General features: G+C 43.0%; 2 protein-coding genes and 1 long non-coding RNA gene across 4 annotated transcripts; 1 reads left to right on the top strand and 2 right to left on the bottom strand.

Annotated features, from left to right (window-relative positions):
* Window positions 1-8,392: 8,392 nt before the first annotated feature.
* On the bottom strand, window positions 8,393-22,934 carry CCT5 (chaperonin containing TCP1 subunit 5). The gene is made up of 11 exons (XM_032279104.1): window positions 22,412-22,934; window positions 18,679-18,739; window positions 18,039-18,203; window positions 16,766-16,964; window positions 14,622-14,814; window positions 14,392-14,541; window positions 12,334-12,453; window positions 11,503-11,688; window positions 10,638-10,775; window positions 9,975-10,155; window positions 8,393-8,657 (listed from the first exon to the last, which is right to left on the bottom strand). The coding sequence occupies exons 1-11, from the start codon at window positions 22,514-22,516 to the stop codon at window positions 8,530-8,532; spliced, it is 1,626 nt and encodes a 541-aa protein (XP_032134995.1). The 5' UTR covers window positions 22,517-22,934; the 3' UTR covers window positions 8,393-8,529.
* Window positions 22,935-22,936: 2 nt separating this feature from the next.
* Window positions 22,937-45,024, top strand: ATPSCKMT (ATP synthase c subunit lysine N-methyltransferase). Of its 2 annotated transcripts, none has more exons than XM_032279105.1 (5): window positions 22,937-22,981; window positions 32,499-32,788; window positions 35,225-35,362; window positions 36,559-36,609; window positions 44,317-45,024. In XM_032279105.1, the coding sequence occupies exons 1-5, from the start codon at window positions 22,966-22,968 to the stop codon at window positions 44,485-44,487; spliced, it is 666 nt and encodes a 221-aa protein (XP_032134996.1). In that variant the 5' UTR covers window positions 22,937-22,965; the 3' UTR covers window positions 44,488-45,024. The 2 variants fall into 2 exon arrangements, with proteins under 2 accessions (XP_032134996.1, XP_032134997.1); XM_032279106.1 differs by having other exon boundaries at window positions 35,225-35,318; window positions 44,317-44,342.
* Window positions 44,716-46,755, bottom strand: LOC116552379. Its single transcript, XR_004269355.1, has 2 exons — window positions 45,662-46,755; window positions 44,716-45,326 (listed from the first exon to the last, which is right to left on the bottom strand). It is a non-coding gene; the product is annotated as an uncharacterized LOC116552379 (long non-coding RNA).
* Between the last annotated feature and the right edge of the window lie 24,554 nt (window positions 46,756-71,309).

Below are 71,309 nucleotides of genomic sequence, written 5' to 3' on the forward strand. Positions count from 1 at the left end.
TAAACTTGCTCCTGTTTTAAAACTTGCCTCAATCTTTCCTTCTGCCTTATGTCCCTCGGCTGAATTCTGTCCTTGAAGGAGGCAAGGATGGAATGTGATGCAGACCCTTCAGATTCACGCTGGTAACAGTATGTGAAGCGTCATCAGCACACCTCTCCCTTGAGTGGTGGACCCAGGGTGGGTCTCCCTGAATGCATATTAAGTGGCAACTGCAGAGGGTGATGGTCAGAGGTGGGGAGCAACCAGGGATGTAGGGGCAACTAGAGGGCAGAGCTCCAGGAAAGCCACCAGAGGGGCTTCAAAAAGGGAGAGAAGCCAGGCTCAGTGGCTCATGCCTGTAATCCCAGCACTTTTGGAGGCTCATGAGGTCAGGAGATCAAGACCATCCTGGCCAACATGGTGAAACCCCGTCTCTACTAAAATACAAAAAATTAACTGGGCATGGTGGCGCGTGCCTGTAGTCCCAGCTACTTGGGAGGCTGAGGCAGGAGAATTCTTCAAGCAGGAGAATTGCTTGAACCCAGGAGGCAGTGGTTTCAGTGAGCCTAGATCGGGCCGCTGCACTCCAGCCTGGGCAACAGAGCAAGACTTCGTCTCAAAAAAAAAAAGCACAGGAAAAGGTCGTGTGTGTGTGTGTGAGAGAGAGAGAGAGAGAGAGAGAGAGAGAAAGAGGACTCCAACTCAGAGAGCAACCCTGGGTTTGCAGCAGGAGGACACAATGATCACAGCAAAGGCAGTTTCTAGGAAAGGCAGAGTCCAGAGACCATCACTGTGGGTGGAGGGGCAGAAGGTGGAAGGCAGGAGAGGAAGAGCGGCTGACAGGGGTGCCTCAGAGAAATGGAGGGAACAGGAAGGGAATGGCTCCAGATAACACAATTGAAGGGTTTCTTTCCCTGTGCTTTGCTTTTTTATTTGTTGAGATAGGATCTGGCCGTGTTGCCCAGGCTGGAGTGCAGCAGTGTGATCACTGCTCGCTGCAACCTCTGTCTCCCAGGCTCAAGCAAACCTCCCACCTCAGCCTCCTGAGGAGCAGAGGACTACAGGTACACACCACCACACCTGGCTAATTTTTTTTTTTTTTTAAAGAGAGTCTCACTGTGTTGCCCAGGCTGGTCTCAAACTCCTGAACTCAAGTGATCCTCCTGCCTCAGCCTCTCAAAGTGCTAGGATTACAGCTGTGAGGCACTGCACCAGGCTGGCTTTTGCTTTTAAGGTGAGATTCACGCTGGAAAGTGCTAACAGAGCAGGGGATGCTGTGTGTGCAGGTGAGAGATTCACAGACAGGAGGAGCCTATTCTCTGAGTCTAAGCCAGCAAGGAGCTGGATTCTCAGTCATGCTCCATGTCCCTTGCATGTTGGCAGAGGACTTGCATCATCATCACCTCTAGGGCACCCCAGCGGATGGGACAGCCACCGCCTTGAATAATGTACTGTGCTGTGTGTCCAGAGGAAAGAGCTCTGGAGGCTCCTGCCTTGGCATGCACCTTCTCTAACCCGAAATCATGCTTTGCCTACAGGCACTGGCCTGCACTAGTGTAAGGGGTTAAGGGAAAACTTCCGTATCACCCTCCAAAAGTCACTGACAAGAGGCAGATTAATAGGAAAAAAGACATACAAATTTATTTGAGCATAGTTTTACGTGACATGGGAGCCATCAGAATGATGACCCAAAGATATAGGAGAAACTGTCTTTTATTGGTCGATTGATTTAGAGACGGTGTTGCTCTGTCACCCAGGCTGCAGTGCGGTGGTATGATCATGGCTCACTGCAGCCTCCAACTCCTGGGCTCAAGTGATCCTCCAGCCTCAGCCTTTCAAGTTGCTGGGACTACGAGTGCATGCCACCACACCCAGTTAAGTTTTTAATATTTTTGTAGAGATGAGGTCTCACTATGTTACCCAGACTGGTCTGGAATTCCTGGGCTCAAGTGATCCTCCCACCTCAGCCTCCCGAAGTGCTAGAATTACAGTCATGAGTCATGAAAGGTTTTTTTGTGTGTGTGAGACAGAGTCTCGCTCTGTTGCCAGGCTGGAGTGCAGCGGTGCGATCTCGGCTCACTGCAACCTCAGTCTCCTGGGTTCAAGTGATTCTCCTGCCTCAGCCTCCTGAGTAGCTGGGACTACAGGCTCACACCACCACACCCAGCTAATTTTTGTATTTTTAGTAGAGACAGGGTTTCACCATATTGGCCACGCTGGTCTCGATCTCTTGAACTTGTGATCTGCCCGCCTGGGCCTCCCAAAGTGCTGGGACTACAGGCGTGAGCCACCACACCTGGCTGAAACTGTCCATTTTTATGCTGAGGTTCAACAAAGTGTGGGCAGCCTGTGGAAATACGATTGGACAAAAAGGGTCTGACCTAGTGCCATTGGACTGAGTGGGAGCCCCAGCAAGGCCTGCTGAGATTCATTCTTCTTGGTCCCTCTGGGCAGCATTTCTTCCTCCTGGTTATTAGACAGTACCCACTGTGGAACGGGGGGCTTGTGAACGACAGGCAAACAAGATAGGTCAGATAATTTCTTTATGGCCAGTTTTTACAGAGAAGTGGCAACAGCGGATGGGTTTAGAGTAATACTTTTAGGCTTTGTGGCTGGCTTTGGGGGAAAGGGGTTCTGGTTTACCACCTAGAGGAAGAGAGATTGTAGTTTTTAGCTTCAGGGCGGAATGAAGGGCCAGAAACAGGAGGGAAGGAGGGAAGGAGTCAGAGAGAGTTGCTTCTGAAGCCTTCGTTTTGGGGTGTTGTATTCTGAGACGCTCACTAGTCACAGAACCCCATCCAACCACAAGGAATCTGGACAGTGTAATCCAACTATATGTCCTGAGAAGCACTAAAGACAATCTCAGATGCAGAAATGAGGAAATAAGCCCTGAGAGGAGATGGAATCTATGGGACATTGGGATTGTTTTGGGCAGAAGGAGGGCACCCTTCCCTTCTCCCCTCCCCCACTGAGGCAAGAGAGAGGCGTATGAGTTTCTGATCACTGCTATGACAAATTTTCATAAACATAGCAACTTAAACCACATACACGTATTATCTTACAGTTCTGTAGATCAGAAGGCGTGGCTGGTTGCCCTGCTCTGGGATTCTTAAGGCCAAAGTCAAGGTGTTGGTTGGCTGGGTTCCTATCAGGAGCTCTAGGGAAAAGCCACTTCCAAGTGTATTTGATTTTTTGGCAGAATTTTTTTCTTGCGACTCTAGTGTCAGGGTTCCTGTTGCCTCTCTGGCTCCCTTGCACATGATCCCTACATCTCAGAGCCACCAATGGCATGTGGAATCCTCAGCCTCTTTTTTTTTTTTTTTTCGACAACGTCTCCCTCTGTCACCCAGGCTGGAGTGCAGTGGTGCAATCTCAGCTCACTGCAACCTCTGCCTCCTGGGTTCAGGTGATGCTCTTGCCTCAGCCTCCGAGTAACTGGGATTACAGGCATGTACCACGTTGTCTGGCTAATTTTTCTTGTATTTTTTAGTAGAGATGGGGTTTTGCCATGTTGGCCAGGCTGGTCTTGAACTCCTGGCCTCAAGTGATCACCTGCCTTGGCCTCCCAAAGTGCTGGGATTACAGGCATGAGCCCTTGCACCTGACCAAGGCTGCCATCTCTCGAGTCTCCTGCTGAATCTCTCATCTTTGTCTGTGGGCCCTTGTGGGCTTGCGTAACTACTGGGCCCACCCAGATAACTGCCCTTTTTTCTTTTAAGGTTAGCTGACTGGTAACCTTAATTAAATCTGCAAAGTCCCTTCTCATAGTATCTAGATTAGTGCCTGATGGAATAACCGGATGGACTCTTGGGAGCACAGCTTTAGAATTCTGCCTCTCACAGGAGGTAAGGGTGGATGAGCTGCTGGAAGGGAAGTGGGAGCCTAGAAGCTGCAAGTCCGCACCGCCAGCTTCAGTTGTCTTTGCAGTGGGCATCAAGATCATGTGATAAGTTAGACGTCTGCTGAGTGCACATTTTCAGCTGCTTATACTGAAAACTCACAAGGTTAGAAAGTTTACTTCAGTGAGTGAGTGGTCCATTCAAACTACGCAGGGTCTCTTGGACTTGACAATGACCAGGATTATGATGAGGATCGACTGTTTTGGTTTCAGGATTCTTTTACACTTTTTGTTTTTGAGTCAGGGTCTCACTCTGTCTCCAGGCCGAAGGCAGTGGCGCTGCGCTGGTAACGGTAGGTAGCTACTCAGGCATGAGTAGAGGGGGAGAGCCGCCCCCAACCCTTTGCCACTTCAGGTGATGTCAAGCGATCCTCAGCTGATGGTCAGGCTGTTGTTAACTGTCTCCCTAAAATAATAATTGGTCACAGCCGGTGTTAGGGAAGGGCAGGCTCCTAATAAGAGACAGAACACCCGAAACTGTTGATGAGCAGCTTCCCGACAAGACCTCAGGAGCTGGGCAGGTGGGCTCAAGCATGTGCATTAAGAGGCAAAATGGCGGCGTCTAACAGGAATGCTAGACTGGTCAGCAAGGCCTCCAGTGAGCACGTGCAGAGCTCCAGTAAGCACATTGCCCCGCTCCCCTCCCACGTGTTGGCCAGCCACTGCGCATGCGACAGCCCATGCCAGGGCGCAATCAGGGGAGAAGTGACACAGACCCTGGAAGTATGCCAACATGTAAAACCTCAAGTTGAAAGGCCCAACCCTGCATTGGATATCCTATCTTCCAGGTGTACTTTTCTTTCCTTCCTGCTCTAAAGGTTTTTATTTTTATTCTTTGAGATGGAGTCTTGCTGTGTCGCTCAGACTGGGGTGTAGTGACACTATCTCGGCTCACTGAAACCTCTGCCTCCCCGGTTCAAGCGATTCTCTTGCCTCAGTCTCCTGAGTAGCTGGGATTACAGGCATCTGCCATCATGCCTGGCTAATTTTTTGTGTGTTTTTACTAGACATGGGGTTTTATCATGTTGGCCAGGCTAGTTTAGAACTCCTGACATCAAGTGATCCATCCCCTGTGGCCTCCCAAAGTGCTAGGATTACAGGCGTGAGCCACGGCGCCCAGCTTAAAGCTTTTAATAAACTTTCACTCCTGCTCTACAACTTGCCTTGGTCTCTCCTTCTGCCTTAGCCCCTCAGTTGAATTCTCTCTTCTAGGGAGGCAAGAATTGAGGCTGCTGCAGACCTGTACAGATTCAACAGCACGGTCATTGCAGCCTTAACCCCCTGGGCTCGAGGGATCCTCCTGTCTCAGCCTCCCGAGTAGGTGAGACTACAGGCACACACCACCACACCTTAGAAATTTTTTTTGTAGAGACAAGAGTCTCTTTGCTGTCCAGGCTGGTCTTGAACTCCTAGGCTCAAACGATACTCCTGCTTCAGCCTACCAAAGTGCTAGGGTCAGGCATGAACCACTGTGTCCAGCCGAACTAGTCATTCTTTAATGCCAAGGGGAATGTGGTGATGAGGGGCGAGTTCAGCACAACTGTCAAGTTTGTCACACAAGCATTTTTTTTTTTAAACTAACACTTAACTCTTACTCAGAATGCTAAAATCCAGGTACTCAAAGACCAACAGCCAACAACTTAATAATTTGTGTTCCCTCATCAAAGCCGTCTTTTAAGTGAAAATGTCATTTTTTTTAGATGGGAGTCTTGCCCTGTCACCCAGGCTAGAGTGCACTGGCACGATCTTGGCTCACTGCAACCTCTGCCTCCCGGGTTCAAGTAGTTCTCCTGCCTCAGCCTCCCGAGTAGTTGGGATTACAGGAACCCACTGACATGCCCAGCTAATTTTTATATTTTTTAGTAGAGATGGGGTTTTGCCATGTTGGCTAGGCTGGTCTTGAACTCCTGACCTCAGGTGATCCACTTGTCTTGGCCTCCCAAAATGTTGGGATTACAGGCACGAGCCACTGTGCCTGGCCAAAAAAATGATTTTCTTTTTGAAAGTGTGTGGTGCCACTACCTGACTCATTCTAAGATGCGGTTTTGTCATCGCTTTTGCAGCATCGGTGTAAATGTCGACACAGTGAAGAAGGCAGTAACTTTAGTGCAGGAAAATACATTTGACTTCATGGGCCCCTTGAAAAGGCCCAGGACCCCATGGGATCTTGGAGCACACTGTGAAAACCAGCTTTAATATATATAAAGTGTTCAGAGCAGTGACAGGGCACACGTGTTTACATCTTCACTACTGGTTTCCCACTACGTGGTTTCCCACTTTTCCCGACCTTTGACACTGTCTCAGCCACTTGCCTTCAGTCCCCACTTTTCCGATGCTTTTAGATGACACCATTTGGCTAAGGCTGCCTGCAGCAAACACCTAGGTTGGAGGAACTTCTCCATGCTTACACATTACTGATTTATTAATTACTACCGTTACCCGACCTTCCTCTGCTCCCCCAGCCCCCAATCTGTTGTAGCTGTTTCACCCAGAGAAAGAAAAAGGAGATTCAAGAAATGCAGTCACACATAAGAGACTGACCTCTCGGCCCTCCCGAGGGCATTTGTGCCTCACAGTGGCTGCTTGCAAAGCTGACCCTCTCCTGGATTCAACCAACCTCAGGTGGAAAATATTCAGGGAAAAAAAATGCATCCGTACTCAACATGTATTTTTTCTTGTCATTACTCCCTGAACAGTACAGTATGACATCTACATATCATTTACATTAGGTATTATGAATAATATAGAGATGATTTAAAGTATACAGGAGGGTGTATATTACATGCAAATACCACGGATTTTTATCAGGGACTTGAGGATTCAGGAACTTTGGCACCTGCAGGACGTCCTGGAACCACTCCTCCATGGAAATTGCGAGTAGACCGAAGTTAAAAAAAGGACACTTAACAAACCTCAAATGAATCCAGCAGGTGTAAATTGGGAAACAGCAGTAAAACATGGGGTCTTACATGGGAATCTAGCCTTTGGGTCAAGCACCCTTAAGTTGCTTTTGCTTAGGGAAGGAGGGAGTGTGGCCAAAGTAGCAGGGAAATGAAACTTGAGTGATCTGAAATGTGAAAGATGAAGGACATCTCCTGGAAGAGGTTTATTTGTAATGCAACAAAACCCAAAGGCTTGTGAAACATCAGGAATGTCTGTGAGGTTCAATTGTGTGAGGGGGATTGGTTTAGGGGCTCTTCTGATACAACTATGGACCCCTCAGATAAGACTGTAGTCCAAAGAAGGCTGCTGTATGTTCTCTGCAGGCTAAAATCAGTCATCATAAATAAACGCAGTTTTAAGCTTTCAATACTCAATTGCACAGTTCCATATAAACATGAACATAAGGAAGAATGCTTTTACACACAATCCTAAATTCACAGGTGTTATTTAGCAAAACATCCAATGCATTAACATATAGAGAAAACACAATAACCCAATACTTAAGACTGGTAAATACCCAGCTTCACACGGGAAGGTAACCCAAATTCATCACTTACGCTAATTTAGGTAAGTCACCATTTCCTAATTCTAGGGAATTAGGTGTGACTAGTTAAGGTAGCATAACTAGTGATAAAGTTCATCACGATGAGCTTTATCATCATATTCTTCAAGAAACACTTTTAGAAAATCTAGAGAATCATTAACAGGCAAATAGCAGAAGAGGAAAGGGGATGAGCTGGGCAACTATGGGGTCAGACTGCTGGAGACTGACCTGGCTCTACTACTTGCTGGAGGTGAGATGCTGGCGAATTATTAGCACTCACCTGTAAGATGTGAGCAGCAGGAAGTGTATCTGCCTCACTGGGTTGAGAAGAGACAATCCAGGTGTTCTCAGAAGTCCTGGCCCATCACTATTAGCGAATACTACTTTAGTAAGTAGAATCAATTTCAGTCACTCTACCTGAACATGGTAGCTGCAGGATTTCTCCCTTATTTCCTGTAATTTACTTTCACCTCCACTTACTGTAAACATCTGGTAAGAAAACAAGCAGGTTCTGAACTGCCCTTCTATGCCTGTGCTGGTGGCTGACTGCAACATGCTGGCTCTGATTCTGCACGAGTTGTGTGCAGGGTGGGGCCAGAGGAAAGCAAAGGCTCACACGGGTCTCTATCAGCTCTGAACATCATCCTAGGTTAGGCTGTGAGCAACCTACTAATAGCACTTGAGACATCCCGTAATTCTGCGGTGGAAATACTCACCTATGATGAGTCTCTACAATCAAAGAGCCTATCCATTTATATAGGAAGATGATCAAGCCCATATTCCTTTCAATACTAAAGTGCATCTTGAGAACTCATGTTTAAACTGTTAAAAGTCCCTACAGACTATTTTGGGGAAAAAAAAAAAAATCCACCCAAACCCCTTCAATTAGGGTGGCATTTAATCACTGTTACAATAAATGTTTCTTAAACCTGAAGACAGGTTGTTTAAAGAGATTCCTTTAATACAATGAATACAAAAACATGTTGAGATAGTACCCCCACAATTACACGTTTTTGAACAAGTGAAACTATGGTTACCAAACAGCTTTTTATTATAGCATCTACAGTGTCTGAAAAAGGATGTAATAATAAATAACTGTAGACACATCACAAGACATCCATTTATTTAATCACAGTAGATCTTACTACATAGTATCTCCATGTCTTCATTCTTCAGATTCTCCAGGCTTACGAATGTCATCAATCTTCAAAATCATTCTAACCATTTGTGTTGCAAGAGATATTTGTTGCTTTTTGCCAATCAAGGTTTCTATGACATGCTGTTGCTTCATATCTGAAAAATACAAGGAAACTGATTATCCTAAAATAGCATACATATTTATGATCAAGAACCAGCTCTGATTTTCTGATTTATGGAATCACAGCAAAATTTAAGAAATACAAACTCCTAGAAGCCAAGCAGGAGGCCACTCATTTCAGTTAATTTCATTTTCAGATGAATATAACTTCTTTACTTTCAAGGACACTCTGGAATTTGAATCTGGTAAACAGCTATTGCGAGAGGGCTGTCTTCAATAAGAAGCTACAGGGTGAAATTTCTCAGTAACAGCTCACAAAGTATCCATACTCTAACTTAGGAAATCTAAAGTAAGTGAAATCTGACCATAGCTGAAATATAAGGTATTTCTAAGAAAGATCTAGAAATGCTAATTTTAATTATTTTTGGAGACAGGGTCTCGCTCTGTTGCCCAAGCTGGAGTGCAATGGTGCAATCTCAGCTCACTGAAACCTCGGCTTCCCCGGTTCAAGCGATTCTCTGCCTCAGCCTCCTGAGTAGCTGGGATTACAGGTGCCTGCCACCATGCCTAGCTGATTTTTGTATTTTTAGTAGAGATGGGGTTTCACCATATTGGTCAGGCTGGTCTCAAACTCTTGACCTCAGGTGATCTACTTGCCTAGGCCTCCTGAAGTACTGGAATTACAGGCATGAGTCACCGTGCCTGGCCCTGAAATGCTAAATTTTAGCACAACCAGGCATTCAAATTAGAAACAGTAAATATTTTCCTGACAAAGAATTGCTATTATTAAAACCCTTGGGGTATGAGCATGGAAAGCAGACTGTACCTATACTTCTAGGCAAAAACAAACTGTCAGGTTCTGTGGACTGATTACAACCATGGCCTGATTTAGTACAGAAATGCCTGGGACCACTGTTTCAACAAGCTACAGTCACCACTTTTTGGGAACTGAGCTACACAAGTGGCTACAGAGATTACAGTACTACATTACATTTATAAAACACTCCACAATGTGCACTGAAGCCCACTTCAGAGCTGTTTATATGTTGTCCATGGACAGACATTGTGTAAAAGCAATATGGCATTACTTTCCAAAACTAGAGATTAAAACGTAAGTCATCTTTGGTGGTAACACCATACTGTAGTTTACTGTTATTAAAATGAGTCTTATGTTGCTAGGTCTAGTATCTAACCAATTCCTATGACGATCAACTCAAACATTCTAAAATTCAGGACTTGAACACCTACAGTGGGTTTATGTATTTAAAAAGCCATCATCGTCTCACAGCACACACAGCGGATTATCATTGTTAAAATCTGACACCCCATGCACACGTGTGGCAGCTCCTCACCATTTGTCCCTTTGTGCAAACAGTCGATGCCAAGAGCAGGGTTCATCTCCTTCACTTGTCTGGCTCGGACTTCGGTCATAGTCTGGATGGGATTCATGCCACTGTTTTCAGAAAGGGCCATGGGGATGACCTCCAGTGCATCAGCAAACGCTCTCATGGCGTACTGTTCTAAGGTGGGGCACTGGAAGGGTACAGGGGTATGGTAAGTGCACTTGGCAAAACAAAACCCAGCAGCACCTTGAAAACACAGCTATATTGCATACTTTGCAGTCAGCTCACAAAGCCTTTTAGGAATAGGCTGTTTTTATTTTTGTATCTATCAGAATATTACAATGTCACTGCAGAATGCAGGCACAGGGTATGCATACATGAGAGATGTGTCAAAATACAGTAGCTCTTACTGCTTTAAGTTATATTTTGAATTTCAAACAACATTAAAAGACTAGAGACTTATTATTTCAAGCTGAGAAATGCTAGTTATTGGTAACCAGAATCTGAATACAGGAACACGGGAATTAACTTAGATTAAAATACCCGTCACCTACAGTTCACGATGCTTTTGTGTGTTTCACACCCAGCACAGCACCTCGCTCTGTTCCGCTGCCTCATACCCACCACCGCTGGCGAGGCCCGAGTCTTTCTAAGTCTGCACATACCCCTTACCTTATCTGCCTCTTGGCTAACTGCCAGGGCACAGGATATCTCGGCAGCCCCTCCTCCGTACACCACACGATTATCACGGATGAGGTTCCGGATGACACACAGAGCATCGTGAAGGGATCGTTTCGCCTCCTCAATGATCTAAGGAAAACAGCTTTGCCTAAATCAGTGTGATCAAGATCTATTCAATTTAGAGCCAAGTATCTGGCACCTCTTTAAAAACAGAGAGGCTCTGCTCTAATACCTAGATGGCCTCCATTATCGGATGACCTGTATCTTTCTTTCCTTCCTGTAATGGAGTTAACAAAATTCAAGAGGCAGAGGCGGCCAGTGACTCATTCTAGGATACATGGTCAAGCAAGAGAGTCAAAAACTGACAAAAAAAAAAAAAAACAAAAAAACAAACAACAAAAAAACACCTCGAAAAGACTTATCACAATGTGCTAAAAACTCAGTCTCAAAGAACAGAGATCGTCAATGGTTATTCACTTAGGTTCCCTTTTTCTACCTAAAGGACAGATGTAAGTCATCTTTGGTAATGACACCATATTGCTAAGACTAGCAGTTTAACCAACCCCTAAGGTAATCGTACCAAACATTCTAAAATCCAGGACTTGAACATTTAAACTGTGCTTAAATCTCATAGCATGTATTATATACTATAAGGGACAGCAGAAAGGCAAATGTGCCTTGTGAAATTAACAATTTAACATGGTCTTCTGTAATTTTACGCCATGAAACATCATTGTTAGAGAAAAATGATGTTTTTCTTATGGTAACTTTGTTTCTATTAAATATATTACAGGCAGAAAAGCCAGAGGATGAGCCAAAATAAGGAACAGTGTAAGACAAACAGTTGAATTCTCACCATCTTATTTCCTCCTCTAATAAAAATGGTTACGGCTCTGGAGTTCTTACACTGCTCGATGACCAGCATTTTATCCTTAGTCGTTCCAAATGAGATCTCCTGTACAAGACCAGCAAAGCCCAGCTTCTCGGCCGTGAGCTCTGAGAACCTGGGGACAATCCGCCCTCCTGTTGCGATGGCAATCAGCTAATTGGGGTGGTCAGGGAGAAGGGAGAAGACAGTACCGGTGAAGTTAACTTTCAAAAGTGGGCCACAAATGAGCAAACTTGATCTAGAACCACCTTGTTGACTAGACTTGCTGCCCCATTTTGACTAAAACATTTCCAGTTCAACCCAAAGCACCTTGTTAAGTAACAAGGCTCTGGGGAGCTGGGCGTCTTGATCTGGGGCTTTGGTGCTGGCTGGATCTATCACCCCGCGCCCATCCCCTAAACTCATGCCCTCATCTCCCCTCTGCGCAGCCGTCCCTCCCTCAGGGAACCCGCTTGCATGTTCTTCGCACTGCACTGCAGTGAGAACGACTGAGGCAGCGTTGCCTGGGGCTGCCGTTAGTATTCGGATGAGACCAGGTCTTCCTGCCTTAGTTAATGATAGGGCCAAGTGAGACAACACAGGAAGAGAATTGCAAAATGCCAGGAAACACCCGGAACACACAGCACTGTATCCAAATGGTAACAAAGATCCCAGCACGTTCCCTCTCTCCCGGCTCACGCTCCCCTCATCTCCCAGCCTTGGTATGATGCGGCTGTTTAAGGGAGGACTATCAAAACACCCCTCAACACATAAGCTGAACCCCTACATCTCAAAGCCCCTTCATATGGAGTCTCCTACCTCAATTTCAGGTCCTCCTACCCAGCGCACTGCAGGCAAGTTGTTCTGAAGAAGTAAGTGATTTGCTTCATCATCAAAGCCCCACTGACAAATTGCTAGGTTAGCACCAGTCTCCTTAATCTGGGAAAAGAAATACCACAATCATGTTAAGAGAAAGTGGGTATTTATTCTTCGTTATAATGTTTGAAAAAAGGAGAGGCACAGCTGGGTGTAAGGTGGGTGCACTCAAACACAAAAACAAAGCAAAGAAGGGAGAAAACAGACAAGTGTCCACTTTCTGTCAGTTCCAAATTCCAAATGTATTTTATCAATGGCGATCACCTCATTTTTAAAACTATGCTTTAAAAACCACAAGCAGTAATTCATGCTGAACCCTATTGTTAGAGCGACGCAAAACCAACAGACATGTCAACGAACAAAGGTAACACCCTCTCCCAGCCATGGGGAAAAGGCTATGGCTCCGTCCTGTCACAAACACCTGTGGAGAACTTTTATCTGAGTATGTTTTAAACAATGTTATGAACCACTTGCAACCTGTCTGAGTGGACAATCTTCAGTTGGAGTCATAGATATCAACTAATTCAGGGGCCCACAGAGGCAACTCTGCTTCTAGTAAGAAGCACCGTCACCCCAACCTGCAAATGGCAAAGTGACTTTTCCCAATCAGGAAGGCAACGATCAGGTTGCCCACCCCACCGCTGGTGCTTACCTAAGACTCCGCACTGTGCCCCACAATTCCCACTTACCTGTCTCCTAAGGCCTCCCAGACCATCCGCTACAGCCTAGCTCTCCCTCTCCTCCTTCCCTGACCCTCTGGAGCTCAGTTCAGAAGAGCAGCCTCCTTACACAATGCTTCCGTCACAACCCCTGAAAGCCGACCTGCCCTGCAACCCTCCTCAGATGGCAGCTGCTTTCCCTCTCACGTGCTCAAAACAGGAGAGGGTTCCTTCTTGCCCCTCAGGCACCTTCAATGTTCCTGAGTCCCTGCCTTTCATTAACGTTTTAGCATCTCGCCCCAACACCATTCCTTTCTCATTCTCAGCAACCTGCGCCTCACCAGTGTGATCCAGTAACATTCCTGGCCTCTCAGTGTATCTCTGACCCCCCAGTGCAGATGAGCCACAATTTTCATGCCCACGGGCCCACCTGCCCAGATGATGGACTTGTACGTACAAGCTCCTGCCAGCATGCTCTACTCCCTGAGGCTGGCTGTTCCTTATACCAGCCAACCACGTTCCCGCCTCAAGAGCATCCCCATCTGTGCTTAGCCTGAAATGTTCTCCCCGGGGGGGTGCTGATTCGCTCAATGTCAGCTTCTCCTTACAGGTCATGTCTCTGAGCAGTGTCTGTAACAGAGCTGTACCCACCTTTCCCTTATCTGTGCCTCAAGAGCACAAGCTTGGCTTCATTCACTGCTGAACCTTTAGTGCCTACAACAGAGCCTGATACGCTGTAGGCACAAAGAACCACATCATGAATGAGCAGATAAATACAATGACTCTCCCAAGAACAGACATGAAAATAGCCTCTAGTTGGTTTGCTATGGTAAATAATGCTCTAACCAACCCACGCTCCTGTATTCTTGAGTACCCGTGTTTTCAACTCCCAACGATAGAGTCTCCAAAGAAGAGCTGCTACATCAGAGAGCAAGCACACCTATGCTGAGGTATTCATGAACCCAAACTAGATTGATCTGAGTGAAGAATTGGGATTCCTGTAAGTGCATTCTGGTTTAATTCCAGTTACTCATTAACTCTTGCCTAAAAGGTATAGTCAGAAATCTTAAAGGTAAGGTAAGCTACGTTAAACTTGTCCAGGAGAGCAAGTGTAATACATACAATTGAAAGCATGGCTTTAGGTAACAGGATCACTTCTTTCAGGACCCCGAACACGCTGCCATTTTAAGGCAAAATTAGAATTCTTCCCTGTTTGTACCTTTCTATGCCATCTGGTTTTTTCCTGTGTATGTTTTAGACCTGAAGACTGCATGTATTTACTAACCACACCTAACTATCCTTTGGGAGTTTAAATTCCACTGAGGACTAAGGTAAGACTTACCTGTTGAATCATCTCTTCAAATTTCTCCTTTTCATATTTCTGAAGGGCTTTATAATCTTCTACAGATGTCACATCCAGCTTATGCTTCGTTTTTGGTTTGGGTGGTTCAAATGGACATGTGAGAATTGCAATCTTAGCATCTTCCACTTTCTATGGGGAAACATAGACATTTTAATTGGTGAAATTAAGAGTTAACCAATAGTGTGAAACTCTGAAATGCAATGGCTTACTTTTGGCATCTGTGGGTGACTAAAATCCTTGTCCACAATCACACCCTTAATCAGTTTAGTGTCCTCCAGCCTGCCACCCACTTTGCCTTCTACTTTGATAAGCTCAAAGTCGACATCTCTCCGCTCCATATCTGCTACAGTGAGGACGGCATTCACGGCAATCTCGGCCATTTGTCGGTGACAACTGTTGACCCTGATGAAAACACCACAGAACAAATTTCACTGGTTTCACAATTACTGCAACCAAAGCAGGCCACATGATCCAATGTTACTCAAGGATATCAATCAAATGATGTTCTGAATCTTTTAGACAGGAATGTCATCTCCACCTGCATTTTCAACAGGCTGGGGCAGAGATTCTTAACGTGTGACTGACCCACGGACCTCAAAGGGGACAGTACAATTAGATGGGAAAATCATTACATCCTTTATTTTTGCTGACTCTGGAATTTACTATTTCCTTCCATTATAAATGTACTCAAGAAACCACTGTAGTCTGGCATGAACTAAGGTCTTCTTAGAATGCACCACTTTTACAGAATACGCTACAATTTTACAAGTTCAGAACAGAATGGGAAAGATAAGTAATCACTCAGGAAAAGTCAGTCTTATCTAAATGAAGTGCAGCCCCTAATGGGAAGTGAAAGGACTGGAGAGGCATGCTGCCTTTCCCAGAATTCACCACCACATCAGTTACCTCGAGGGTGCTGCTTTTTTGAAAGCTTTGAAACATCTGAATAGACGGCTCCGTAAATTCATTTTTGAGCCAAGAAAAACAACTAGGGAAACCTAGCACTTGAAATAATGTCTGAAATCTTAGATTATCTATAAAAGAGAACCATGCAATAAAAATGTTATTATCTTAAGTAGATTGAGTTAATACTTGCAAACAGAACAGGGCCAACTTATACAGCAACAGTAAAACAGAGACGTACATGTCAAGTGATGATGATGTCCTTCTCTCATGAGAAAATAGTTATACTTGTGACAGAGGCTACCCCTAGGGTAGGCACTCTTGCCTAGGGAGCCAGTCTCCGCTAAGACCTGTGGTTAGAGCACAGTAGGCACCGCTGAAGGCTTCTGCCCTAACACAGGCTTTCCTCAGGGGAAAAGGCAACGGAGGCTGACACTTTTCCTGCATTTTCCCTGACTACTGAGTTGAGAAGACCCCTCCTTCCTTTTTGCTAAAATCACCATAAGCACACATTTGAAAACATCTCTCACTGATGTAAAGTAATGTGATTAAGTACCTTACACTGGATTTTTATGTTACATTATGGCAATAGACCATAAGTCTTTATCATTGTTCATAATCAGTGCACCCCTTGGCTGAGGTTGCTTAGAGTTTCCTGAGGGAAAGAGCTGTGTCTTTATGCCCGTAAGACCTGGCAACAAGCCTGGCAAACAGGTATTATGCAAATGTTGAAAACACCAAAGACAAGTCAGTTTCAAGACTGTCCCTCCTTACTAAGTTATAATTTTGGATCAGCAACTTGCTGAATAAAAAGTGGAACCCACCCCCAGTAACTCCCTAAGAAAGAAATTATAGAAAGAAGTGTTAAGAAGATTCACATATGCTCCAAGTAGGACCCTTTCTAGTTGATTTTTTTTTTTTTTTTTTTGAGACAGGGCTCTGTTGCTCAAGCTGGAATGTAGTGGCACGATCATGGCTTGTAGCCTCTACCTCTCACCTCAGCCTCTGGAGTTGCTGGGGCATGTGCTTCCACGCCTGGCTAACTTATTTTTTGTAGCGAGGGGGTTCCATTATGTTGCCCTGGCTGGTCTTGAACTCCTGGGCTCAAGCGACTCTACTGCTTTGGCCTCCTAAACTGCTGAGATTACAAGTATGAGCCACTGTACCCTAGCTGATTTTAAACACAACCTATTCTACTAAATTAAATTAACTGTATTTTGCAAATATTGTCAAGGGCACTTATACCTGAACTTGGAAATTCAGTTCTCAACTAAAATACAAAATGCATGTGTCTACATCTACATTAAAAACAAAGCAAAACCAAGTGATCGAAAGAAACTCAATCCAATCAATACGAATCCACCAGCAGTCATTTTGTGTCGCCTTTAAGAAATGGCAAACAAACTGTCTCCTCCACAAACGTATAATCGCATCTTCTACTGAAACATACACTTTGGAGCCCAGCGTGGTTTTTGCAGTCTGAATCAGGGGTTCGGTGTCCTTTATGTCAACAAGGACGCTATCGCTGATCTTGTCCAGGTGTTCAATAGCAACGCGGGCAGCCTGCTCATAGCCATCAGCTATTCTGATTGGGTGAATGCCTCGGTCTAGCAACTGCTCGGCTTCTTCTAACAAGGCACCAGCCAGGACTGCAAACAAGCCAGCAGACAATCAGTTTAGGAAAACAACAAAACTTCACTTTAAGTATAATCAGCACAAGTTAGATGCTATCATGGAAATAAGAAGGTTCCAGAATTAAGCTGGAAGAATCTTAGAGGCAGAAACCATCTATTTTTAAAAGAAAGCCTCTCGTTTTGACTCTAGCAAAGGTCTAATAGGTCTCCCCTTACAGATGAACATTCAACTCTCAGTGATGTAAAGAATTTAACAGTACAAGAACATTTTTCTAAGAGGTAAAAAGTATTATGTTTCCTGGGCCAGGGTCTATTCAGTGAAATCCATCCTGGTAATAAGACTATTTACCACCCCCACCCCACCTTTCTTTCTCCTCATTTTAGGGTCACAAAGATGAATTCTGTTTTAAATCTGCAGCTCTCCAAATGCACTGAGAACAGTGCTTGGCATACAATAGTATCCAATAAATATTTGTTGAATAAATGAATTCAAATTTTATCTGCAGAAAAGGTAACCTTAGTGATATTTTGTCTTCAGCCTCAACTTTTTAAAGATTTCAAATCTTCAGAAAAAAAGGTACAATAGAAAAATGAATGTCGGTTTACTTAACATTTTGCCACATTTTCTCTACATGTACATACAATTTCTGTTCAACTATTCGAGAATTAGTTGCAGAAACCATGACATGTCACTCCTAAAAATGTTTAGGCATACAGCTGAGAACAAGGGCATTCTCCTACATAACTGTCACACTCAGGAAACTCAGCATTGACACAATACTATTACTCAGTACATGATCCATAATCAAATTCCTCCACTTTTCCCAAATATCCTTTACAGCTTAAAAGACAAGCAAAATCAGCATCCAATCAATTATTACACATTTCTTCTTGCCTAACTATTCCAGCCCTCTTTCTGCTCTTTGTAACACTGTTAGTTTTGAATGTCCGGGCCACTTGTTTTGTACAGTGTTCTTCAACTTGGATTTGTCTGTCTCCTCATGCCCTGATTCAGAGACGACAATCTTGGCAGCTGTGTTAGCCCTGTGGTCTTAAATGAGAAAGGAAAAGATGTTTATCTTTTCTTACCAACCACTCCTGTGGTTCCATCTCCAATTTCATCATCCTGAGACTTGGATAGTTCCACCATCAGCTTGGCAATCTGATGATCAACATCCATCATGCTTAAGATGGTGGCGCCATCATTAGTTACAGTCACATCGCCATCCTTATCCACCATCATCTTATCAAGCCCTAAAAAGATAATGCGTAGTAGGTTTTGGGCAAAAAACTGGCAACCAATATCACAAAGTATAAAAAAAGACCTCTTGACCCAGCTCTTACCTATGCAATTTATTATAAACAAATAATTCAACATAAATTAAAAAACAGCAGCATAAAGGCATTTTTAGATTGGGTAACATAAACGGCAAAAAATTACGGAGCATCATAAGTATAGTATAGATCTCAGAGACAATTATGATTTGGAAAATGCTAATGAAATGTTATGTTTAAAAAAAAAAAAAAAAAAAAAAAAAAAAGGGTCTGACCTAAAATTACACACAACTCTAACCATGTTTAAGAAACCTGAAATACGCTAAAAAATTTTGCCTGTGTTAAGGAAGTAAGATGCCTCCCCCCAATATCCCACCTTTCTGTACAGAGGTTTGTATTGACAGTTTTATGGTTTAAATCTTTTGCTAAAAAACACGAAATAGTGGACTCTTACCATTTGGTCCAAGTGATGTTCTCATTGTATTTGCTACAGCCTTTGCCGCCATGATATGAGACTAATGAAACAGAAAAATCGAAGATTGTTACATATTATTTCAATAGTTAAAAGCACGTATCTGATGATTACAAAAATCACTTATGACTTAGTTTCTATTTTCTAGAAGCTTCTACATTTGAGAGGCAACAGACTGTTCTAACATTTACAACTCCAGTTTTAATAAGCCATTCTTATGTAAAATAAACAGAACCAAGTGCTTTGTGCTATTTCACTTAATTTTCAAGACATTAATGAGACATTCTTTTACCAGCCCATTTACAGCTGAGAACGGGAACAGTATGACCACGACCTTACAAGACCATTTTCAACATAGTCCTCCCTGAGTCTCCATGGGGAATTAGTTGCAGGAGCCCCTGAGGATACCAAAATTCACAGATGCTCAGGTCCCTTGAATCTAGGCTTCCATATCTGTGGGTTCCACATCTGCAGATAAGGAGGGGACTGTACCCATGAGGAAGAGTCCAACTGTAAACACACAACATCTTACTGTCACACTATGATTTACTGCAGAATTATAATCTTTTAAGCTGGGTGCGGTGGATACAGCCTGTAATCCCACCTACTTGGGAGGCTGAGGCAGGAGGATCCCTTGAGGCCAGGAGTTTGAGATCAGCCTGGGCAACATGGCAAGACCCCGGTACAAAATAAAAAGAAAAAATGTCCTTGCTTTAAAAATCTTCCTCCACCCACCTGAAATTCCAATAATAATGTCTGTAGATCTGAGTTAGCAACTGGTCCTCTTAAGGAAGGTAAGTAACTGTCAAAGTGATAATTAAAAAAAAGTTACCTGTTACTTTTTTTTTTTTTTAAACCACATTTAGCTACCAAATTGAGTGATATAATTATTATTATTTTTTTTTGAGACAGAGTCTCGCTCTGTCACCCAGGCTGGAGTGCAGTGGTGTGATCTTGGCTCACTGCAACCTCCAACTCCCGAGTAGCTAGGATTACAAGCAAGCACCACCATGACCAGTTAATTTTTGTATTTTTATTAAAGCTGGTGTTTCGCCATGTTGGTCAGGTTGGTCTCGAACTCCCGACCTCATGATCTGTCTGCCTCAGCGTCCAAAGGTGCTGAGATTACAGCTGTGAGTCGCAGTGCCTGGCGAATTATCATTATTATTATTATTTTTTTAAGGAGAAAGCAAGAGGCAGAAAGAAAAGGATGGAAGGAATTTGGCAAATAGGAGAGATCCCAAAATCCCAACATATATTTTGCTCTAAAGCTCAGGAAAGTGAAAAAAAACTTTTTTCTTCCTTCTGTTAGTTCTGTGTATTTCCAGAAGGAAGAGCCTAAACATCAAGGTATAATACATATTATGGACAAAACAGAATTATGCTGGCTGGCCTGGAAACTTAAGCTTGCTTTGTTTAGTTTATACATTTTTAGGATATGATTCCTTCCTAAGCCAACTAATGCCTGCATTTTTTTTTTTGAGATGGAATTTCGCTGTTGTCGCCCAGGCTCGACTCCCGGGTTCAACCATCTCCTGCCTCAGCCTCCTAAGTAGCTGGGATTACAGGTGCATGCCAACATGCCTGGCTAATTTTTGTATTTTTAGTAGAGACAGGGCTTCATCACCATGTTGGTCAGGCTGGTCTTGAACTCCTGACCTCGTGATCCACCTGCCTTGGCCTCCCAAAGTGCTGAGATTACAGGTATGAGCTACTGCACCTGGCCAATGACAGCATTTTTAAGGTGAAATATTATATGTGGAGTGTTACACAACTGAAGAATCTCAACAAAATACATATTACTTTTAAGGCTCTAAATGACCAGAGAGAAAAAACTGTGACCATTACCTATCAAAACATTCAAGTCCTGGCCTGTACATTTCTTTTACTGTTGCCTTCAATTTCCATGTATTTTGGTTCTTCAAGTTAGCTGGATGTTCTGTGAGCTCAGGGAGCAAGTGTATACCCCTCACCTACTGAGTGTCAACACTCAAGTCTACCCACAGCATCCAACTCTTAGATTTAAACACCCAGGTTACTGTCCAATATGAGCCCCCACAGCAAAGAATGATCTGACCCTGAATGTCAATAATGTCAAGCTCGAGAATGCTGCTCTAGACTGCTCACTTTGACTCTGACAGAGGTGGCCTTGAACCACGGCGCTGCTATTTAACAGCAATTGCCCTTCAGAACAATTTCTCAACTGCTTTGGGCCCAAGTCTCCAATTTGGTAAAATAATACCTATCTCAGACAGTTCTGGGCACAAATGCATGCAATTAGAACAAAACGGCCGATGCAAAACGACCTATAGCTTTAGTTACGTTGTTACACTGGGTGTGTGTATTGGATGTTACTTTCTCTGCAGGTCCAAGTGATAAATAAAATGGAATATATAATACAAGTAGCTTGAACTTTTTTCTTTCTAGAAAGGAAACAAATATTGAGTACCTACCATGGATCAACTACTGTGTAGCCACTTAAGTCACTCCATTTAATATCAGTGTCAAGTCTTCAGCTTGACGGAGGCTATCACCTCCACTGGAAAACGAGGTTCCGAGAGGTTGTGTAACTTGCAGTAAATCAGTCCATGGAGAACTGTATTTCTAACTTTGTGTAAGTAAAACCCCAAGACACTAAGTGAACAGGGACACCTGAAAGCTGGTGGAATGGTCTCTTACGAATTCACTTTATATCAAACCCTAAAGGCCCTCTCGGACTGTCCCTTCCTCTCCATCTTTTGTCGATGTCTGGTGCTCAGATGGTCCTTCCTTTCTTACCTGCATCCCCGGCTTCTTCAACACCTGTGACCTTCCTTATTCCCTTCGGTTCACCTCAAGCGTTGCTGCCTGAAGTGCAGCTCTACTTAAATTCTGCTCAAAACCCCCTCAACGGCTCCCCTTCTTCCCAACGGAAAACGTCGTTATTTTCCATGACGGGCATTCAATAGCTTTCACCTTTGGGAACTATTATAAGTTAAAGTATTCAATGCTCCGTTAAAACCGGATGGCTCTTCTACTCTACAACGTGCCACGAGCCTTCCTGCCCAAACCTTTACTTCTACTGTTTCCTCTCTCTAGAATGCTACTTCTGACCTACCCCTGATCTAACGCTGTCCTCCAGCAGCACGCTTATCTGCACCCTCTTTCTAGCTGTCCTCACCGTACACCGCCTTGTATTACGGTGATGTGCGTCCATTTTTCACTCTTCGCTGTTTTTCCTCAAGGGTGGGCAAAAAGCACTCAGAAATGAAATACCCTGTAAGTGATCACACCTTTACGAGTGACAAAGGAAACGGAAGGGTTGTTGCAGGTGGACCAGCGGAAGGTTAAGCAGCAGCGCCTTAACCGACAGGCGACGGAGCACCTCCCCGGAGTCTTCTGATGGGAGTGTAGTCCCGTGCTGCCGCCAGGCTGGAGAGGGCGGGCGGGGAGGTGGTCCCGCATCGCTACCGTGGGCGATCGGATGAGCGGCCCCACCCAACTCCGAAGGGCGCCGGCGGCCCAGCATGGCCCCACATTCCGATCCCAGGCTTAGGCGCCGGCCTCCCCCGAGCACAGGGAGCAGGGGTGCTCGGCCGGAGACCACGGGGAGATGCAGGTTCTCGGCCTTCTCAGGGAGCACATGGCAGAGCCCCTCCTAAGCTCGCGCAGGCGCAGAGCCACGGCCTCGGCCGCCTCCCCTCAGCCCACCGCGAGCGGGTCCCTGTGCAGTTACCTTGAGGGCCTCAAGGCCCATAAGACGGGACTTGCGGTCTTGATCCTTGATGATAAGGAAAGGCCGCCCATATTCATCGAAGGCGAGGGTCCCCATGGACGCCATAGTGCAGCAGCAGGAGTTACTTTCCCCCAACCCGCGGAAACCGCTACAGAACCGAGATCTCACTTTTCTCTCGCGGGAGGGCTCGAAAGCTTGCGCACGCGCAGTACAAGACGCCCGGAACTTATGTTTCAACTAAGACTAATTTCACGCCAAACAGTATCTTCTGGAATCGGCGGCCTTCGGGAACTTCTATTAGCCAGGAAGCCGTGGGGGGAGGTTTGAAGACACTTCCTGGAAATCTTAGGACACACAAGTCAACAGCAGATTAAATTTGTCATTTCTTAAAACTTTACCAATGAGAGTTTCTCGATAGTGGGTTCCAACGAGGAATTCATTGACTTAAAGCATTATTTCCTCATTTCTTCCCACTCCGGCTGCGAGAAGATGGTAGGACCCACTTCCGTTTTTTTTTTTTTTTTAAAAAAAAAAAGCCTGTTGGAAATCTCGCGATGGAGGGAGGAGGAGGTGAGGCCCGAACTGCTTGGCGCTCCTGTGGCCGTGGGAAGGGATGCGGGTGGGCTGCGGTTTGAGGTCCCTACAGTCGAGCCGGTGGCCAGGTGCGAGCAGCTGTCCTGGTCTCCAGCCTGGCGTTCGGTGCCCAGAGCTCCAGGCCGCCGCGCCGTGCCCGCGCCGGTTTCGGCTATCGTGGGCGGCGGGCGCGTTTCCCGGTGCTAGTTTCTCTCTGCCAGGGACTGTTGTGTGCTCCTTGGGGCAAGCGACGCAGCCGTTTGCACGATCTTAAGGAATAGGGATAGTGGAGGCACACTGATGCATTGAAATCACAGCTCTGCCGCTCTTCATAGCTGTGACTTTGGGGAATTAAGCTCTTTGTCCCTCGGGTTCCTTGTCTGCAAAGTGACGGTGGTAAAGGTAGTGCTTGCCTTCCAGGGCTCCTGTGAGTTTCAGGGAGAACGGTGTCTGGCCCTTAGGAAGCTGTGTTTAAGTGTTTATTAAATTCACATTTTGCACAAAAGGTCCAGTAAGTTGCCACGGTTATACAGCTAGTAAGAGACAGAGTTGCACAGCTTGATGCAGTGGGTCCCACACCTTTTTTTTTTTTTTTTGAGACAAGGCTGTAGTGCAGACTGGAGTGCAATGGTGTGATTTCGGCTCTGCAGCCTCTGCCTCCCGGGTTCAAGCGATTCTCGTACCTCAGTCTCCCAAGCAGCTGGGTCTACAAGCACAGGCCACCACGCCCTCTAACTTTAGTATTTTCAATAGAAACAGGGTTTCACCATAGTGGCTAGGATGGTCTCGAACTCTTGACCTCAAGTGATGTGCCCGTCTAGGTCTCCCAAAGTGCTGGGATTCAGGCGTGAGCCACTGCGGTGCCGGGCTGGTCCCACTTTTAAGCCCTATATTGTGCTGCTTCAGAAAGATCTTGGCAACCGCAAAGATGTCCTCTAAATCTCTTATACTACCTCCCCTCTGCCCCCACCAAGATCATGACCTAGTATTTTATAGGTTTAGATTCATTTGTTGAGGGGTTCCAGCCTTGCTTCTCCCCTACTGCCGTAGGACAGGGACTTAACTAATAAAGTTATTTTTTCCCAGACTTTATTAGGTACTCAATAAATGTTGAAATGGATACATACACTATATAACATTTGACCCTGGCCTGAAAGTCAAGATCTGACTTGGCGCCTGTGGTCCCACCATCCCTGGGGACTGAGGCAGGAGGATCGCTGGAGGCCAGGAGTTCAGTTTACAGTGAACTATAAGCGCACCACTGCACTGCATGCTGGGTGGCAGGAGATTCTGTCTCTAAAACAAAACAGGAGGGACTGACTTTGTCATGGGATGGTTGGTGGTCAGTTAAGCTCTTAATGCTTGGCATAGTTACACTCTGGATGCAGAGTAACACTTCAAGGCCATTTTAAATTTTGAAGCCAGGTCTTATTTCACTTTAGCTTTGCCAATTCAGTGTTTCCTCATTAAAAACGGTGACTTCTGCAACTCATTTGGCTCATTCAGTTGTGAAAAATAGGAAGTGTCTCATGGCATCCTCTGTGGTTTATTTATGCTGTAGTTATTAAACTGGTATGCATACACAAGTGCACAATGAACAGTCCTTAAGAGTTGTGATATTCCAGCATAAGCCCCACTTTAAACATGTGGCTGGTTACTATTCCAGACAGGCTCCTTCCCTCTTCCTGGCCTTTTTCTTTTGGCTTGAATTTGGATAAGAACCCTGGGCACCTTATTATACACCTGTCACTGCCTCTAGCTTCAGCTGATCCAAAACTGCTACTGAAAATTGAAGTTTTCAGCCACTATTGGAAGTCAATAACCAAGCAGGGTCTGGATACCGTAGAAGTTCACCTCATCCTGTGTTTGACTTTCAAGGGTAGACTCCTCCTAAGTGCTCAATGAAAATAGCCAGTGGCCACTGCAGCTGTTCTTTAATAGAAAGACTCCTTGTTCCAAAGAACACCTGATGGAAAGTTCTTGCCATTTATTTATATTGAATAGTCTGGCAGTCTGAACATGTTCTGTTAGAAAGATTTGTAGAAACACTGTTGATTTTAGTTGTGAATATTCAGGGCCTGATTTTCACTGATGAAAGTCAATGCAGGATCTGGCCTGGAGGCACTTTGGGAGCCTGGGGTGACAGGATTGCCTGAGCCCAGGTGTTTGAGACCAGCCTGGGCAGCACAGGAAGACCCTGTCTCTACAAAAAAAAAAAAAAAATTAAAAAATTAGCCGGGTGGGGGGGCCTGTGCCTATGGTAGCAGCTACTTGGGAGGCTGAGGTGGGAGGATTGCTTGAGCCTCAGAGGTCAAGGCCGTGGTGAGCTGTGATTGTGCTACTGCACGTCAGCCTGGATGACAGAGTGAGACCCCCTCTCAAAAAAGAATCAGCTGTTTCTGCTGAATGGAACTAGCAGTGTCGTGCTGTATTGGATGTACGTTGTAACTTCTTCCAAAGCTCTGACAATCGTTATGGATCTTGATGTCCCCATGCAAATGTTTGTGATATGACGCTGAAAGACTTGCAGGCGTAACAAACTTGAGACAGAAAATAGAATTATTTAATTAAGGGACTCATTGCTCATGATGTTGGCTTTTTTAAAAACGCAAGTATTATAGTGACTTTGCTCAAAAGGTCTCATCACAGTGCACCTAGAATAAAATACACGTTTAGCCTGGCATTCAGAGGCCTGCCTTCCTGTTTATCTCTTACTTTGTGCTCAAGAAGGCTTTCCCTGCATTCCACACCTTGGTTCCAAGGCTTGCTGCTTTTGGCTCCAACTCAAACATTCTCTCTGCCAGCACCTTACTGGTCTGGTCCCGTTGTTGGAATCAGTCTTTCCTCCCCCTCTCCTGTAAGCCTGTGGTGTTTTGTTTGTGTTATAGCATTTTTCACAACCTGCCACGTGCCTGCCTCTCCTGTACCCCACCCCTTATCGGCCTAGATGGGAGACTGTGAAGACCAGGAAATGTTTATTATATCCGTTGCTGGTTGAATTGAAAGGTACATATCTACACAGGTGAAATTAAATTTGGGTCATCTGACTTGTGTTTGTTTAATAAACTTGGTGACCAAATGCATAAGCCAAATGTGGTATATCCATACAATGGAATATTATTAAGCCATAAAAAGAAATAAAGAACTGATACAAGCTGCAACATGGATGAACCTTGAAGACATGCTGTGTGAACATAGTCAGTTACAGGAGACCACACACTATACAATTCCGTTCCTCGCTCTGACACCCAGGCTAGAGTGCAGTGGTGTGGTCTTGGCTCCTTGGCTCACTGCAACCTCTGGCTCCCCGGTTCAAGCGATTCTTTTGCCTCAGCCTCCCAAGTAGTTGGGACTACAGGTGTGCACCACCATGCCTGGCTAATTTTTTTGGTATTTTTAGTAGAGACGGTTTCAGAATATTGGCCAGGCTGGTTTCAAACTCCTGACCTCAAGTGATTTGCCCGCCTCGGCCTCCCAAAGTGCTGGGATTACAGGCATGAGTCACTGTGCCTGGCCCCAGAATAGGGGATTCTTCAGACAAAATATAGATTAGTGGTTGCTTAGGGCTGGGGCCTAGAGGGTGGATGGGGGCAGTGATAGCTCAAGGATAAGGGGTTTCCTACTGAGGTAATGAAAATTTTCAAAAATTGACTATAGTGATGGTTACATATCTCTGAATATTAAAAAAAATTAAATTGTATACTTTATGTGGGCAAATTATATGTATATGAATTACATGTCAAAGCTGTTAAAAATTGAGCTCTTCCCTGCAAATGATGGTATTGAGAATAATAATAGCAATGAAGTCATTACTTAGTCTCTCAGGCTTGCGCTAAATGCTTTGTATACGTTATTCACCTGTTCCAAGAATCTTATGTTCCAAGAATCTTAGAATTATTGCAAAATCCTTTTTTTTTTTTTTTTTTTGAGAGAAGGTCTCGCTCTGTCACCCAGGTTGGAGTGCAGTGGTGTGATCTTGGCTCACTGCAACCTCCACCTCCCAGCTCAAGCAGTCCACCCACCTCAGCCTCCCAAGTAGCAGGGACCACAGGTGCGCATCACCAGGCCTGGCTAACATTTGTATTTCTGGTAGAGGTGAGGTTTTGCTATGTTTCCCAGGCTGGTCTTGAACTTCTGAGCTCAGGTGATCCACCTGCCTCAGCCTCCCAAAGTGCTAGTATTACATGCTTCAGCCACCATGCTTGGCCAATTTTGAATTGTGTTTAAACAAATTATTTCTCAGTCTTACTGAGGAGAAAACCATGCCTTAGTAACAACTTACCTTGTATTAAACAACTAATTAAGTTCTGAGACTCCAGAACTTTGTGACGCAAATCCTCTTAACTGCTGTATTGTACAACTGGAACGTCCACAGGATAATTTTTTAGTGAGGGCATGACAGATGAGCCTTGACTTGACTTTTTTTTGATACCAGCTGTCCAGGCTGGAACGTACTGGTATGGTTATGGCTCACTGCAGCCTCACCCTCCTGGGGCCAAGTGATCCTTTTGCTTCAACCTCCCAAAAAGCTGGAACTATAAGTGCATGCCACCACACGTGGCTAATTTATTTTTGGTAGAGTTGGGGTTTTGCTATGTTGCCCAGGCTGATCTTGAACTCCTGGCCTCAAGCAATCCTCCTGCCTCGGACTTCCAAAGTGCTGAGATTAAAGGCATGAGCCACTGTGCCTGGCCAACTTTTCTTAAATAACCAATTGCATGACTACCACTATAGCAAGCAGAGGCATACCTTGTTTTATTGCACTTTGCAGAGAGTGTGCTTTTTTGTTGTTGTTAGAGATAGGATTTTGCTGTTATTGCGTAGGCTGGTCTCAAACTTCTGGGCTCAAGCGATCTTCTGGCCTCAGCCTCCTGAGTAGCTGAGATTACAGGTGTGAACCAACATTCCTCACTCAGTCGTGTGCATTTTACAAATTGAAGGTTTATAGTAGCCCTACATGGAGCAAGTCTGTTGGCACCATTTTTTCAACAGCTTTGTGTTCACTTTTTGTTTGTGTGTTACATTTTGGTAATTCTCGAAATTTTTTTTTTTTTTTTTTTTTTTTGAGATGGAATTTCACTCTTGTTGCCCAGGTTGCCGTACAATGGCGCGATCTCAGCTCACCACAACCTCTGCCTCCTGGGTTCAAGCGATTCTCTTGCCTCAGCCTCCCGAGTAGCTGGGATTACAGGCATATACCACCATGCCTGGCTAATTTTTGTATTAGTAGCAGAGATGGTGTGTCTCCATGTTGGTCAGGCTGGTCTTGAACTCTCAAACTCAGGTGATCCACCCGCCTTGGCCTCCCGAAGTGCTGGGATTACAGGTGTTAGCCACTGTGCCTGGCATTCTTATAGTATTTCAAACTTTTCCACTATTTTTATATCTGTTATGGTGATCTATGATCAGGGATTTTTGATGTTTCTATCATAAGTGTTTTTGGGCTCCACAAACCATGCCCAAATAAGAGTGAACTTAACCGGTAAACGTGGTGTGTGTTCCCACTGCTGCACTGGCCAATCCTCCGTCGCTCTCGTCTCCTTGGGCCTTCCTAGTTCCTGCGACACGACAATATTGAAATTAGGCTGATTAATAACCCTACAGTGGCCTTTAAGTGTTCAAGTGAATGAGTCACACTTCTCCCACTTTAAATAAGAGACCTAGAAATTATTAAGCTTATTGAGGAAGGCATGTGGAAAACAGACAGGCTGAAAATTAAGCTTTTTGCACCAGTTAGCTAAGTTGTGAATGCAAAGAAAACGTTCTTGACGGAGATTAAAAGTGCTACTCCAGTGAACACACAAATGATAGGAAAGTGGAAAAGCCTTATTGCTGATATGGAGAAAGTTTGAGTGGTCTGGATAGAAAATAAAACCGGCCGCAACATATCCTTAAGCCAAAGCCTAATCCAGAGCAAGGCCTTAACTCTCTTCAGTTCTTTAAAGACTTAGAGAAGTGAGAAAGGTACAGAAGAAAAGTTTGAAGCTAGCAGAGGTAGGTTCGTTAAGTTTAAGGAAAGAAGCCATCTCTAGAACATAAAAGTGCAAAGTGAAGCAGCAAGTGCTGATGGAGAAGCTGCAGCAAGTTATCCAGAAGATCTAGCTAAGATTGTTGATGAAGGTTACTACACTAAACAGATTTCCAATATAGATGAAACAGCCTTCTATTGGAAGCTAGAGAGAAAGCAATTCCTAGTTTCAAAACTTCAAAGAATAAGCTTTCTTGTTAGGGGCCAGTGTAGCTGATGACTTTAAGTTGAAGCCAATGCTCATTGGCCATTCTGAAAATTATAGAGCCCTTAAGAATGATGCTAAATCTACTTTGCCTTGCTCTGTAAATGGAACAACAAAGCCTGGTTGACAGCACCTCTCTTTACAGCATGATTTGTTGAATATTTTAAGCCTACTGTTGAGACCTACTGATCAGAAAAAGGATTCCTTTCAAAATATGACTGCTCATTGATAATGCACCTAGTTACTACTCAAGAGCTCTGGTGGAGGTGTACAAGGACATTAATGTTGTTTTCATGCCTGTCAACATAGCATTCATTTTGTAGCCCAGGGATCAAGGGGTAACTTTGACTTTTAGTCTTGTTATTTAAGAAGTACATTTCATGAGGCTAGAGGTGCCATAGGTAGTGATTACACTGATGGATCTGGGCAAAGTCAATTCAAAACCGTAAGGAAAGGATTCACCATTCTAGATGCCATCAATGACGTTAATGATTTTTGAGAGGAGGTCAAAGTATCAACGTTAATAGGGGTTTGGAAGAAGTTGATTTCAACCCTTATGGATGACTTTGAGACTTAAGTGGAGGAAGTAACTGCAGATGTGGTCAAAATAGCAAGAGAATGAGAAGTGGAGCCTGGAGATGAGACTGAATTGCTGTAACCCATGGTAAAATGTCAATGGATGAGGAGTTGCTTTTTATGGATGAGCGAGGGAAGTTGTTTCCTGAGATGGAATCGACACTGGTGAGGATGCTGTAGACATTGTTGAAATGATGACAAATAACTTAGAATTTTTTCTTTTTTTTTGAGATGAAGTCTTACTTTGTCGCCCAGTCTGGAGTGCAGTGTTGTGATCTCAGCTTGCTGCAACCTCTGCCTCTCAGGTTCAAGCAATTCTTCTGCCTCAGCCTCCTGAGTAGCTGAGATTACAGGTGTGCACAACTGCACCCAGCTAATTTTTTGTATTTTTAGTAGAGACAGGGTTTCACTGTGCTGGTCAGGCTGGTCTCAAACTCCTGACCTCATGATTGCCCACTTCGCCTCCCAAAGTGCTGAGATTACAGGTATGAGCCACTGTGCCTGGCCAAGAATTTAGAATATTTTATAAACTCAGTTGATAAAGTAGTAGCAGAGTTTGAGAAGACTGACTCCAACTTTGAAAGAGGTTCTATTGTGGGTAAAATGCTGTCAAACAGCATCACATGCTGCAGAGCAATCCTTAATGAAGGGAAGACTCTATCAATGTGGCAAACTTTATCGTTGACCTATTTTTAAAAATTGCCACAACAACCCCAACCTTCGGCAACCACCACCCTGATCAGTGAACAGCCATTAACATCAAGACCAGATCCTACGCCAGTGAAAAGTTCATGACTCACTGAAGGCTCACATGGTTATTAGCATTTATTAGCAATAAACTGTTTTATAAAAATTAAAAAAAATTTTTTGAAGATAAATCAGACCAAAATGTCAAGCAAGAAAGCATTTTAAAATTAAGGTATGTACATTGTTTTTTAAACAGTGCCATTGCACACTTCATAGACTCCAGCAGTGTAAGCATAACTTTTATTAATAGTGGGAAACCAAAAATATTTGTGTGACTTGCATTACTGCAATACTCACTTTATTGCAGTGGTCTGGAACTGAATATCTCCAAGTTATTCTTGTAATTTCCTCTGTAAAATGCTAAAATTATAACTGAGATTATTAAAGTTTTTGCTTTCTATCAAATGTCATCACCTTCTTAATTTTGTTTACCACCATCACTAGCAAGCACGCCGATCCAGTGGGTATGCTGGTGATTGACCAGCTGCCCTGAGGGTGACTTGCTGCTGTGTGCCAAGTTTCGGAGTTTCTTGGGTTTAAATTTGTACTGCACCAGAATAGATTGCCACAGTTAATGGGTGTGGTGGGAAGAATAACGTCCTCTCCAGGAATGTCCACTTTCTAATTCCTGTACCTGTACAGATGTAATCAATGATCTTGAGATGGGGAGCTATCTTGGATTATTTATGTGGGCCCAATGTTGCCACGAGGGTCCCTATACATCAAGAGGGAGGCAGGCATGTGAGAGAAGGTGATGTCAGGACGGAAGCAGAGATTGAGTGATATGGGGTCAAGAGCCTAGGACTGTGGGCAGCCTCTGGAAATGAAAGAGACAAGGAAACCTCCCTGAGGGCCCCAAGAAGGAAGGTAGCCCTGCCAGCTCATTTCATACTGACCTCCATAACTGTATGATAATAAGTGGTGTTATTTTAAGCCACTAATTTTGTGGCATTTTTTTTACAGCAGTTATAGGAAATTTATAACTGCATTCGACCCTGTTCTAAGTGCTTTACCTCCATCCACTCATTTCATACTCACAATAACCCTGTGACCCCCCACTTTACAGATGAGAAAACTGAGGTTCAGCAGCGATGAGGGATTCAGGGTCACAGCATTAGTGAGGTGGCAGAGCTGGGATCCTAACTTCGGCTGGCTCTCGAGGAGTCCTGCTTTTACTTCCTGTACTGTGCTCCTCATTAATCAATTTCAAAATCAATTTCAAGTCAGTATTAATTTCAAAACCTTGAGATCCCATTTAAATGCATTTTAAAGGACAAATCTCGAGGATGTTTAAGGTGCCATTCATGTCTTTGTAATCAGTGATTGGGGTCTGCATTATTTTATACTTAGAATAGCACTGAAATGATTGTCTTATTTTTTGTTTTTTGGGGGTCTGCTTTAAAAGTCTCTTTATTACTGTGCTTATTTAAGATGTTTGGTAAAACCTGACTTTTGTGCCTTCTATTACTTTAAAATTGTATTAGTGCAACTAGATTATAAATGCCAAACCAAATTTGATGTGGAATCCTTTAATTCTACATGAAATCGGGTAATAATTAGACATCTTTATGCTTATTTGTTTTTGAGACTTTGTTAGTTCAGAACATAAAAATGTGTAGTGCATGATTAAAATTTGTGCTAATGGATATTAAATTAATAAATTACCCGATAAGTTTGAATGCATTGTTTTCTAAGGATGACTCCTAGACACATAAAAAATCAATATGTTGGAAAGAAAAGATTTTAGCCTTCCTGTAGTATTGAATAATGCTCTCCAAAATACCTTAATAGGATTTAGAACTTATTGTGGGATCCTACGCTTGGCATTTAGCTTGTATTCAGCTAAATTATCCTTTAAAAAGCATGAGTTTATTTGTCAATGAGAATTGTAGAAAAAAATACTATCTTGGATTTCAGATTTGGTGCTATGTGTGTCTTTTCTGCTTGCTTTTATCTAGGTGTACCCCTAGAGGCACTTAAAGAAGAAAGCCAGTCAAGACATATTATACCTGCAAGTTTTGAAGCCAACAGTTTGCAGAAAAGCAACTGGGGGTTCTTACTTACTGGACTTGTGGGCGGGACCCTGGTAGCTGTGTATGCTGTAGCCACGCCGTTTATAACGCCAGCCCTTCGAAAAGTCTGTTTGCCGTTTGTACCTGCAACTACAAAGCAGATTGAAAATGTTGTGAAAATGTTGCGATGCAGAAGAGGATCCCTTGTAGACATCGGTAGCGGCGATGGACGCATTGTGAGTTCTGCTAAAACATTTTAAGATTTGGAATCAGAACTTAAAATTTCTGCTTGACATTTAGTAAGGCTTATACAAAGACTTATTAAATCTGACAGCTTGAAAGAGTGCTCATTTCATTTTGTGTTTGTTTGACCAAACTATTAAACTACCGGTGTGTTTGGAATTCATTTTTCCCGGATTTAATTTGTTCTTAAAGGAGGACGTACGCTGTAGACATGCCAGGTGAAAAAGACCCAAATACTTGGGCCAACAGAGGTGGCATAATGAGAAGAAACATGCTAAATCGTGGCGTTTCACTTTTTTACATTTTTCCCCATAGCTGTTTGCTTCCATATTTGTTTGTATTCATCCATGTATAAGTAATAATTCCTGTGGGGTAATGTAGAGTTAAAATAAGGAAGAGCCAGTGAGTAACCTTTGCTAAGCCAAAGATCGGACTTTTTTAGCGAACTTCTCTCACTTGATCCCAGTTGGGCACCTATAAATAAAGACGAAAGGCCACTGACGGGCAAGTGGGTGTCTCAGAGCAGCTTCCTCTGTGGGCGGGGTGGCACCATCCTTAGCTTCATCCCAGTGATGAGCCAAACAGTCTCAGCAGCAGCAGAAAAGTCTGGTCCTATGGAAGCATTTAGTGTAAAGGCCCACAGGGCTCTGTTACCTCTCACCAGCTCCTACACACAGACACTGTGATTTTGTGATTCTGAGCTGGAATAATCAGGATGAGGTTAAAAAGTAAGATTTTTACATTTTGATTTTTTTTTCTTTTAAAATCGTGTTAAGATACACATACCATAATGTTTACCATTGTAACCATGTGCAGGTGTACGGTTCACCGTATGAAGCACATTCACGTTGCTGTGCCACCATCACCACCCCCCATCTCTAGGATACTTTTCATCTTGCAAAACCGAAATTCTGTCCCAATTAAATAATAACTTTCTATTCCCCTCCACCCCTTATCCTCTGGGAGCCACTATTTGTTTTTAAGAAATGTATTAATGGCGAGGCGCGGTGGCTCAGGCCTGTAATCCCAGCACTTTGGGAGGCCGAGGTGGGTGGAACATGTGATCAGGAATTCGAGACCAGCTTAACCAACATGGTGGAAAATACGTGTTGGTCAAGCTGTACTAAAAATACAAATACCTGTCTGTACTAAAAATACAAAAATTAGCTGGGCATTGTGGCAGGTGCCTGTAATCCCAGCTACTCAGGAGGCTGAGGCAGGAGAATTGCTTGAACCTGGGAGGTAGAGGTTGCAGTGAGCTGAGATTGCGCCACTGCACTCCAGCCTGGGTGACAGAGTGAGTCTCTGTCTCAAAAAAAAAAAAAAAAAAGGAAATGTATTAGTCTGTTTTCAAGCTGCTGATACTGAGGCTGAGCAATTTACAAAAGAAAAAGGTTGATTGGTGTTACAGTTCCACGTGGCTGGGGTGGCCTCACAATCACGGTAGAAGGTGAAAGGCAAGGAGGAACAAGTCACGTCTTACATGGATGGTGGCAGACAAGGAGAGAGTGTGTGCAGGGAAACTCTCCCTTATAAAACCATCAGATCTCATGAGACTTATTGACTATCATGAGAATAGCATGGGAAGGACCTGCCCCCATTATTCAGTTACCTCCACCACATCCCTCCCACAACATGTGGGAATTCAAGATGAGATTTGGGTAGGGACACAGAGCCAAACCATATCAAGAAACTGAGGAGAAACTTTTACCGTCCATATTAGAATGCTTTATGTGTTTGAACAATATATTTGTGGTTTTGAGAAAATGTTTTCTTGCAGCACTGTAGTTACCTGGGAACTACCTTAGAGGGGATAGCTGGGTCAAGGGGTGCTCCCTTAAAGAATGAGGCAGGACAGAATGGACAGAGTGAACCCAGGACCGCCCCACATCCCTCCCACTCTCTGGAGGCGGATTCATTTCATTTTACCTTTACCTGTTTCCAGTTTTGAGTGAACAGTCATTAGCTACAAAGGAAATATGTATTCATTGCAGATTTTTCATTGACAGGTTATTTTTATTGCATATAGTCCCTTGTTCACAAAACCGTCTTCCCAGATATGTTCATTTCCCTCCTGCTGTGCTAGCCCACTGATGGAGAGATGCAGCGGATTTTCAGCAATGTTTTGTTCGACCTCCCCTGGGGTTGGCTCACCTAGATCAATTATGGAGGTTTTCAAAGTGAACCTGAATGTCTATTTTGATACTTCAGGTGAAATCTTCAGCCAATCAAGAAAACTGAGTTACATGGGTTGACTATTACCTTGTCCACAAAGCTTTATCACTTTAGAGATATATCTTTCAATGATGTCTTATTCACAGGAGACACTTTTTGATGGGATGTTTAAACCATCGATAGGAAATACATTGTTTGACCTTGTACGTTCATTTTTTCTTCTAATTTTGAATAAATCTTGCCTCTCTCCACAGGTCATAGCGGCTGCAAAGGAAGGGTTCACAGCAGTTGGTTATGAATTAAATCCATGGCTAGTTTGGTACTCCAGATACCGCGCTTGGCGAGAAGGTGTGCATGGTTCTGCCAAATTTTATATTTCGGATTTGTGGAAGGTATGTAAGGCAGAGAACAGCGCTAGAGAAATCCAATGGAAAATTGTGTTATTCAAAATTAGTATGACTGAAAACTGAAAAATGTTAAAAAGAATTAAAATCCAAATGAATATCCTGGCATAATGAAACGTGTAAAATTGATAAATTTTACCAATAGTCTACTTTAGAGAGACGCTTAAAGTTTTTATATGATAGGTCTTGTGAATTTCAAGAATTTATTTACAAAATTAAAGTGTTCTCATTTCTGTTTCTTACAAAATAATGAGATTTTTCATCTTATTTGGAAATCCTATAAATTATTATTGATGTTAGACTTTCTGTTTGTGTGCCTGTGTGTGTGTGTGTGTGTGTGTGTGTGTGTGTGCATGTTTGTGTATTTAGAGAGATACGGAGATGGGTGTTAGAGAATTCTGCTGTCATGGTTATTTCTTATCCTCGTAAAGTATAAGCTCCAAATTTATCTGTACTCTAAAAATGCCCTGTAATTTTGCTTTAGGATTGTTCCATGAAATGCTTTTTCTTAAATAAGAATTTTCCATTGTAATATTGTCATCAGTAGCTTACAGAAATTCACTTGAGTTTTGCTTGCATTGTTTTCTTATACCATATGTGCATAAACGATCTCTCTATAGAGTAAATAAGACTTTTATTGGGCAATAAGAATTTTAACTGGCAAAGCACATTTCCCCCCAGTTTTTCAACTAAAGAGCATTTTATTGCACTTTTTTTACATAGTATTTTAGAGATGAGGAGGGGGACTCGAATTTTCAGGATGGTTCAAGAAAAAAACAGATGGTTGTGAAGTCTCTTGCGTTCTGGTGAAGCTGGTTTGGCGTAGAGTGGACTGGTGCGTGTGGCTCTGGTGCCACTGGCTTAGCCACGAGCTGGTCACAGTGGGGTCATTAGCCATCTGACACATGACCACTGGGGCGCACCCTGCATGGAGTTGCCATGAGGATGAGATGGGATGACTTACAGGGAAGCATTTGGAAACCAATGGATTGAATTAAAATGAATGAAAGCATGAACATGTTCTTTCCTTGTGAAATCGTAGGGAGGGCCACCCTTTTTAGGAGTTTGTCAAAACCCACCGTTTCATACAGTGGAAAACTGCTACCCATTTCTGTGACACAAGTTAAGCTTAACGTTTGTTTTTTTTACACTTAATCTACCGATTGCTTTCCCCCCTTGTTTAGGTTACTTTTTCGCAGCACTTGAACGTTGTTATTTTCGGTGTGCCTCAGATGGTGAGTACGCACTTCCCTGCTCTCTGTTTGGGGTTAGGGGATGTTGAAGGCCCTTCAGCCGCACTGCCATCACTCACCCGTGTGCGGTGATGGCCTCCCGGATGTCTTAGGGAATACTGGATTTCAGTTCATTGAGTGAATAAAATATCAGAGTCTTAGAGGTTTAATCATACAAAATTCAGTCACATTTTTAAACTTTGGCTTTAGATGAAATTCTCAGTGCCTTAAAAATTCCAATTTGGAAGCTGCTTTATGAGGTTCCAGTGTCTAATGCAGCTTGCAGTTTTCACAGCCGCTCACTTCCACTTGGCTGAAATCGCCCGGGAAAGTTAATGGGATGTTCCCTCTGAATTGATCATTCCTCCCATTTGGCAGGAAGATCATTTTCTGGGTGGATGAGCATTGAGTAGTTTCAGTTTACCTCAGTTTACTGATTTGCCAAAGAATGGCGTATTGAACTTTGGTTATGAACTTTCAAAAGTGAAAATGCTGCAGTATTGTACTGGAAATGGCCCTCCTTAGCCTTTGGAAGGATGGTCATGGTGGGAAGCTTTTACTGTAATTGCTGCTGCACAGACCATGGAAAGAAATCCCTTTTCCCTTTTCAAAGTCTATCATTTTAGCTATAATAAAATAGGCAGAATGGGATTTTTGCTAAAATGCTGCAATACAGCTGATATAGTTTTAATTTTTTTAAAAGGCAATTTACTTTTTTGTTATTTTGTTTTTTTATTAATACCTGAATTTTTGTATAAGATATTTCAGTGCTTGAGAAATTTATTTCTACCACTAAGACCTTCGCTGCCATGCCATATTCTTTAATTTTAAAAGATAATTTAGAAATGCTTTTGTAAAAAAAATTTTTTTTTTTTTTTTGAGACAGGGTCTTGCTCTTGCGGAGGCCAGAGTGCAGTGACATGATCTCGGCTCACTGCAACCTCTGCCTCCTGGGTTCAAGCAGTTCTCCTGCCTCAGCCTCCTGAGTAGCTGGGAGTACAGGTATGTGCTACCATGCCCAGCTAATTTTTATATTTTTAGTAGAGATGGGGCTTCCTCATGTTGGCTAGGCTGATCTCGAACTCCTGACCTCAAGCGATTTGCTGGCTTTGGCCTCCCAAAATGCGAGGATTACAGGTGTGCGCCACTGTGCCCGGCCTTGTAAAATATTCTTGAAAGTGACAGTATCCTGTACATTTATAATTCTCATTAGGCCTAAAATTAAGACCAAACTTTGGTATCCACCCTTTTCTTATAACAGTGAAATGAGGTAGACGGGCACACTCCCTGGTTATTTTTTTTTTTTATTTTTTAATGTTTATTTTATTTTAATTTTTATTTTAATAATTTATTTAACTTTAGGTGCATACTATATCTAGCATTTCTCCCCATGTTATCCCTCCCCACCTTCCCCTCTCTCCCCACTTCCCTCTGTCTCTCCTCTGCCACCCCATACTGCCCCCAGTATGTGATGCTCCCTCCCTGGTTATTTTTAAAAAACTAATTGGGATCATAGATTGATATGTAATTTTGATGGTGATTTACTACCTGTGATGTTTGGGCTTTCCTTCTAAAATGGAATAGTTGGCTTTTTGGAGACAAGTAACTTTAATTTGAATCCGTGCTTTATAAAAATAGAAAGTTAGCATGTAGTGGAAATTCCATGCTGTGTGAGAGGCAGGTTGATGAAACCAGGGTTACTTGTCCCAGCAGGGGGCAGCAGTGGCCTTCAGTAGTCATCGTCACGTCAGGACTGTGGAGCCAGCCCTGGGTGCTTCTTACCTTGTTTGGAGCAGGCTCACTCACTTTTTGGAGCTGTTCCGTCAGGGGAAATCAGAGTCTTCTTATTTATGGATGCTTTTGCGATTAATGTCCATTCTTCTGTATGAGAGAAATCTGAAATAAGGAACATGTAGCATTTCACCATTCCCAAGGAAAAAGGGAGCAGCTGAAAGACACAAAGTGTCCATGTTCCCTGTAATGACAGAGATGTGGCCAGCTTGCAGTTTCCACGCTGGTGGGTCGGCCAGGGGTGCAGAGGCCGGAGTGGCTTCTGTTTATTTGGAAGGCTGGGTTTTGTGCGTGGAGGCCTCCACTTCAGCCTTCATCAAGCTGTGTCTCAGTAGAGGCCATGAGGGGAGGGAGAGTGTGCTGTGCCAGTTGACCATGCCAGCCGTGGCTGGGTGACTCCACAAAGCCAGCGTGCCATGAGATGTTGCTGTGGCAGCTGATGCCCAGGAAGATACTCAGAGAGCCAGGGAGCCTTGGGGAGGTCCAGAGCCGGAATTCCTGGGACTATAAACCCTTACCCCTGCTTCTCATGCCAGACTGATGATCCCTAACAGCTCTGTGCAGTAGTGGCTCAACATCAGAGGTGCCCAGCAGTTCCGCACAAGTCTGTATCTAATGGAAAAGGGGCAGGAATCCCATTTGGAACTGGTCAAGCCAGCCCAGGGGTGGTAAATATCCACGTTTAACATGAGCTTATGTACTGAGAGCATCTTTTCAAAGTGCAGAGCAGATCAACCTTGTTCTTGTATAAAACCCTTCTGTGACTTCTTGCTGTTTTTAGGAATAAGGCCCAAACACTCAGTGTGGCCCTCAGGCTGGTGTGCAGTGACCCCCGTGCCCCTCCAGCCTCCCCTGGGCCATGCTGCCTTCAGCTGTCTACACCAGCCCTCCGTCCTCTCGTCCCCCTGCACCTCGCCGTTGTGGCTCTTCCCAGGGCCTGGGGCTGTGTCCTTCCCTCTGACTGTGGTCCCCTTGGTTCTGGGCTCTACTGGTGAACAGCACTGACCACTCATGGGCCAGCTGGCTTTTCCTCTGGGCGGCAGTCCTTGATGCCTGATGAGGACAGCTCCAGCGGCCCGCGTTGCACTCATATAGTACCTTGGTGCCCTGTCCTTAGACGGGCTATTGTGCATTTCTTGGCCTGAAGTCTTCGACAGTGCTTGCTGTGTGCACTACACCATCAGCTCAGGGGCAGGGCCCAGGCCTGTCCCCTTTCAGCTGGCCCAGGCCTCCAGCACTGCAGGACTAGCACAGGTATCACTCAGTGAACGGTTGTAGAATGAATGAATGTAGTCTAAGTAAAACCGTTACTTATGCTTTTCCCAGAATGCTATCTACTTTCATAACTTCGAAGAATGGCTAATTTAATTTTAGTTACAAATTCTGTGATGATTTCTTTTCTTTTTTTTGAGACAGTTTCGCGTTATTGCCCAGGCTACAGTGCAGTGGCACGTGATCTTGGCCCACTGCAGCCTCAGCCTCCTGGGCTCAAGTGATCGCCTGTCTGAGCCTCCCTGGTAGCTGGGAATACAGGCATGTGTGTGCCACCGTATCTGGCTGATCGTTTAATTTTTTGTACAGGCAGAATCTCACTCTGTTGCCCACGCTGGTCTCGAACTCCTGGGCTCAAGCAATCCTGCTGCAGACTCCCAAAGTGTTGGGATTACAGGCGGGAAGCACTATGCTTGACTGTCATGAATTGACAAACAAAAATATTATCATCATGTTGTAGTAAGGAAAAATAATTCACGGCTGAATCACTTTTTCTTCCTTTCTTCATTCATTTGACAAGTGTGGGCACTATAGCAAGCCCTGTTCTAATCGCTTGGAATACTTCAGTGAGTACCAGAGAAAACACCCCTGCCCCGGGTGCTGATATGCTAGTGAGGAGAGAAGATACTGTGTGAGACACCTGCGGACAACGCATCATACAGCAGAATCAAAAGTGCTGTGGAGCAAAGCAAAGCAAGGCGGGGTGGGGCAGGGACAGGATCCCTACAAAGGTGACCTTCGAGGGTAGGGAGGGGGCGTGCAGAGAAGAGTGCCCTGGGCAGGGTGGGGGCAGTGCGGCAAGCAGGCAGGTGTGGCATGAGTGTGTGTGGGGAGGTCAGAGAGGAAGCAGGATGGGAAGGACCCCAGCCCTTGGAAGGGCAGGAGCCTTGAGTGAGCAGAGAGGAATGCAGGGCTGACTGGGCTTGAGAAGGGTCACAGGCTTCCATGTGGAGGTGGGCGTGGGTACAAGCTGGGAGGCAGGTTATAAGTTCTTGTAGGTGTCCAGGCCATGGAGTAGCTGGTGAGAAGCGTCAGATTCTGCGTGCATTTGAAGACAGAATCCACAGGATTAGCTGGCAGCTCTAATGTGGGGGAGAGAGATGGAGGCGGGGTCACGGGCAGCCCCAGGGTGCAGGTCCGAGCTACTGGAAGTTTGGAGTGGCATTGGGAAGTGGAAGCTTGTGTCTAGCACCTTCGACCACTGGGCCGTCCTGCCACACACTCAGGGTTGCCTTGAGCTACGCTGGGGAAGGTGCAGGCGGAGCTGGCTGGGAAAGTCAGCATGGGCATGTGAAGTGTGGGTGTGCATGAAGTCAGGCTGGCAGTGGTGGGTGAGAAGGAGTCTGCGGTTCAGGCCAGAGGGCGGGCTGGAGATGTAGGTCTGTTGGGCATCAGTGCATAGAGTGAGGAGCATGAGGGTGAACAGTCGAAGGCCTGAGCTCTGGACCCTGGCATTAGACGTCTGGGAAATGAGGGGCAACCAGTGGGACTCAGAGAAGGGAACCTGGGGAGGAGGAAGTGCCAGGAGTGGGTTGCCCTGGCAGCCCAGTGTAGCTGGTTCCTGGGAGGCGGGGGTTGTGTGTGGCAGGGCTGGGTTATCTTATGCCTTTGAGCTGTTTTCTACCTGTGTTTAAAGTTTCGAAGACGTAATTAGAATAGGATGAATTCATGTCACTTTGAACCTATAATTGTATGAATAGTTTTGAATTCCATTAGGCAGACATGACACATCACGGCTTCTCTTTGTGTATGATATCAAGGACCAGATTTGTTGCATATTTATGTGTAATTTAGTCAGTTAATTTCTTATGATGGAAATAGTGCCTTTCATTTTAAGGTTTATCTTGACTTAGCATATGACAATCATTTGGAAATAAAAGAAACTGTAAAAGAGAAAAGAATAATAGCATCATGAATAAGTTTATAATTATCCTTTTTATGAACAAAATTACCATAAGAAATCTCTGATATTTTGGAAAAACGCATATTGTTTCATTCTTTGCTTATTTAATTTTTTCCCTCAAGGAACAAAACTTTTTTTTTTTTTTTTAACTCTATTCTGGCTGTTAAAAGAATAGAAATCCCTCCATCCTTAATAGAATTTATTCTGTGTTATCTTGGCATTGATTCTAATGAAGAATTAGAATTTTGGTTAATTCCAGCTATAGGTCATGTAGCAGAGATTTTCTAAGCACTTTTATAAGATATAGGTCAGGAATAAAACCATCATAGCTCTATCAATTTCATCTTGCTTTAACCTGTTGCTTTTTAGAGGAGTAATTTTTGCTTAGGTCTTGGTTTCTAAATATCATCTCTCACTAAGAGGAACCAGGAATCTTTGAGGAAATGGCTGAATGAGGGCTGGGGAAGGGAAGGTAGAAAGCCAGGAACATTTTGTTGAGCCAGAATGTAAGGAAGTGCTCACAGTATTTGATGGCAGCATGTCCAAAGGACAGAGAAGCCAGAGGCAGGAGCCTCCCAGCGGCCAAATTCAGACAGTTTGAGCATTTGAATACACAAGAACAGTAATGGATTATAACCCATCAAATGAAATAAGAATACAGGTGTTTGTCCTTACAACAGATCGGTAGACAAGGAGAGAGAGAGAGGGAGAGCCGGTGAAGGGAAAGCCCTTCCTTATGGTAGAGTGCTGACTCTACATGTAGAAGAAAGGACAGAATTAGCAGATTGATGCAGGCCAGAATTGTCCATGAGTGCTACTTGGGACTGTCCGTTGAGTAACAGGATGTTTACATCATCTCAAAGCATCTCTTCATGAATGTGTATAAACTACTTATTATATAAGGAAAAACAGCAACTGCACAGTGGAGACACTGGATCCCACCTTCACTGCATGGTTAATCCCATCATCAAGAGCAGAAGGGCTTCCTACATGTCTGTGGAGCCCTGGTAAGTTACAGCCTCACAGGTGGAGTGTTGCCAAAGACCACACGCTGCACCATGCATGAGCATGCATCATAGGACCCACGCCAGGGCCACTCCGTACGGTAACTGAAGAATGTTATTGTCACGAAAACCAAAGAAGGATTGAGGAACTGTTTTCCATCTAAGGAGACCAAAGAAATGTTATGGCTAAATGCAAAAGTGATTCTGGATTGGACCCTGCCCCCGGGAAATGTTATACAGACCATTACTGGAACAATGACAGAATTGCAGTGTGATTGGAATTATTATATTGGAATACAATGTTAAATTTTCTGAATATAACTGTGCTGGGATTATGTATGAACATATTTTTCTTAGAAAATACACATTGAAGTATTAAGGGGGAAAAGGAGCATATCATATGCAACCTTTTCTCCAATGGTTTAGGGGAAAAATGTTCAAAGAAACAGGAAGAGAACAAATGTGACAAAATGTTGAAAATTGGTAAGCCGATAGGCCAGGTGCAGTGGCTCATGCCTGTAACCCCAACGCTTTGAGAGGCTGAGGAGGGCAGATGGCTTGAACTCATGCGTTCGGGACCAGCCCAGGCAATATGGCAGAACCCCATCTCTACAAAATTAGGAGGTTGAGGTGGGAAGATGGTTTGAATCCAGGAGGCGGAGGTTGCATTGAGCCAGGATTGCACCAGTGCACTCCAGCCTGGCCTATAGACCTTGTCTCAAAGGAGGTCTTTGTTCTATTATTGCAACTTTTCTGGAAGTTTGAAATTATCCCAAAATAACAAGTTAAAAGAAGAAAGTAGAAAAAAAGGTATTTTTAGGAAGTGAAGGTGGTGAAGGTAGTAATATATTTTTAGGATCTGCAGATCCATTTTTAAGTAGTTGTTAATTTGTTGATGTAATTAAAATATCAATACTTTTAGCAAATAATAAAAACTCTATTGGTAGATTGATAATAAAATGATACAACTGTGATATAAGTTATACTATCAAATTCATTATCAGTATGTTATGGATACATTTTTAAGAATTATGAAATATTTCATGATACTTCCGGTTGGTGGAATTGTGTATATTTTTTCATGGTCGAACTATACCACACTTCGTTGACTGTAAATGTTGATTTTAGAATGCACTGTTGCTATTGAGAAACAGAAAAAAATTGCCAATTATAATTCTAAGACAACGTCAGTTGTGTAATGTGTCCTGATTTCAGAGACGCTAAAAATGTGGAAAAATGTAGTCGGGTGCTGTGGCTCACACCTGTAATCCCAGCACTCTGGAAGGCTGATGTGGGCAGATTGCTTGTGTTCAGGAGTTTGAGACCAGCCTGGCCAACACAGCAAGACCCCCCATCTCTTTTAAAAAAAGGTGGAAAAAAATAATGTCTTAAATATCTAAGTATATTGAAGCGTTGAAGTAAGTTATTTAAAACTGCTTCTTATTATAATTACTGCCACATTCTGATTTTATTCAGAAAACTATAAATCTATGATAGACATCTGCCAAAAATGACACATTTTATAATTAATACTAGAAGATGTTCTTACAGCTGCTGCCAGTGTATCTTCTGTATTTTAGTGGCTTGTTTGTTCATGTGTGTGTGTCCCAGAGTGCTCTTTTTTCACAAGTAGTAATTTTTGCTCAGGTATTTTCAGGGATTCTTAAATACAGAAGAACCTTTTGGGATCATTTCCTCAGACTCACTGCCCCCTACAATAATAGCTGTTAATCTCCACAGATGCTGCAGCTGGAGAAGAAACTTGAACTTGAACTTCAGGATGATGCAAGAGTCATTGCTTGCCGGTTCCCTTTCCCACACTGGACCCCGGACCACGTCACTGGGGAGGGGATAGACACGGTGTGGGTGTATGACGTGAGCACTTTTAGAGGCCGTGAAAAGAGGCCCTGAACATCGATGCCCTTCCAGCCGGCCATTCGGGCATAAACTTTACTGAGAGTGCTTTTCTGAAACGTTGGTCATCTTCCCTGATCTGATAGAGACTTACAGCTGTGTCTTTAGCAAAGGAGCACAATTGTCTTTGGTTTGGAATGGGAAATTACTATTAGTTTCCGTAACTTTTGGAGAAAACAAACAGAAGGCAAACAGGTAGATTTAAAATCCGCTTTTGATGCCTTCTTTTTTCTTAAAAAATGTATTTACTGGCTTTTCATGGACCTGGATGCAGAAAATTTGAGTAAGTGATGGTCATGCTTATGGGTAGAAAAGATATCAACCGCTCTTCACATTATAAACGATGTGGCTTAGTGCCACCATAAGGAGAAATGATTTTTAAAGACAGTATATTATTACCAAACGTTTGCAGTGTCCTATAACTTTGTTCATACTTAAGTTTTATCTCTTTCCTTTTTGTACTTCAAAATTAATTTTCTAAAGGATTCAGAGAGGTGTTTATATTTTATAACATTTATTAGAAATAATTTGTTCTACCACCAGATTACTGTATTTTAGTTTATCTAAGATGTATATGTGTACATGTATGTGTAAATGTAAGCCTGACCTGAATTCAGATTCCTGTTTTGTCATCGGCAAGAGGCCCTCGACCTGTGACTTACTGCCTCTGAGCCTTGGCTTCCTGTGTGTCCCTGCCACTGGGATAATGGTACTCGTAACAGTGGATGGGGGCCCAGTTTGTGAAACTCATGGCACCTAGTCTTGGTCCATAAATTGTGTTTGTTATTTTAGACACTGAGAAAAAGCTTATTCACAGAAGCTTTTTCTGGTAGTCACTTTTTTATTTCTGTTTTTTTTTTTTTTTTTTTTTTTTTTTGAGACGGAGTTTCACTCTTGTTACCCAGGCTGGAGTGCAATGGCGCGATCTCGGCTCACCGCAACCTCCGCCTCCTGGGTTCAGGCAATTCTCCTGCCTCAGCCTCCTGAGTAGCTGGGATTACAGGCACGCGCCATCATGCCCAGCCAATTTTTTGTAGTTTTTTTTTTTTTTAGTAGAGACGGGGTTTCACCATGTTGACCAGGATGGTCTCGATCTCTTGACCTCGTGATCCACCCGCCTCGGCCTCCCAAAGTGCTAGGATTACAGGCGTGAGCCACCACGCCCGGCCACTTTTTTATTTCTTGAGAGCTCCCACTTATTTAATATTTCTCATTTGGGAGAAGAGACTTGACTGATTTAGATAAAAGAGGAATTAACGAAAACCTTTGAACATGAGTGGACAAGCTTCATATATCTGTAAAGTGAATATTGAGTGGTAATTTGAATAATTCATGCTTATCACAGAAAAGAATTGAACTCCCAGTCATACACCTGTAACCAAAATATCAAACTGTCTTAATGGAGATGTAATGAAGTAAGATGATTGCATCTTTAAACTTATAAAAATATGGTCGGTTGGATAATTTTCATTTAAAGAGAACCATCTGGGGACACATTCATTCATTCATTCAACAAATAGGTGTTCAGTATCTAGTGTGGAAGAAGCTCTGCGATTCTGCAGTGAATAGACACACAAAACCCCTGACCTCATTGAATTCCTATTCTGGAAAGGAGAGACAAACAGATAAGCAAGTGACTCTTAGTGTGTGCAGAGTTCTCTTTAAGAAATAAACAGTGTGATGGTGTAGAGAGCACCTGTGTGAGTCTGAGATGAGGGGCTGGGATGTTGTGGACTTTAGCCAGGTTTTTGGCAGCTACTGTCTATCCCCTTAACACTAGCTCCAGTCTCCTTATGAAGAATGAGTTCTTTCTGTGGTGGTGGCTTTGGTGGGAGGGCAGCTCTTGCTCTGTGCCTCTCAGTTGCCTTCCATTGTTGCTAGTCCTGTAATTGGCTTGGGCACACTCAGAGGGGGATCCATGGTAGCTCCTTGCCATGAAGATATGAGTAGAGGAGGGTTCTGTGGAGCCGTGGAGGTGTTTAACAATTTCTAGAAGTGTTCCTGGTGGATTTATAGAGGCATTGATATGATTTGGCTGTGTTCCCACCCAAATCTCATCTTGAATTCTCATGTGTTGTGGGAAGTATCTGGTGGGAGGTAATTGAATCTTGGGGGCAGGTCTTTCTTGTGCTGTTCTTGTAAGTCTCATGAGATCTGATGGTTATTTTAAGGGGGAGTTTTCCTGCAGAAACTCTTTTTGCCTGCCACCATCCACATAAGATATTCCAGCCACGTGGAACTGTAAGTCCAGTTAAACCTTTTTCTTTTGTAAATTGCCCAGTCTCTTTACCAGCAGTGTGAAAATGGACTAATACAGTAAATGGTACCAGGAGTGGTATGTTGCTGAAAAGATACTAAAAAATGTGGAAGCAACTTTGGAACTAGATAACAGGCAGAGGTTGAAACAGTTTGAGGGCTCAGAAGAAGACAGGAAAGTGTGGGAAAGTTTGGAACTTCCTTGAGGCTTGTTGAATGGTTTTGACCAAAAGCCTGATAGTGATATGGACAATAAGGTCCAGGCTGAGGTGGTATCAGATGGAGATGAGAAACTTCTTGGGAACTGGTGCAAAGGTGACTCTTGTTATGTTTTAGCAAAGAGACTGGTGACATTTTGCCCCTGCCCTAGAGATTTGTGGAACTTTGAGCTGAGAAAGATGATTTAGGATATCTGGCAGAAGAAATTAAGTAGCAAAGCATTCACGAGGTGACCTGGGTGCTGTTAAAGGTACTCAGTTTTGTAAGGGAAGCAGAGCGTAAAAGTTTAGAAAGTTTGCAGTCTGACAATGTAATAGAAAAGAAAAACACATTTTCTGAGGGGAAATTGAAGCTGGCTGCATAAATTAGCATAAGTAAGGAGGAGCTGAATGTTCATCCCCAAGACAATGGGGAATATGTCTCCAGGGCATGTCAGAGGTTTTCATGGCAGCCCCTCCCATCACAGGCCTGGAGGCATAGGAGAAAATGGTTTCGTGGTCCAGGCCCAGGGTCCTGGTGCTATGTGTAGTCTAGGGACTTGGTACCCTGCATCCCAGTTGCTCCAGCTGTGACTAACAGGGGACAAGGTACAGCTCAGGCTGATGCTTCAGAGGGTAGAAACCCCAAGCCTTGGCAACTTCCACGTGGTGTTGACCCTGGGGGTGCACAGAAGTCAAGAATTGAGGTTTAGGAACCTTTGCCTAGATTTCAGAAGATGTATGGAGATGCCTGAAGGCCCAGGCAAAATTTTGTTTCAGGGGTGGGTCCTCATGGAGAACCTCTGCTAGGGCAGTGTGGAAGGGAAATATGGGATCGGAGCCCCCCCACAGAGTCCTTAACTGGGGCACCACCTAGAGGAGCTGTGAGAACAGGGCCAACCCCAGAATGGTAGATCCACTGACAGGCTGCACTGTGTACCTGGAAAAGCCACAGACACTCAACACGAGCCCGTGAAAACAGCCAGGAGGCAGGCTATACCTTGCAAAGCCACAGGGATGGAGCTGCCCAAGACCATGGGAACCCACTTTTGCATTAGCATGACTGGGATGTGAGACATGAAGTCAAAGGAAATCATTTTGGAGTTTTAAGAGTTGACTGCCCTGCTGGATTTTGGACTTGCATGGGGCCTGTGGCCCCTTTATTTTGGCCAATTTCTCCCATTTGGAATGGCTGTATTTATCCAATTTCTGTACCCCCATTGTATCTAGGAAGTAACTAACTTGCTTTTGATTTTACAGGCTCATACGTAGAAGGGACTTGCATTGTCTTGGATGAGACTTTGGACTGTGGACTTTTGAGTTAATGCTGAAATGAATTAAGACTTTGGCTGCATAGTATTCCATGGTGTGTATGTGCCACATTTTCCCTGTCCAGTCTATCATTGATGGGCGTTTGAGTTGGTTCCAGGTCTTTGCTATTGTAAATAGTGCTGCAATGAACATTCGTGTGCATGTGTCCTTATAGTAGAACGATTTATGATCCTTTGGATATATACCCAGTAATGGGATTGCTGGTTCAAATGGAATTTCTATTTGTAGGTCCTTAAGGAATCGCCACACTGTCTTCCACAGTGGTTGAACTAATTTACACTCTGCCTGTTCTCACTCATAGGCAGGTGTTGAACAATAAGAACACATGGACACAGGGAGGGGAGCACTACACACTGGGGTCTGTTGGGGGAAAATAGGGGAGGGACAGTGGGGGGTGGGGAGTTGGGGAGAGACAGCATGGGGAGAAATGCCAGATATAGGTGAAGGGGAGGAAGGCAGCAAATCACACTGGTATGTGTGTACCTATGCAACAATCTTGCATGTTCTTCACATGTACCCCAAAACCTAAAATGCAATTTAAAAAAAAAAGACTTCGGAGGACTGTTGGGAAGGCATGATTGCTTTTTAAATGTGAGGACATGAGATTTGGGAGGGGCTGGGGTGGTTTGGCTGTGTCCCCACCCAGATCTCAGCTTGAATTCTCACATGTTGAGGGAGGGACCCAGCTGGAAGTAATTGAATCACGGGGGCAGGTCTTTCCCATGCTGTTCCTATGATAGTAAGTCTCATGAGATCTGATAGTTAGGATAAGGGGGAGTTTCCTGCACAAGCTCTCTCTCTTTGTCTGCTGCCATCCATGTAAAATGTGACTTGCTCCTCCTTGCCTTCTGCCATGATTGTGAGGCTTCCCCAGCCATATGGAACTGTAAGTCCAATTAAACCTCTTTCTTTTATAAATTGCCCAGTCTCAGGTATATCTTTATCAGCAGCATGAAAACGGACTAACACAGGCATCAAGGTATGTGCAGAGTTACTAATAACTTAGCATTTTTGGAGTGTCTCCCTTACTTTCACAAGAATTAGATGATGCTTGTCTCGCAGCCTCAAGTGGACTGTTTCATAGAAGTGTTGTGATTCCTGGAGTCTGCAGGATCTTTAATTGCTCTTTGAAATTGCGGCTTGTTAAGTAAACTGTACAACAGGGATTTTCCTGCAGAGGTTAGTGTGGCTTCTGTAACTGGCTGATTTGAATTTTTATTAGTTATTAGGTTAAGGACATTGATCAAATTTGTACATGACCCAAATCAGGAAATGAGAGCTACTATGTTGACTGTCAACAATAGGATTTATAAATGCAGGCACAGATGGGAATCAGGGGCCAATGCTAACTCAATAAAATTGAAAATAAAAGAAGTATAGTTTAGGGGTGATGTAGCCTAACAGGACCTGTGATAAACAGAAATGGGGCTTTCCATCAACACTTGGGCTGATGACTTAAGCAAACTCCCATCTGAATGCATCTTCCTCTAAAAGCATGGCCCCCAGGATTGTAACCCTGTGTTCCCCAGGTGTCTTAGGTGGACTCCTCAGACCCTCGGTCAGTTCTGGTGTTCAGAATCCCTCAGATGCTTAGCTCCATTAAGTGCACATGACATCAAGTTTAAAAGAGTTAAGAAATGAGACTTCCTTCCAGATAAATGACGTTCACCATTGCTGGGAGATAGTATACACCGTGACAGGTTACAGCTCAACAGAATAGAAGAAATGCAAAATTTTTGGCATTTAAACCATGCAGCTGGATTCCATTCCTCTGCCAAAGTACTTCCCCCAGTGGCCAAAGCTATGAAAGACCTGGCTGTGAAGAATAAGTATTCTGAAGTCCAGGAGTCTTCCAAGCTTGCGCTGTGGCATTTATTTCTTACCTTATCTCTGGCTGAGCACATTCTGGGAAAAACATTGTAGTTATTGCAGAGCATACTTCAGCAGTCTACTTAAGTCCACAAATAGAAGAACAAGAAGTACCCTAGGGGCCCCATGTGCTTAGTGTGACCAGCCCTTCATTAACATGCTGAGGTCATCTGGACCACAATGGAGCCGTTCTCACCTGGCTGTGCAGTGGCGTCTGCAGGCCTCTGGCCCAGCTTGCCTGTCCTGGAGCAGGGATGCTAGGGGACTGGAAGAAGGTGTGCAGATGCTGCCTGCCGCCTACCCCCACCTCTGTCTTGCTAGTAGAGCCCTCCGTTTTTCAGGTGTCAGGATCATTGTGCTCAGGGAATAGGGGCCCTATCAATTACTTAATTCCATTCCCCTTTGCCATGGGTGTTAGGGTGGGCTGTGGGCGTGTGACCTGGTTCCCACGAGTGGATTTTGAGGGGAAGACTGCTAGGAGCTTTGGGAAAGGCTTTTGTTGCTAATAGAGTTATGTGAGGAACAAGCATCCTTATTTTTGAACATGCTGTTTAAGACGGTAATGCCTGGAGCTTTAGCAGCCACTCTGTAACCATGAGGGGAAAAGTGAAGATGGAAGCCAAGATGCTGAGGCTGGTGGAGCAGACAGATGGAACGATCCTGGGTCTTGGGGACACCGCTGAGCTGTTGCACTGACCCTGCGCCTCTTACTGCAAGGCATCTTGTTAAGTGAAGTAATCAGCGCATGTTGTTTTAAACTGCTTGTACGTGGATGTTGTGTTATGTGCACCCTACATCATCCTGAAGGAGGAAGGGGGATTGTAAGGCTGACCTGGGGTAAGGGGATCCTACAGTCTGCAGTGCAGTCATGATGAGGACACTCTTCCCATCTGGGGAGGACAGAAGGCACATCTGGAGCATGTGAGGGATGGAGACTTCCCAGGGGCAGGGAGCCCCACTCACAGAGTAGCTCCTAGGAGTGGTGTTTGGGGGAACTATACCAAGTCAAGAGGGCTGTGCATTTGGACCAGACTTCCCAGGTGATCAGATGGCCCCTGAGGAACACCAGTCAGCCCAGGAGGGCGTCCTGTTCTTAGGGGTATGGGCAAGTCACTGCATAGCCTCAGCCATATCCTCACACCATAGGGAGTTTTATATGGGAAGAGACTATTTCTCAGGATTAGAAAGGAATTAGGGAAACCAAGGTCACCTTCACACTGCCCTTCTTGGCAGATAGGGTTACCAGGTATAGGAGCTGCTAACCTAGAAGAGTCAACCCCAGTCCCGAGCCCTGACACCATCCACTGTTTCCCAGCTCTAGCGAACATCTCCTTAGCCTTCATTGGGAAGGAAGTGGAGGGAGCCATACTTCCAGAGGATTCTCCAGTGGGATGGCCGGGAAGAGGCTGACCATACCCCTAGCGCAACAGTCCAGCTGGCTGGCAAAACAGGCTCCGGAAGTTTCACTGTCGCTGTGGGTGGCACCTGCGGGTACAGTTGGCACCATCCCTCCATGGGGAGGTCTCCTTGGGCGGGGTCTCCTCTGAGCCTCCCCTTCCTGGTGCACATGGGGATGCCTTTGGTATAGTCTGTCCCTAAACTAACAGTGGTTCAGAATGGATGATATAAAAAACTAGAAATAGAAAAAGGAACAGAAGCCGCACTGACCAACAGAAGTACATTCTATATGGTCAGTGCCTTGAAAACATATCCTAGGTGGTGGGATTAAAGAGGCTGTGAATGTTTACTGCGGACGAGATGCTGTTTGGAGGCAGTGTGACAGATATTTTCACATATTTGCAGGTTGCCGTGCAGAAGAAAGGAGGGTGGTGGGCGTGACTGCCAGGGCTTTCCACGCACTGAATACCCTCTCCGCCTCAGGGCACAGCCCTGTCTTCCTTTTTTTTTTTTTTAAACCCAGGGGTAGTTGTAAACTTGCTCAGAATCCCAGCCAGACACAGGAACACCAGGCCTCTGTTACACTCAGTTGCTCCCCTGGAAGCAAACCTGTTTGATTGGCTTTGGGGAGCAAACCAGGGTGGTTGGGTGGATGCTGAGGGGATGTGAAGTTTAAGCTCAATGCAAAGTACAATGTTAACAAAGTCATTAAAGGTTAGGATGCGCTGCCTTTGGGCGTAGTTCCTTTTCCCTGGACACGTGGAGCAGAGGCTGGACAGCCACTTGGTGGGGATGTCGTAAAGGGATCCATCTGCAGGCAGCATGGAGTCGTAAAATGACCCTGAGCCATGAGGCGTTTTCCAGGCTGAGCAGGGCCACCGGAATCCTTCCGGCAGAGCTCCACGGCCAGTCTGTGCAGCACTAAAGTGACCTTTGGCAATAAAAGTGTGTCACATAACTCCAGCTAAACCTAGCATCCCTCCAAACATGAGGGAGCTGTGGCAATTTTTCACTCTAACAAAGTAGCCAAAATATTGGCAAAGGTAATGGATGAAGAACATCAACTGTCTCAGAATCCAGCCAGGAAGCGTGGATGCTCAGAGGAGAAAGTGGGCGTCTGTCAGATCCCAGAGGGTTTAACTGGAGCGAACACAGTGATGCCTACTCTGGGCCAGTTAGAACTGCGGGACTGTTCTTGCAGCCCCTGGTGGGAATATGTCACTAGCGGTGTCTCATCCTCTTTTAAGTGACACTGCTTCATTGCCAAGGGAGCAGCCTTAGGAGGACCAGCCGTTGCCCCTTCCCAGCCCTTCCCTAGCTGATGGGATCAGTGGTGGGCCTCTGAGCCAAGGCAGCCCAGGCTGTAGGCTGGCCAAAAAAGTGACCATCAAGAAGAGATGAGATGTCAGCGTCCATGTTGAGAATTTAGGGAACAGAAAGATTGGGCACTTAGAAGTTAAGTTCATGAGATTGAGGCCAGAGGAACAGCAAAGGCTGTGAGATAGATGGGAGAATAACCGTCAGGCTTTTCTCTGAGTCCAGGGAGCAGGCCACCGTCCTGAGGGGTAAGACTGTGCCAGGGGCTCACTCCATCCACTGGCCAGTGGGGCCTTGGGCCCTGAGTTCAGCAGGAGCAGAGTTGCCCCTGAACCTCAGGACGTCTCAGCCTGTGAACCTCAGGACATTTCAGCCTGTCTTCTCATCTGATGACACTGGATGTCCTGTCCCTGGAAGAACTCCGCTTATGAAGTAAGTGATTTTCTGATGCTGGAAATACCACTTGTCATGGCAATTATGAAACACAAAGAAAGACAATGCAGGCTGTATATTTAGATAGAAAAATGTACATTTATATAAATGTAAGGATATCTGCATCTAAATAACACAATAAAGTTCCTTTGCTCATGTGCTCAAATAGCAAGCTTGAGTTATCTGGGACTCCTCTTAGGCAGAACACCTTATTCCTTCAGAATGAGGAGTTTCTGTAATAATGACACATACCATTACATTGAAGTTGGAACACTTGTGACTCAATGGACTGATGCAAATTGAACATGAGCAGAAAGATCATATAACTTTTATAGGTGAGGGAAATTAGATGTCTTCTTTTTCTAATTTAATATTATGGTGTGAACATTACCCAGGAAGGATTGATAAAACAATAGTTCATTGATCACTAGGTTTAATTCGAAGCTGGAAGGGAGGAATTGAGTTCGTTTCTTCTCTGTAATATTGTGGGATGAAAAACTGGGCTGCACAATTATTTTTTAAAAGAATCCAAATGTCGGAATAATTTCACAAAACGCATGTGTATCCCACACTGGGTGGTGCATGAAAGTGGCATGGTCCGATAGGGTTTGCTGTCACATGGCTTTGTAGTGTTTCTCGTGTGGACTGTGAGAGTTAAGGGAGAGACAGGGTGATGTGACGCATTAGACTAAATCCAGGTAAAGCACAGCTAGGAGTTAGCAGGATTGTGAGGCTGGTAAAGCTTCCAGCTTGCAAGCGATCTTCCCCTTCTACTTCCCTACGCCTCATCCGAGCCACTTACCCTTTGTGATTTTATCACCTGACTTTTTTTTTTTTTTTTTAACATGCCCCGCTGATCTTTAAGTGTTAGATTACATATTGCTATTTTCTTTATTTTTTAATTTTTATTTTCTGTGGGACAGAGTCTCACTCTGTTGCCCAGGCTGGAGTGCAGAGGCATGATGTCGGCTCACGCTAACCTCCACCTCCCAGGTTCAAGCAATTCTCGTGCCTCAGCCTCCTGAGTAGCTGGGATTACAGGCACCTGCCACCATGCCTGGCTAATTTTTTTTTTTTTTTGTATTTTTAGAAGAGACGGGGTTTCACGATGTTGGGCAGGCTGGTCTTGAACTCCTAACCTCAGTTGATCCACCTACTTTGTTCTCCCAAAGTTCTGGGATTACAGGCGTGAGCTACTCTGCCTGGCCCTGTAGTTACCTCTGCAAAGGCCTTGTCTTCAAATACAGTCATGTTCTGAGGTACTGGGAGTTAAGACTTGAGCATATGGATTCTGGAGGGGAACACAGTTCGGTCCATAACCACGCCTTCCCAGGTTAATTACAGCATCACTTAATTACTAAGTCAGTGCATGCAGCCTAGACGGGTGCTGGCTGAGATTAGAGAAGCGTGTACTAGCTGTACGGAGCAGCTGTGAGGACGACTGTCCAGTGACCTGCACCGGTTCACGTGGGATTCCCAAGATGCAGCCTTCTCTGCTATCACATGCGCTCTGCCCGGCACAGGTTAAACATAACCAGCTGTACAGAAAAGGCCGTGTTACTGGGACCCCCCTCAAGACGTGTGCAACTTCCAAACCTGAGCATGGACAGGAGCAGTCCTGGCGTATAGGGAGGTAACCCGGGCAGTCCAGGCAGGCAGCTCAGTGGAGCTGAAACTGTTTGACGGGAGATGCTACCACTACTAATAAACGGCGTGGGGATGCTGCTTTGGGGATGGCAGGCACATGCGCGCTGAAGGATTTACACCTTGTTGCAAGCCCAGGACTGACAAGGTGGGGGCTGGCCAGGTGGGGTGCCCCTCTCTGGGGCCGTGCAGGCACTCCTTTTCCATTTTCTTAAGATACCACTGAAAGAGCTAAATGTGGAGAGCCATTTCCTTTCCTGCTGAAGGTTCTAATTCTACTCTCGTAATTCAAAGCTAAGCTCTCCTTGTCTAGGAAAAATTGCCTGTGAACCAACACAACTTTCAGGTTACTCTGACGTAATTCCTGTGCGTGCCAGTGGTGAGAGAGTTAATTGGTGTTAGAGTGACAGGTGTAGCATAGCAGACCTTGTTGAGTCAAAAACAAGGGCAGAACAGTGCAAGAGTTGCTTCCATTTACGTGAAAAAGAATGTTCACGTGTTAATGCATATGTGTATGTGTGCGAGCATAGGCATGCACTTGCATATTGTGTTAGAAATAGTCTATGTAGGCTGGACGTGGTGGCTCATCCCTGTAATTCTAGCACGTTGGGAGGCCAAGGCATGTGGATCACCTGAGGTCAGGAGTTCGAGACCAGCCTGGCCAACATGGCGAAACCCGTCTCTACTAAAAATATAAAAATTAGCCAGATGTGGTGGCGGGCACCTATAGTCCCAGCTATTCAGGAGGCTGAGGCAGGAGAATTGCTTGAATCTGGGTGGGGTGGGGGGCGGTGGTGGAGGTTGCAGTGCAGTGAGCTGAGCTGAGGTCACTCCACTTCACTCCAGCCTGGGTGAAAGAGGAAAAACTCCATCTCAAAAAAACAAACAAAAATAAAGAAAGAAATCTATAAATACAAGAAATTGGTCATCACTTGTGCCTGTGGGGAAGGTGGGTGGGGGTTGGGACCCAAGAGGAAGACTTCTTCATTATATATTTTAAAATAATTTTTGCATTTTTTTTTTTTTTTTTTTACTTTTTTAAATTGCATTTTAGGTTTTGGGGTACATTTGAAGAACATGCAAGATAGTTACATAAGTACACGCATGGAAGTTTTGCATTTTTAAACTGTGTTTATGACTTTTCAATAAAAAGTTAATTTTCGAAGGCTTGCACATGTAAGTGGAAGATTAGCTTTGATTCATATATGAGATGCAACATTTTAAAGCATGTATGGAAAAGAGAAATACTCAGCGACAATGTGGGACTGAAATGGACTGAACTGTTGTGACTGTGTACAGTGGTAAATAATGCTCTGGAAATCAGAGCCGGGGTACTTCAGGGCAAATCCATTAGTATTCAGAACAATTCTCTCCTGAAGACGGAGAGGTGAATTTCAGGTGACTTGCATTGGGTAAATATTGTTAGTTCATGATTTGATATTTTTTTTAATCTTAAAGTCTTTCCTGTTTTTTTTTTTTTCTGTTATGTTTTTATAAAAATTAAGAAAAAGACAGAAACGAGATTTAGGCCAGCAGCTTAAAGAACCAAAAAAGTTAGCCAGGAAAGGCCATTGGCCTCAGCGTGGAGCAGCAAGGGAGCAGTCTTGCGCGGAACCCCCTTCTCGGTTGGTCCTTCTCATCCCTGGCCGTGGTGGGTGATGTCTAGTCTCCAGTGGCCCTCCCTCTGCCCTTGGCCCCCATTGTCCCCTCTTGCCTTCTCTGAAAGGCTAATGCTACCTTCTAGAACTGATTATGCCCCACACCAGATTTTGACAGCAGGATAAAAGCCAAGACATGTTCCGTTTTGCTTTTTGTATTGTCTAAAAGAGGACATTTTGGGCGAAGAGCAAATGACATACACAAACAGCACCAAGTTAAAACACAAACAGCTAACCCTAAATGACCATCAGCCCTCATGTAAAATATTTATTTTGTGGTTTTGGAGCCCCTGCAGAAATGTGTCCAGAAACTGGCAATTTGCTCACAATTCTTAAGGCAGCCTGTTTTACCTTGAGGCGCACCTGTCAGAAGTGTCTTCCTCTTTTCTCTTTTCTTATATATTTTTTTAATTTTTTTTGAGACAGGGTCTTGCTCTGCCACCCAGGCTGGACTGCAGTGATGCAGTCACTGCAGCCTTGACCTCCTGGGCTCAAGAGATCGTCCTGCCTCAGCTTCCTCAGTAGCTGAGACTACAGGAATGCACCACCACACCTGGCTAATTTAAAAAAATTGTTTTTGTAGAGATGGGGTCTCACTATGTTTCCTCAGCTGGCCTTGAACTCCTGGGCTCATGTGATCCTTCCACCTCTGCCTCCCAAAGTGCTGGGATTTCAGGGACCACACCTAGCTTGGAACTGTCTTCCTATATCTGGCTAAAACCTGGCTCTCTAGCCTTTGCCGCCCACTTTCCCTTCTTTCACCTTCTGGGGACCATGCTGATCAATTCTAATGCTTTCACTATGGGCTAGAACTTGGAAAACTGGAAGGTCTCTTATGTCCCCAGTGAATCTTCGTTCTTATAGTTCTTTATATAACCCAGTGGTTCCCAAGGCTGATAACTCTTCTTATCAGAAGCTAGGTTGTAAATCGTCTTTCTGGAGTGTGACTCCTGGAGCCAGACACAGCCCCTGGTGTGGCCCACCCAGGGCAGAGGAGAACGGACCACCCCTTTCCTTGCTCTTGAATGAGACTGAGACATCACACTGTCAGCTTCTGTGGAATTTTTGCCTATGCTTCTGATAAGACACATATGCCACATAATATATCTTATATAAACCACATAAGTGGAGTTATTTTTGACCCAAGTGGGTTTTATGTTTTTGAATCAAGTGAGGAACCGGAAGTATATTCCTTTTTACATTTCATCATGTTTGATTTGCCCCATTGCTATGGGTTATTTAGGGCTTTTTGGATGCAGATTTAATCAATCATTTGATTATCCCTGTGTATTTTATGCCACATGCAACCTTAATAACCGTGCGATCAGTGTTCTTGTCTTTGTTGTTTGAGAGGAACAGACACATACCTTGAGACAGGCGTGTGATCAGACCCCTGAGACTTCCCTAGCAGACAAATTGCATCTGTTTTGTGCTGTTGGTAAGCACTCTTAGGAGATCGTTCATTTATATATTTATTTTTTTTGAGGCAGCTCTCCCTCTGTTGCCCAGGCTGGAGTGTGGTGGCATGATCATGGCTCACTGCAGCCTCTACCTCCTGGGCTCAACTGATCCTCTCACCTCAGCCTCCTGAGCAGGAGGGACTATAGGCACATGCCACCACACCCGGCTAAGTTTTGTGTGTGTATATATATATATATATATATATATATGTTGTATATATTTTTTTGTAGAGACAGGGTTTTTCCATGTTGCCCAAGGGTGGTCTCAAACTCCTGGGCTCAAGTCATCTACTTGCCTCAGGCACCTAAAATTCTGGGATTACAGGCGTGAGCCACCACACCTGGCTGATTATTTAGTTAATAATCTACTCAATAATGCACTCTTCCAGCTTCTGTTTCTCTGTCTTGACTATAAGGATCTTCTTTTTTTTTTTTTCCCATTTATTTATTTTATTGCATTTTAGGTTTTGGGGTACATGTGAAGAACATGCAAAATTGTTGCATAGGAACACACGTGGCAGCGTGATTTGCTGTCTTCCTCCCCATCACCTACATCTGGCATTTCTCCCCTTGCTATCTCTCCCCAGCTTCCCACCCCCCACCGTCCCTCCCCTATTTCCCCCCAGCTGACCCCAGTGTGTAGTGCTCCCCTCCCTGTGTCCATGTGTTCTCATTGTTCAACACCCGCCTATGAGTGAGAACATGCGGTGTTTGATCTTCTGCTCTTCTGGATCTTCTTAAGGGCCAATTAGTCCAAATTGAAATTTTTAATAAAAAATCTTCTCAGCCGGGCGCTGTGGCTCACGCTTGTAATCCTAGCACTTTAGGAGGCTGAGGTGGGTGGATCACAAGGTCAAGAGATCGACACCATCCTGGCCAACATGGTGAAACCCCATCTCTACTGAAAAATACAAAAATTAGCTGGGCGTGGTGGCACATGCTTGTAGTCCTAGCTACTTGGGAGGCTGAGGCAGGAGAATTGCTTGAACCTGAGAGGCGGAGGTTGCAGTAAGCTGAGATGTGCCACTGCCCTCCAGCCTGGCACCTGGTGACACAGCCAGATTCTGTCTCAAAATAAAATAAAATAAAATAAAAAAATAAAAAATTTTCTCTTAGCATAATGACTAATTGAGAGACCATTTCACTCCGCTAACATTTTTCATTTATGCTATGTTAGAACATGTCTTTTGGGGAGGGTATGTTCCAAAAATAGAATTATTTATTTCACATTGATCATGTTTCTGATTTTATTGACAATTTATGAATTCTTTTCTACTGATTGTTTTTTTCCTGTTCACTGGTTGGCTGGACTGACTTCTTTTGTCCTCCCTCCACCGCTAAGTTGGTGTGGATTTGGCTGTCCTGTCTGTCTTGCATCTTGGGCCCTGTGGGTCCTGGCATAGGATCGTAGGCCTTTTCCTTCCATATTTACATTTTCCACAATACATTTATTTTTTTGAGACAAGGTCTTGCTGTGTCCCCCAAGCTGGAATGCAGTGGTGTGATCTTGGCTCACTGCAACCTCTGCTTCCCGGGTTCAAGTGATCCTTCTGCCTCAGCCCCGCTAGTAGCTGGGACTGCAGGTGCACACCACTATACCTAAATTTTTGTATTTTTAGTAGAGATGGGGTTTTACCTTGTTGGGTTGGTCTCGAACTCATGATTTTAGGTTATCTGCCGCCTCGGCCTCCCAAAGTGCTGGGATTACAGGTGTGAGCCACGGAGCCTGGCCCCCAGTACAATTTTTTATTGCAAAATGCATGCCCTAATGGAAGCTCCTGTCGTGTGTCTTGTTCACATTTAACTAGGAGTCATTTTTTTTTTTTTTAGTGTTTCATTTTGTAGTCTATCTGCTGATGTGGCATCACTTTTGTTTCTAGTAAATGAAAGGAAAACATTTCCACCCACTTAGGCAAGAAGAAGAAAATCTTGAGAGCTCAGTGGTTCTCTGAGGTGAGGTAAGCATGTGACAGATTTACATTTTATTCTGCTTCACAGTTTGGCTCACATGTAGCTGTTTTGTGTCTTCAGTTGTTTGGCGATTATTTCTTCAGGTTGGTTTTACTCAGTGCCATTTAAGACAGAAGTTTTATCCTGTATAAGGAGAGTTTCCATTAAAACAGATGGTTCTAATTTTTTTTTTTTCAGGCATAAAGAATTACTTTGCTACAGAACACAGTGGATTATGTTTAGACTGATATGAACAAACAAATATTTCAAATTATCCATGCAACTATGGGTCAGATCGTGCAAACTGCTAGCAAACATGAAAATAATTCAGATTGATTATGATGAATTCTTTCTCAGAAGCAAATGAACTATTGCTGGAATTAAAACAAGAAAGAAGATTTTACAGCTCAATTTGTGTGTGAAGGGAGATGATGAAGGACAGTGATTTGCCATTTATGGGCAATTTTTCAAAGTTTCAAAGTAGGCTTGATAGTATTTTCTTTTTCTTTCACTTTTTAATCCTGTGTTCAGGAAAACCAATATTCTGTCCTGAGAAAATAGAAACACCTTCTAAGTGTAGGTTGTTAATGATAACTTATGTAAGTGCTATGCAGAAATGTTTTAGTCCAGTGTTTTCAGGTGTTAATGGAAGAATATGAAAGTCATACACTTGAGGTATAATTTACATAGAGACAAATTCACCCCTTTTGCTTTACAGTGCTGCGAGTTCCAGCAATTCATACAGTCACATGACTATCACCACAGTCAAGGGCAGAAAAATTCCATTATCCACAAAGTTTCACTGTGTCCCTGAAATCACCTCCTCCCTAACTCCTGCACCCTGATAACCACTGTTCTGTTTTCTGTTCCTATAGTTTAGGCTTTTCTGTTTCTTTTTCTTTTTTTTTTAGGTGGAGTCTCACTCTGTTGCCCAGGCTGGAGGGCAATGAAGTTAGCCTTTTCTATAATACCATATAAGTGGAATCGCACAGAGTGTAATTGCCTTTGGATCCAGCTTCTTTCCCTTAGTATAATGCATTTGAATTTCATCCATGTTGTTGCATGTTTATTACTTTTCATCAATGAGTAGCAGTCCATTGTATGGCTGTACCTGTGTGTTGATCCATTCACCGGTAGGGAAACATTTGGATTTTCCCCAGTTTGGATGATTATGGATAAGGTCACTGTAAACATTTGCATACAGGTTTTCTGTCGTGAACATGAGTTTTTGTTGAGTTGGTTAAGTAAGTGGGGGTAGGATTGCTGGGGTGTATGTTAATGTATGAGAAGCTGCTTGAGTGCGCTGTGGCCTTTGGCATTCTCTCCCGCAGTGTGTGACAGTCCAGTTGCTCTGCATTCTCACTAGCACTTGGTTTTCTTAGTTTGCTGCCTTCTTTCCTAATGTACTGCTTTCTTATTAGGGTTTCGTTTTGTGTCTTCCTGATGGCATACTATGTGGAACATCTTTTCATATGCTTGCTTGCTACCTGTATTAGTCTGTGCTCTCACTGCTATGAAGAAATACCCAAGACTGGGTAATTTATAAAGTAAAGAGGTTTAATTGACTCACAGTTTTGCATTGCTGGGGCAGCCTCAGGAAACTTGCAGCCACGCAAGAAGGCAAAGGAGAAGCAGGTACCTTCTTCACAGGGCCGGAGAGAGGAGGAGTACAAGCAGGGGAAATACCAGATGCTGATAAGACTATCCGATCTGGTAAGACTCACTTATGATCACAAGAACAACACAGAGGAAACTGCCTTCGTGATCCAGCTGCCTCCACCTGGTCCCACCCTTGACGTGTGGGGATCATGGGGATTACAGTTGAAGATGAGATTTTGGTTGAAGACACAGCCAAACCATATCATTCCACCCCAGGCTGCATAGAGCAGGGGCCCCTGGGCCTGGCACACCACGCTGCCTGAGTGTGCCGCTCCATTCGGCATTCTCACCCGCAGTGTACGACAGAGCTCCAGTTGCTCTGCTTCCTCGTCAACACTTGCTTTTCTTAGTTTTCTCCTTTCTGTTCTGATGTAGTGGTTTCTTATTGGATCTCATTTTGCATTTCCTAATGATGTACTCCACAGAGCCTCTTTTCATTTGCTTGCTTGCTACCTATGTATCTTCCTTGGTGAAGTGTCTGTTCAAATCTTTTGCCTATTTTAAAAATTGGGTTGTTAGTTTACTTGCTATTGACTTTTGATGCTTCCTTATATATTTAGGATACAAATCCTTTATTAGACATGTTTTTTTTTTTTTTGGAGGTGTCACCCAGGCTGGAGTGCAGTGGCCGGATCTTGGCTCATTGCAACCTCCTCTCCCCCGCCAGGTTCAAGTGATTCTCTCGCCTCAGCCTCCTGAGTAACTGGGTCTACATGTGTGTGCCACCATGCTCAGATAATTTTTGTATTTTTTTTAGTAGAGACAGGGTTTCACCATGTTGGCCAGGCTGGTCTCAAACGCCTGACTTCAGGTGATCTGCTCACCTCAGCTTCCCAAAGTGCTGGGATTACAGGTGTGAGTCACCACACCTGGCCCAGACATGTGTTTTGCCAATATTTTTTCTAGTTTGTGGTCCCTTCTTTCCTTCCTTCCTTCCCTCCCTCCCTCCCTCCTTTTCTTTTTCCTTCCCTCTCTCCTTCCCTCCCTCACTCCCTCCCTTCCTCCCTTCCTTCTCCCTTCCCTTCTCCTTCCTTTCCCCTTCTCTTTCTCTTCTTTCTCTTTTTAAAATAGAGACTGGAGTCATGCTTTGTTGCCCAGGTTGGTCTTCTTGAACTCCTAGCTTCAAGCAACCTTCCTGCTTTGGCCTTCCAAAGTGTTGAGATTATAGACTTGAGCCGCCATGCCTAGACTGTTTTCTTTTTTTTCCATTCACTTAATAGGGTCTTTTGCAAAGCAGATGTCTTTAATTTTGATGAAGTCTAATTTAATCAAACTTTTCTTTTATGAATTGTGTTTTGGTGTCATATCTAAGAAATCTTTGCTACAGTCACAAAGATTTTCTTCTTTGTGTAATTTTAGAAGTTTCATAGTTTTAGGTTTTACAGATTAGGTCTATGATCCATTTTGGGTTAATTTTTGTTTATGGGGTATGGTATGGATTAAGGTTTATTTCTTTGCATATGGCTACCCAATTGGTGCAGTACTTTTTGTTCAAAAGACTGTTCTTTCTCCATTGAATTGCCATTGCATCTGTGTTGAAAATTAATTGACAAAAGTAATTGTGAGTCTACTTCTGAACTGTGTATTTTGTACCATTGGTTTACGTGTCCATCCTTTATTCAATACTATATAGCCTTAAGTATTGCAGCTTTATAGTACATCTTGAAATTGCATGGTGAGTCTACAACTTTGTTCCTTTTAAAAATTGTTTTGGATGTTGAAATTGCTTTGTCTTTTCATTGGCATTTCTTGTCAATTTCTACAAAAAGTCCCTGGGACTTTGAAAGGGTTTACATGAAATCTATTAAATTGGGAGAATTAATATCGGGCCAATATTGAGTCTTCTAATCTTTGAACATGGCCTATCTCATGTTCATAGTTTAAAGACCTAAAGAAATATTTTTTAAGGTCTTTAAATTTTCTCATTAGTGTTTTGTAGTTTTCAGTATATAAATCTTGCATATTTGTTTTGGTATTAAGCATTTTATGTTTTGGGTACTATTGTAAATGGTATTTAAAAACTTCAATTTATAATTACAGTTGTTTTATCCCTTGTATGTAGAATTACAACTGATTTTTATATATTTATATAGTTTTATATATTGACCGTGACTTTGCTAAGCTTACTAGTTGTTCCTTTGTGGATTGTTTATGATTTTTGTTTTTCTAAGACAGGGTCTCACTCTGTCACCCAGGCTGGAGTACAGTGGTGTGATCTCTGCTCACTGGAACCTCTGTACCTGGGTTCAAGTGATTCTCCCACCTCAGCCTCCCTAGTAGCTGGGACTACAGGCATGTGCCACCACAACCAGCTAATTTTTGTATTTTTTGGTAGACACAGGGTTTGTCATGTTGGCCAAGCTGTGTTTGTGATTTTTAATATACACAATCTTGTTTACAAATTGAGATAGTTTTATTTCTTCCTCTATAATCCATATTCCTTCTTTTTTTTGTGTGCCTTATTTTAGTGGTGAAGATCTTTACTTTGATGTTGTGTAACAGTGGGGATAGAAGACATCCTTGTTTTTTAATCCTGTATTAGGAAGAAAGTATTCAATATTTCACCATGAAGCTTTATGTTAGCTTTAGCTGTAGCTTTTTTGAGGATAATGTTTATCATTTTGAGGAAGTTCTATTATAGGCCTAGTTTGCTGAGATTTTACAAATAATGAATTTGTAATAATTAATCAGTTGATTAAAAGCATTCATCAAAATGCTTTTTTTTTGTTTTTGTCAAGATGATTGCGTGTTTTCTTTTTTAGTCTGCTGATGTGATGAATTACATTAATTGGCTTTTGAATGTTTAGCCTTGTATTGCAAAGACAAACCGCACTTGGTTATAATGCATAATTTTTCTTATGATTACTTGATTCCATTTGCTAAGATTTTGGTGAAAATTTTGTATCCTATATTCACAAAGAATAGTGATCTTTAGATTTCTTTTCTTGCAAAGGTCTTTCTCTGGTTTTGGTATCAGGGCAATGCTGGCCATTTGAGTTCAGGAATGTTTCCTTATTTTCTCTTTTCTGATAGAGTTTATGTAGAATTAGACACACAAATGCTATTATTCCTTCTTTAAGCAGTGGCAAAAATTTATTAGTAAAGTCATTTGTACCTGGAAATTTTAATGAGACTATTCAATAAAGGCAGGGAAACAACCAAGAATATAACAATGAGATAAAGACAGGAGTAAAAGGGTCAGATATAAAGTGAACTGGAAGAGAGGCAAAGCAGATCTAACATATGTAAAATTGAAGAAGAGAAAGAGGGAGGGAAGGAGAAGAAGACAAAGAAGATGAAGACGATAATGAGAAAAGAAGAGGAGGTGGAAGCAAAGGAGGAGAAAGAGAAGATTTACTACCATCCGTGGATGAGAACTAATGTTAAAACTATGTTTCGAGAAAGAAGAAGAAAATGAAAGTATATTTGAAGAAGAAGAAAAATAAAACAATGAAACAGATCTAATACTTAAAACTATATTTCAAGAAAACGTTCTAGAAATAAGAGAGAGCCTTAATCTAAATATTGAAATGGCCCATGACATGCCTGGAACAATGGAATGGAATAATCAACACCAGGATCTAATAGTGCAGTAAAATTTTTAGGTTTTAAACACAAAGAAAAAGTTCCCCGGGGCCTCCTTGTAAAAAGACAATATTACTTAGAGGGGTAGGAAATTAGGCTGGCATTAGCTTTTTCAAGAGCAATGTACAAAGCAAAGTAACAGTGAAGCAGGATTTTTAAGAAAAGGAAAGAAAGTGCAAGCCAAGAATTTTACATTCAGTTAAGCTGTTTATTAAGAATCAAAGCTGTATAAAAACAGTTCTAAATGTACAGGAATTCAGGAAATACTGTACTCAGGAAACTTTTCTGAGGTATCTACCAGAAGAGGAGCTTTATCAAACTAACAAACAGCTAGGGACATTTTGGCAAAAGGACTAATGATGGCAATTTAATATATTTTATTGTAGAACTAAGACTAAAACTGTAGTGAAAATGTGAGTAGAAAAAATATGCAAAAGTCATATGTTCTGACAAAGTTGAAAAAGTGTTACTAAGATATAGGAAAAAAGAGAAAAGAGAGAAAGCTGTAAAAGACCATTGCTTGTCATATAGCTAATATGTGGCGAAGGATTCCAGTGAAGACTGAAAAGCAAGATGGTAAAATGTCAAGAAGAAAGGTGAGTAAAGACACTACAAATATATAAAGGCAACTACTAGAACAAATATGTATCTTTTCTCAATACCATAAGAAATTTAAAAAGTGCAAAAATAGCGTCATCTTTGAATTAGGTTTTTAATTTGCCTATATTCATGTGAAATTTCCCATTTGCAGAAAAAGCTCTCCGACTTTATGCTAGATGGTGGGTTGGGGAGAAGACAGGTAGGTATGTACTAGCTCTAAGTATTTTGTTTTCTATCTCCTTTGTTTTTACAAATATCGTCCTGCTGACAACTTAAAATCTTTATTAACAACGTTCTTAAACTTTGTAGGAACTGCATATTTTTCATTGCTATAGTTTCAAAGAGGACATTTTCAGTGTTTTTATCCCATTTGTGTCAGTAACATCTAAATGTCATTCCAGTTCAGAGCTACTTGTATGACTTTTAATACTGTTATATTCACATTCAACCTGTAAAATCTTTGACCTAGAGCAGAAATTGTTAGTCCCTAAATGACAAGTGCCAAATGCTTAGTTTGTTATGCTTGTTTTCTTTCTCATTTGGCCTAGCTTTAAAAATGTTTGTAGTGTCAGAGGACATTGTGCTAAGCATTTCATTTCTCATTGTCTATTTGAAATATGAAATGGAGATATTATTAATAATATCTGTTCCCTCGCTCCTTTTACATGGATTAGTGAAGGAATTCCGAAAGGCAGGCTTCTTATAAGAAAGGTATAATAACCATTATAGTTATAGTGTATTTTAATTAAGTAATGTATTATGATAATGATAGATTTGATATTATAATTCAAATCCAGCATGTTCACTGCCCTCTAAAATTTGTCACATATCCAGAGTATCACTGCCAGAATGATGTTAAACATAATGGAAATTTTATCCTCCAGTGTTTGAAACCTCCAGGAGCCTCTTTAGTCTTTTTCACTGCCATTTGGGGAAGAATAACAGATTGGTCTTCAGATTTGTAGATCAATTTGTACACCCGAGGTTACGAGGCAATTAAGCTGTATTTTTATGATTATCTTTTGAGATTGATCTTCATTTTAATGAACATTAGATTACAGTTATTTCTTTGACCTGATTGTAATTGTTTTTCCAAAATTGAGCACATACATACACACACAGTATGTGTAAATGGTAAAATTTGTAAAATTTTCAATGAGTCAATGAACTGATGCAAGGTGCAGAAACTGAATAAAATACCTCCATCTCTGAAAATACTGTCATAACTGTGGCTGATGCATTATTTAAACATCACTGATAAAATATCAGAAAAGGGAGCCAGTGGGGCAAAAATTAATAAATAAATGCCTGCTCTGGAGGCTGAGGCACAAGGATCACTTGAGGCCAGGAGTTCAAGATCAGTCTGGGCAGCATAATGAGATCCTATTTCTTAAAAAATCTAACTGGGTGTGGTGGTGTCCACCTGTGAAGTCCCAGCTAATTAAGAGGCTCAGGTGGGAGGATTGCTTGAGCTCAGAAGTTTGAGGTTGCAGTGACCCATGATAACACCACTGTACTCCAGCCTGGGTGACAGAGTGAGACCTTGTCTCTAAATAATAATATAATAATAATAATAATAATAATAATAATAGTAATAATACTAAAAGAATACTTGTGATTTACCGATTAATGAAAAAATAATTGCAGTGTATTGTAATATAATTATCCTAACAAAAGAGGAAGATGGAGTGATATTTGGTGTCATTTCATTAGCCATTACCCTATAGAAACGTAGCTTTGATGTGATACATTTTTATGTTAACACTGTATGATATAGAAAAATGATGATAAAAATTATCTCCCTAAGGAAAATAGGTGTGACTTTAGTCAAAGTATGATTTTTAGAATTTTCATTTTCATCTTTGCTTAACTGCTATAACCTTCTGTACCCTTTTTTGGACATAACCAGATTTTCACAATATTAAGTCTTATGCCTCATAAAAATTGAATGTTTTTCCATTTATTTAGGTCTTCAATTTCTTTCAACAATGTTTTGTAGTCTTCCACATACAAATCTTCTACTTCTTTCATTAAGTTTATTCCTATATCTATACTATTGTAAATGACTTTCTTTCTTACTTTCTAGACTGTTCATTGCTGGTGTATAGAAATACAATTTACATATTGATCTTGCATTCTGTAAACTTTCTTTTTTTTTTCTTTTCAAGACAGGGTCTTGCTCTGTCACCCTAGCTTGAGTGTAGTGGCATGGTCATAGCTCACTAAAGCCTTGACCTCCTGGCTGAAGCAATTCTGCGTCAGCATTCTGAGTAGCTGGGATCATAGGTATGTGCCACCATGCGTGACTAATTTTTATTTTTTGTAGACACAGGATTTCACCGTGTTGCTCAGGCTGATCTCAAACTCCTGGGCTCAGGTGATCCTCCCACCTCGGCCTCTCAAAGATCTGGGATTATAGGCATAGGCCACCATGCCCTGCTCTGTAACGTTTCTAAACTCATCTATTAGATCTAATAGTTTATTTGTGGATCTCTTAGGATTTCCTGTACATAAGATGATATCATCTAATCTGGAGTCTTTTTTTTCTTTTTCTTGTCTAATTGCCTTGGCTAGAACTTTCTATACAATGTTGAATAGAGGTGGTGAGTGGATGAGGAAGTTATCCTCTATTCCTGGCTTATGGGATATTATTATTGCAAAAGGGTGTTAGATTTTGTCAAATGTTTTTTTTTTATTTTTGTTAGAAGAACATCTGGTGTTTTTTTCTTCTATTAAGTAGTATGATGTATTATTAATATATTAATTGTTTTTTATATATCAAATCAACTCACAGTCCTAAGATAAAACCCACTTGGTTCTGGTAAATAATTTTTTTACATGTTGCCAGACTCAGTTTTCTTGTATTTTGTTGAAGATTTTTATGCCTAGACTCATAAAGGATATTGGTCTATAGTTTTCTTTTTTTTTTTTTTTTTTTTTTTTGAGACGGAGTTTCGCTCTTGTTACCCAGGCTGGAGTGCAATGGCGCGATCTCGGCTCACCGCAACCTCCGCCTCCTGGGTTCAGGCAATTCTCCTGCCTCAGCCTCCTGAGTAGCTGGGATTACAGGCACGCACCACCATGCCCAGCTAATTTTTTGTATTTTTAGTAGAGACGGGGTTTCACCATGTTGACCAGGATGGTCTCGATCTCTTGACCTCGTGATCCACCCGCCTCGGCCTCCCAAAGTGCTGGGATTACAGGCTTGAGCCACCGCGCCCGGCCGGTCTATAGTTTTCTTGTGACTTTTTTTTTTCTTTCTGTTTTTGGAATCAGAGTAATACCGGGCTTATGAGTTCAGAAGTGTTCCCTCTTCTCCAATTTTTTAAAGTTTATTTTAGATTTTGTGAAAGATTGATGTTAATTCTTTAAACATTTAGATTTTTTCCAGTGAAGCTATTTGGGTACCTGGTGCTTTTGAAGAGATAAAAGTGTGTGTTTAGTTTTATATGCATCAAGAACCAACATATTAATAGTTTGTGTCTTAGTTTGGTTATCACCTTAATAGTTTGCTTATTTAAATATCTTTAGAAATTAATTCAGCTTCCCAAATAAATTGTTAAAACATCAAATCCATCAATAATTGACTAATTGCAAAATTTGCAGCTTTGTCCAACCAAGGAGTTATGTTTGAAGAGCTCAGTGCTCTTTTAACTGATTAAACCCATTAACTGAAAAAAACCATTCATTCAGTAGACATTTACTGCACATCCATTATGTGTCAGATTTAGAAGTGAAATTGTGACATGAGGGTAATCTAATTTGTTGTTGCTGGAGAGACTGTAGCAGCAATGGATGTATTCAGTTATATATACCTGTAAAAGTAGAAGTTTCTTATCACTTGAAATAATCCTTCATTTGATAATGAAAATTATAAATTATACTTTAAGTTCTGGGATACATATGCAAAACATACAGGTTTGCTACATAGGTATACATGTGTCATGATGGTTTGCCACATCCATCAACCTGTCATCTAATTTAGGTATTTTTCCTAATGCTATCCCTCCCCTAGCCACCCACCCCACAACTGACCCCAGTGTGTGATGTTTCCCTCCCTGTGTCCATGTGTTCTCACTCTTTCACTCCTACTTATGAGTGAGAACATGTGGTGTTTGGTTTTCTGTTCCTGTGTTAGTTTGCTGAGAATGATGGTTTCCAGCTTCATCCATGTCCCTGCAACTGACATGAACTCATCCTTTTTTATGACTGCATAGTATTCCATGGTGTATATGTGCTACATTTTCTTTATCCAGTCTATCATTGATGGGCGTTTGGGTTGGTTTCAAGTCTTTGCTATTGTGAACAGTGCCACAGTAAACATATATGTGCATATGTCTTTATAGTAGAATGATCTGTAATCCTTTGGGCATATACCCAGTAATGGGATTGCTGGGTCAAATGGTATTTCTGGTTCTCAATCCTTGAGAAATCACCACACTGTCTTCCATAATGGTTGAACTAATTTGCATTCCCATCAACAGGGTAAAAGCATTCCTATTTCTCCACATCCTCTCTAGCATCTGTTGTTTCCTGACTTTTTAATGATCACCATTTTAACAGGCGTGAGATGGTATCTCATTGTGGTTTTGATTTGCATTTCTCTAATGACCAGTGATGATGAGCTTTTTTCATATGCTTGTTGGCCCCATAAATGTCTTCTTTTGAGAAGTGTCTGTTCATATCCTTCACCCACTTTTTGGTGGTATTGTTTGTTTTTCTTATACATTTGTTTAAGTTCTTTGTAGATTCTCCCTTCCTGTAGGTTGCTTGTTGACTCTGATGATAGTTTCTTTTGTGGTGCAGAAGCTCTTTAGTTTAATTAGATCCCATTTGTCAATTTTGGCTTTTGTTGCCATTGCTTTTGGTGCTTCAGTCATGAAGTCTTTGTCCATGCCTATGTCCTGAATGATACTTCCTTGGTTTTCTTATAGAGTTTTTATGGTTTTAGATCTTATGTTTAAGTCTTTAGTCCATCTTGAGTTAATTTTCATATAAGATGTAAGGAAAGAGTCCAGTTTCAGTTTTCATGGACTAGCCAGTTTTCCCAGCACCATTTATGAAATAGGGAATCCTTTCCCCATTGCTTGCTTTTATCAGGTTTGTTGAAGATTGGATGGTTGTAGATGTGTGGCATTATTTCTGAGGCCTCTGTTGTATTCCATTTGTCTATATATCTGTTTTGGTACCAGTACCATGCTGTTTTGGTTATGGTAGGTTTGCAGTATAGTTTGTAGTCAGGTAGTGTGATGCCTCCAGCTTTGTTCTTTCTGCTTAGGATTGTCTTGGGTATACAGGCTCTTTTTTGGTTCCATATGAAATTTAAAGTAGTTTTTTTTTTTTCTAATTCTATGAAGAAAGTCAATGGTAGCTTGATGGGGATAGCATTGAATCTATAAATTACTTTGGGCAGTGTGGGCATTTTTATGATATTGATTCATCCTATCCATGAGCATGGAATA

This window comes from Sapajus apella, unplaced genomic scaffold (assembly GCF_009761245.1).
Source record: "Sapajus apella isolate SASKATOON/1434 unplaced genomic scaffold, GSC_monkey_1.0 scaffold11, whole genome shotgun sequence".
Lineage (NCBI taxonomy): Eukaryota > Metazoa > Chordata > Mammalia > Primates > Cebidae > Sapajus > Sapajus apella.

What these genes read in the sequence shown, in the direction of transcription:
- CCT5 (XM_032279104.1), bottom strand. Translation starts at nt 22,516, where the DNA reads ATGGCGTCCATGGGGACCCTCGCCTTCGATGAATATGGGCGGCCTTTC. An exon ending in TGGAACCACAGGAGTGGTTG is followed by an intron (nt 16,965 to 18,038) that starts GTAAGAAAAGAT and finishes GCTTGTTTGCAG; the next exon opens with TCCTGGCTGGTGCCTTGTTA. An exon ending in TTTGCACAAAGGGACAAATG is followed by an intron (nt 8,658 to 9,974) that starts GTGAGGAGCTGC and finishes TGTATTTTTCAG; the next exon opens with ATATGAAGCAACAGCATGTC.
- ATPSCKMT (XM_032279105.1), top strand. An exon ending in GTAGCGGCGATGGACGCATT is followed by an intron (nt 32,789 to 35,224) that starts GTGAGTTCTGCT and finishes CTCTCTCCACAG; the next exon opens with GTCATAGCGGCTGCAAAGGA. An exon ending in ATATTTCGGATTTGTGGAAG is followed by an intron (nt 35,363 to 36,558) that starts GTATGTAAGGCA and finishes CCCCTTGTTTAG; the next exon opens with GTTACTTTTTCGCAGCACTT.